This window comes from Polypterus senegalus, chromosome 9 (assembly GCF_016835505.1).
Source record: "Polypterus senegalus isolate Bchr_013 chromosome 9, ASM1683550v1, whole genome shotgun sequence".
Taxonomy (NCBI): domain Eukaryota; kingdom Metazoa; phylum Chordata; class Cladistia; order Polypteriformes; family Polypteridae; genus Polypterus; species Polypterus senegalus.
The window spans coordinates 183,055,712-183,127,800 of record NC_053162.1 but is presented as its reverse complement, the minus strand read 5'-3'; the positions used below and the strand labels follow the sequence as shown (position 1 = coordinate 183,127,800).

Here is a 72,089-nt window from a genome sequence, read left to right as displayed (position 1 = left end):
AAAGAAACAGAAGAGAGAGTAGGGGTTAGTACGGATTTTGGAGCCACCATGAATAGTTATTATGATGAATTGAACATACAGAGCATCAGGATTAAATGAAGATGAAGTTATGAGAAGGCCATGTTACAGTAATGAGTTTTCAGCAGTTTTTTAAAGAGCTCCACCGTATCAGCCTGGTGAATTCCTATTGGCAGGCTAATCCAGATTTGAGGTTCATAACAGCTCCCTGTGTCTTACAGGATTGAATATAAAATTCCTGCCCGCCTCACCACTTCTTTTAAGTTTAGCTCTTAGAATTCTAAGCAGACCCTCATTTGAAGATCTAAGGTTACGATTTGGAATATAAGATGTCAGACATTGCGATATATAAGATGGAGCGAGATTATTTAAGGCTTTGTAAACCATAAGCAGAATTTTAAAGTCAATTCTGAATGGCACCGGTAACCAGTGTAGTGACATCAAAACTGGGGTGATGTGCTCAGATTTTCTTTTCCTAGTTAGGATTCTAGCAGCTCCATTCTGCACTCGTTGCAGTCGATTGATGTCTTTTATGGGTGGTCCTGAGAGGAGTGCGTTACGGTAATCTAGTCGCATGAACTAATTTCTCAGCATCTTTCAAAGATATAAGAGGATATAAGATGGATGAAAAGCCTTCAGTGAGCCTTTGGCTCAGACTTTTAGAAATGGTCAGAAATTGGAAAAGGAGAAGGAGCAGCCAAAATGCTGGTTTCATATTTAGAACTTGGCTGCTCCTCTTTATGACCTTCGTATTGGTGCTGCTTATCCTACTGAAATGTATAAATCTTCTTTTCTTACTTCTTTAATAAACTTTTTAAATAAACAGTTTTGGTTGGATTCACTCATTCACATTTGCATTTGATATTCTTTCATTTGCCATGTCTTTGATGTTCTATCCCACATGAAATTCCTTAGAAGGTTAATTTATAGAAGGAGAAGAAGACAGCAGGTCATTTATATAGCACTTTTCTCACAGAGACAGATTGAACCACTGCAACCACCACCAACGTGTAGCATCCACCTGGATGATGTAAAGACAGCCATTTTGTGCCAGGTTGCTCAGCACTCATTAGTCAGTAGGTGGTGGAGGGATGAGAGGGATAAGGGACAGGGGATAATTAGGCCATGGTGGGCAATTGCTTCAGGACTTCAGGCTACACCCTTCTCTTTTCAAGGGATGCCTGAAGATCTTTAATGACTACTGTGAGTCAGGACCTCCGTTTTACATTTCAACCAAAGGACAAAACCATTTTTACAGCAGTGTGTCCCCGTCACTTCACTGGGGCATTGGGATCCACACACAGACCACAGCGTAAGCTCCCCCTGCTGGCCATCCCCAACATCTCTTCCAGGATGCATCCCACATTTTTCTTAGATGGTTTCCTAGTCAAGAACTGGCCAGGCCTGAACATACTTAGCTTCAGGTGGATTGCCTGTTCTGAAGTACTGCTGGCCATAGTAAGCCATTGATAGGCTTTTAGGCACAGTCATGGAATGTAAACATGGCGGCATTTGTTCTACTCTGTTACCGCTGTCGTCCAAACCAATATGCTTTTCACAGTTTTCTTTAATTGCACTTTCAGTAATTGGTCAGTGATCATTCAGGACCAAAGATATACACACATTTTCCTCTTCTACCCTGACTGATAGCGGCGCTTTTATTTCACAGTCCATGATTTGATTTTACATTCCCTTCTGAATTTTTGGTTGGGTCTCTTTAGAGTGGCTCACACACAAATGAATAACTGTGTGCCTTCGTACAGCTCTCACTGTGTTTTCCGTATTTGAACTGAGCATTTTTTTTTTACAATTCCGAAGATAAAGTACACAACTTAAAATCGGACATTTCTGAGAATCCACACCAACTTTGGCTCTAGTAAATTGCAGGCTTGAGTTTCCCCAGGATTTCAGTCACGCACCATCTTAAGCAGGTAGTTTATGGGCAAACAGCCCAAGTGTGTGAGTGATGCTGGTGTCACTCTGGCACATATCTGGGAACACTTCATCTTGCAGTCCCGGTGACGTCAAGTTTAAAGATCCCTGTTCCTTTTTATGTTTCAAATACTTGCCTTACAATTCGCCATTTTGAAACCGACTTTACCGCACCGGTGCTCGTTTCTGTTGCACTGTCTAACTTTCTCAAATTGAGCACTGGGAGGTTTGTTTCACTCTGCTGCTGTCGTAACTGTAAATTGTCTCAATGTTCATCACCTGCGTTGCACTTTTCAGGTTTGTGTTTGTAATCCTCCTCTATGTAAAGTGTATTTTAAAGATGCTAACTATGAACATTATAAATATTAAAGGCTATTTGATTGATTACCCAGCTCTTATATGGTCCTCTCTGTGACGCTGCGTCATGATTGATTTCTATGCTAAACTGTAGACGTACCCAGAATTTGGTCCTCTTTTGACAATGAAGCAGCTAGAATACACTTGGAGAAGTCTGGCAAGCGGGGTGAAGCGATGGGGCAATCTCCTCAGGTGCCAGCAATTTCATGCCACAGTACTTTGCTTTTTTACATAAAAAAATAACAATAGAATAATGACAAAGAAAGATATTGGTTTTCATTGAGTTAAACAAACCCCTAAAACCTCATCCCATTCTGAGGTCTAAAACGTTCAGGTTTTTGTTAAGGATATCTTTGTTGTGTTTTCACTCAATCCTGTCTGGTCTGATAAAGAATCCCAGAACATGATTCTGCCACCATTATTCTTCACCTTAGGAATTGTGTATTGCAGGTGATGAGCAGTGCCTGGTTTCCTTCTGAAATGACGTTAACCTTGCTTTTCTCAGACCAGAGAAGCTTGTTTCTCACAGTGTGAGAATCCTTTGGGTCTCATTTGGCAAACTCTAGGCAGACTCTAAACCTTATTGATGAGGGTCTTTTCTCTGGCCACTCTATCGTAAAGATTGATGAAGTGTTTCAGTGATGGAAGTTTTGCCCATCTCCGAGAAAAACTGCAAAAGCTCTGCTTGAGTAACTGTTGAGTCCTAAGGCTTTGGAAAACATCTTGCATCACCCCAGTCCCAAAGGTACCACGTCCTGGTGAGCTGAATGATTTCAGGCCTGTCACTCTGATGTCACATGTGATGAAGACCATGGAGCGGCTGCTGCTTCACCACCTGAGGCCACAGGTCCGCCACACCCTCGACCCTCTGCAGTTCACATACCAGGCGAAGGTGGGAGCAGAGGATGCCCTCATCAACATGCTACACAGATCCCTCTCCTACTTGGGCAGAGGCAGTGGTGCTGTAAGAATTATGTTTCTGGACTTCTCTAGCACCTTAAACACCATCCAACCTCTGCTCCTCAGGGACAAGCTGACAGAGATGGCAGTAGATTCATACCTGGTGCCATGGATTGTGGACTATCTTACAGACAGACCTCAATATGTGCATCTCAGGAACTGCAGGTCTGACATTGGGGTCTGCAGCACAGGAGCGCCACAGGGGACTGGACTTTCTACGGTCCTGTTCAGCCAACATACATCGGATTTCTAACACAAGTCAGAGTCCTAGCACATGCAAAAGTTCGCTGATGACACTGCTATCATGGGCTACATCAGGAGTGGGCAGGAGGAGGAGTATAGGAACCTAATCAAGGACTTTGTTAAATGGTGCGACTCAAAACACCTACAACTGAACACCAGCAAAACCAAGGAGCTGGTGGTGGATTTTAGGAGGTCCAGGCCCCTCATGGACCCTGTGATCATCAGAGGTGACTGTGCAGAGGGTACAGACCCATAAATACCTGGGAGTGCAGCTGGATGATAAACTGGACTGGACTGCCAATACTGATGCTCTGAGCAAGTGAGGACAGAGCTGACTATATTTCATTAGAAGACTGGCGTCCTTCAACATCTGAAATAAGATACTGCAGATGTTCTATCAGACGGTTGTGGTGAGCGCCCTCTTCTACGCGGTGGTGTGCTGGGGAGGCAGCATAAAGAAGAAGGACAATCTGGTGAGGAAGGCAGGTTCTATTGTAGGCACGGAGCTGGACAGTTTGACATCCATGGCAGAGCGACGGGCACTGAGCAGACTCCTGTCAATCATGGAGAATCCACTGCATCAACTGAACAGGATCTTCTCCAGACAGAGGAGCAGCTTCAGCCACAGACTGCTGTCACCATCCTGCTCCACTGACAGACTGAGGAGACCCCACACTATGCAACTCTTCAATTCCACCGGGAGGGTAAACGTTAACATTAACATTGTGCAAACTGGGGGGGGAATAAAGGAGGTCATTGATAGATAGATAGATAGATAGATAGATAGATACTTTATTAATCCCAAGGGGAAATTCACATAATCCAGCAGCAGTATACTGATACAAAAAAAAATATTAAATTAAATAGTAATAAAAATGAAAAAAATTAAAATAAAATGAATGTTAGCATTTACTCCCCCGGGTGGAATTAAAGAGTCGCATAGTGTGGGGGAGATTACAACTGCAAGAAGTTAAGTGAATGAATATGAATAATGTTGCATCCATCCATCCATTATCCAACCCGCTTTATCCTAACTACAGGGTCACGGGGGTCTGCTGGAGCCAATCCTAGCCAACACAGGTCGCAAGGCAGGAAACAGTTGGTTTCTGCTCCACTGCGGGACGTTCAACAGACAGGTATGAGCCTTTGTTAATTAATCCAGTCATTTGAACTGACCACAGGTGGACTCTGAATAAGGTGTAGAAATAATGATCGATAGAATGAGATGCACCTGAGTGAGAATTCAAGTGTTACAGCACAGAGTCTGCAAACCTGCATCAATATGATTTTTTTTTTTTTAATTAAAGGACATGTGTCTGTGTTTCTGTGTATTTGGTGCTATGTCTCTGTCATTCCAAAACATGGCACATCACAAACATTGAGACTGCTTTTGTGAATTTCACTCCATATGGTACATAACACAGATGTTTAAATCCATCCATCCATCCATCCTCTTCTGCTTATCCGAGGTTGGGTCGCGGGGACAGCAGCTTGAGCAGAGATGCCCAGACTTCCCTCTCCCCGGCCACTTCTACTAGCTCTTCTGGGGGATCCCAAGGCGTTTCCAGGCCAGCTGGGAGAAATAGTCCCTCCATCGTGTCCTGGGTCTTCCCCGGGGCCTCCTCCCGGTTAGACTTGCCCAGAACACCTCACCAGGGAGGCGTCCAGGAGGCATCCTGATCAGATGCCCAAGCCACCTCATCTGACTCCTCTCAATGCTCTACTCTGAGCCCCTCCTGGATGACTGAGCTTCTCACCTTATCTTTAAGGGAAAGCCCAGACACCCTGTGGAGGAAACTCATTTCGGCCGCTTGTATTCGTGATCTTGTTCTTTTGTTCACTACCCATAGCTCATGACCATAGGTGAGGGTAGGAACGTAGATCGACTGGTAAATTGAGAGCTTTGCCTTACGGCTCAGCTCCTTTTTCACCGTGACAGACCAATGCAGAGCCCGCATCAGTGAGGACGCCGCACCGATCCACCTGGCGATCTCACGCTCCATTCTTCCCTCACTCGTGAACAAGACCCCGAGATACTTGAACTCCTCCTCTTGGGGCAGGATCTCGCCTCCAACCCTGAGAGGACATTCCACCCTTTTCCGGTTGAGGACCATGGTCTCGGATTTGGAGGTGCTGATTCCCATCTAATCCGCTTCACACTCAGCTGCGAACCAATCCAGAGAGAGCTGAAGATCACGGCCTGATGAAGCAAACAGGACAACATCATCTGCAAAAAGCAGTGACTTTTTTTGTCCTGTGGGACTCTGGAGGCAGCTAATAGGTACCGACAGGCCAAGCAGAATGCGGCTTCAGTGGTTGCCAAGGCAAAAACTCGGGTGTGGGAGGAGTTTGGGGAGGCAATGGAGAACGACTTTTGGACGGCTTTGATGAGATTCTGGTCCACCGTCCAGCGTCTTGGGAGCGGGAAGAAGTGCAGTGTCAACACTGTATATGGTGGGGATGGTGTGCTGCTGACCTCGACTCAGGATGTTGTGGGTCGGTCGGGGGAGTACTTCGAAGACCTCCTCAATCCCACTAACATGCCTTCAAATGAGAAAGCAGACCCTGGGGACTTGGAGGTGGGCTCCCCCATCACTGGGACTGAGGTCACCGAGGTGGTCAAAAATCTCCTTGGTGGCTGGGCCCCGGGGGTGGATGAGATACGCCTGGAGTTCCTCAAGGCTCTGGATGTTGTAGGACTATCTTGGCTGACAAGCCTCTGAAACATCACATGGACATCAGGGACAGTGCCTCTGGATTGGCAGACCAGGGTGGTGGTCTTTAAGAAGGGGGACTAGAGGATGTGTTCCAACTACAGAGGGATCACACTCCTCAGCCTCCCTGGAAAAGTCTATTCGGGGGATCTGGAGAGGAGGGTCCGTCGGATAGTCGAACCTCGGATTCAGGAGGAATAGTGTGGTTTTCATCCTGGTCGCAGAACAGTGGACCAGCTCTACACCCTTAGCAGGATCCTGGAGGCTGCATGGGAGTTGGCCCAATCAGTCTACATGTGTTTTGTGGACTTGGAAAAGGCGTTCGACTGTGTCCCTTGGGGAATCCTGTTGGGGGTGCTCTGAGAGTATGGGGTACCGGACCCCCGATCAGGGCTGTTCGGACCCTGTACAACCGGTGTCAGAGCTTGGTCTGCATTGCCGACGTATAAATTGCACTTGTCATTCCAGCCGATGGCGCATCACAAACACTTGAAGTAATGGATTTGATTACTATAAATATTTGTGATACGCTATCTGTTGACTGACAAATACAATGCACTTTATTACTACATGCATTACAAAATATAGTTCAATAGATTCGATTAGATTCGATTATACTTTATTTGACCCTGATGGTAAATTAAAGTTTTTACAGAAGCACCATTTAAATAAATCAATAAATTAAAAAAACACACATAAAAACTTCTGGCATTAATAACAGAGAGCCTATGTCGTCAATAACAGTTTTGTAGGTGGCAGTAGATGAGGTCAAATCTGTTCAGATTGACTACAGGTTTATATTTGAGGTCATTAATATTTGAAAAGAGCAGGTCCAGCTTGTAGTGTCCATGAATGGAGCATGCCTAATAGACACTTGATTCCTTGTCCCAACAATCAGAATGATTCACATATCGGTACAGTTTGAATCATTGCTGTTGCTTCTCTTCAGTTGTAACTTCTGTCCCTGGCACTAAAACGTGGACAACTTTAGTCTGCATTTCAATGTCTGGATCACAAATTTTAATTCAAATTGTACTTTGCTCCCTTTTTTCATTATTGCACATCATTCATCTAAATCTCCAGTTTCCATCTTGTTTTTTCAGCTCTGTCTGAGAGTACCTGAAGTTGCCATAATTCTCCACAAGATGTAACAGTTCAAACAACTTATATGAAAGCAATCAAGCATTTCTCGTTATGTGAAGTCAGGCCAGGTCTGGATCCTTCCCATCTTACTATTATCCTCACTCCAGATCTAGAGGGACTTGTAACTTTAATCCTGACTCCGGATATTTGCCCTTTTCATTTTCAGATGAGCAGCTCTTCCAATAAGGTGTAGCAGGGCTGTTTAGGCGATGATCGCCACAGTGATACCAGGTGACTATGAGAAGGTTTAATAAAGTATGTCCAACTTCACATTGTATATTCTAAGAGGTTATAGCCATAGACGGCCATCAGATCTTTGATGCTCATTTCCGAAGTTTGCAGCTTGTCCGAAAGTCGACACTTAGGCCTGCGTTGGCAGCAGCAATTCTGCAGTTTAGTTTAGAAATTCATTCAGAAATGTATGGTCAAAAGCCAGAGGTGAAATCTAAAAATACTAATTCATAACATTAATTAATTACATTAAAACAGTAATACATCTTTAAAAAGGACTGTAAAGACTGCCGTACGCCCCAACTCCCAGAAGTGAGGTGCACTGCACAGTCAGTATCTCTATATATAATCTTCATTTGGATCTTGATCTTTGTTTGTCCGTGAATGAATTAGAAGAAGAAGCACTAGGTGGCAGTAGAGAGACAGCTAAAACATAGGCATTGCATTAAGAATCTCCTCCAGGTTTATACTACTGAAGACTGTCGTACGCCAGTCACACCTCAAAACACAGACATTCAAACTAAACAAATTGTTGTGCTTTAAATTAACTAAAGAGATCTTCATTTAGATTTTGATCTTTGTTTGTCTGCGAATTCCACACATGCGTAGACCACCTTCCAGTTTAGTACGTTGTTACTCACGGATGTCAATAATGTGCTGTAATAACGAAAGGGGTGGTGGACAGTGTTACGCTGATTAGCTCCTGAGGCCTGGTTAGAGAATGAGATTGCTGAAGATAAAAGGTACGTGCCTACGTAACATATGAATGAAAGAAAGACAGTGGGGAAAATGAATGACAACGTAACAGCACGTTCCGGAAATTATTATTGTTACGTTGTAGCCGGCGAGTGCTGCGCGTCTCACAGTTGTACCGTGGCTTGCTCACATGTCAGGGAAGTGATCCCGATTTATGTTTTAAAGAGCCTGGATACCTATGTGTCCCCCTTTTATAACCATTGCTCCGTGTATATTGCCTTACTCTTTGGATTGCCACAAAGCAACCTGCGAGATTGGAGAAAGGTTGAGAAGAGATCGTGAGAGGAAACGACAGCGTCGTGAAAACAAGACGGACTGTGAACGGACAGAAGCAGAAATGCTCCCACACCACCACATAAATAAGATTCGGACAGTGATTCCAAGTAGGCCGTTCCTATCGAATCAATGTTCAAGGGTTTTCTTTTGTAATTTTGTTTCCCTTATAAAAAAATCATAATGCTGTGCGACGAAGGGCCCAGTTCACAACTGGCAGCCGCGTTTAAACAGGGAGCCCTTCACAGACAACTTTAACACGCGCAACGTAGTTGGGCGCACATGGCTAGTTTAATAAATTTGGCAAAAATGTTAAAATTTTATTTTTACTTTTTCATTTTGGAGTATTGTATTTTGCTTGATGTTAGGAAAAATAAATGAATTTTAGCACAAGCGAGCAACATATCAATATGCGATAAAAGTGCAACGGTCTGAATATTTTTCGAATCCACTGCATGTAATACAAGGGATGTTCAAAACGTTTCCGCACTTTTATAACGGTGAAGGCGGGAGGAGTAGTAATTGAGCTTTAAAAAGTTGGTACGATGCTGGGAAAATTGAATCGTAAATGAAGGTGACTATAGAAGTGTGATGTAGTTTTTTTTTTTAATTCTTAATAAATAAGAGTTTAAAAATAAAATATATAAAAGGAAAACATTTTAAGTAAAACAATTCTATTTACTTTAGTTATAAATTCACTAAAAAGTAAAACATATTTTTTTCTTTAACCACAAAGAACAATTTTTGAAACTTGTTTAGCATGGTGAGGAATTACAAATTTCCTTCCATCCATCCATTATCCAACCCGCTATATCCTAACTACAGGGTCGGGTGTCTGCTGGAGCCAATCCCAGTCAACACTGGGCACAAGGCAGGAAACAAACCCCAGGCAGGGTGCAGCCCACCACAGGGCGCACACACACACTAAGCGCACACTAAGGACAATTTAGAATCACCAATGCACCCAACCTTCATGTCTTTGGACTGTGGGAGGACACCGGAGCACCCGGAAGAAACCAACGCAGACACGGGGAGAAGATGCAAACTCCACGTAGGGACGACCCGGGAAGCGAACCCTGGTCACCTAACTGCAAGGCAGCAGCGCAACACATAATATATGGGGTGGCATACAGGCAAATACAATGATTTTCAGAATATATAAAGTCAGTGTCGGATATAAAGTCAAAACATGAATATATAAAGTCACTGTCGGAATATATAAACTTCTTCCTGAATATATAAATTTAAAGTCAGATGATATTGCTATTGATTGAAACGACTCAGGGACAAACTCAATTAGTTCCTAATACAACGTAATGAAACAAGTTAACAAAAACCTCTTCAGAAAAATATAATAAAAAAAATAAAAAACACTGTTCAGTTAATTTATTCAAAATGATGTATGTGCCTGGCATTTTGAACACTATATTTATTTATTTATTTGTATGGCCGTATTTCTGGACAAACCTCACAAGCCCGACTGGCTCTGAGTGGCTTCTGTCAAAGTTTACCTTTCACTAGTATGAGTGAAATGACAAGCACAGAAATTAGAGAATATTTGATGGAACTAGACAATTTTATTTGTGAATTGTCCTAATTTTATTTATTCAGGAATGATTTTATATATTCCAATGCTGACTTTATATATTCAAAAATGACTTTATATATTCTGACGCTGACTTTCTATACTCATGCTCTGACGTTGTATATAATCAGGAATGACTTTATATATTCCAAAAATCATTATTTACATATATACAGTATATATATATATATATACAGTATATATATATATATATATATATATATATATATATATATATATATATATATATATATATATATATATATATACAGTATGTTATGATGAAAGCAGCTATTCTATAAATTGATTGTATGAATTATTCTATGTGTGCCCCATAATTTTATTTAGTCACATCAACCACAAAAGCTGTGGTTAGAGAAAATTTTCTTTTTTGCTTTTTTAGTGTATTTATAACTAAAGTAAATAAAATAATTATTTTCCAGTATATATATTAAAAAATATCTTTTACTTTTTAGCTTTTGAGTATTTTGGATTATTTTTCTTTAATCATTTTAATGAACGGGAAGACTCTTTAAAAGTTTTACATAATATACATTCTTCTCAAAATAATTTGAGCACTAAAAATATCTACTATATACAGTGGGATGCAAAAGTTTGGTCAACCTTGTTAATAGTCATTATTTTCCTGTATAAATCGTTGGTTGTTACGATAAAAAATGTCAATTAAATCTATCATGTAGGAGACACACACAGTGATATTTGAGAAGTGAAATGAAGTTTATTGGATTTACAGAAAGTGTGCAATAATTGTTCAAACAAAATCAGGCAGGTGCATAAATTTGGGCACCACAAAAAAGACATGAAATCAATATTTAGTAGATCTGCCTTTTGCAGAAATTCCAGCCTCTAAACGCTTCCTGTAGGTTCCAATGAGAGTCTGGATTGTGGTTGAAGGTATTTTGGACCATTCCTCTTTACAAAACATCTCGAGTTCATTCAGGTTATATATATATATTGGTCTCTATTTTTCTGCTCAGGCTCTAATAGGATTAACACTCAGTCGTTGCGGAAAAAAAATTGACGACAGAACGGCAATCTGGCAGTACTGCGTCACGTGATCATCAAGGTTACTGCTTCTCAAGAGTAAACAAGTAGAGTCGTCACACGTATTTAGCCAGTCCAATCACTGGAAGAGGCACGTGGGGGTAATCCGGTGCGTCTCTCACTTGTATGCTCTGATATCGCACTATATTCTCTCTCTGTTGTGTGTGCGTTAATTGGAATCATATAACCATTGATTACTGCGAAATTTGTTAAATAATTGCATCAGTTTTGACGGATTATTGTATTGTCATCAATTCTGAACATGTATGCAAAATATGAAGACATTCTCTTTGCTAAAAGTGGGTTTAAAATCAGTTGCAAGATTTAACCCAGACAACAAAGAGACAAAGGAGTCAAGTTAAATAAAATTGTTTAAAAAAAGCGTGGAAACTTTTTGAACGTCCCTAATGGTGAAACAGTTTGTTTCTCCAACATTGTCTGTGAAGCGACATTCAGTGTTTTTCAGGTTTAGCGTAATTTAATTTTGTTTGAATCATTTCCTGTGTTACACCAGTTGGACATTCAAGCTCTTAGAGCCAGGAGTTTATCTCCTATGAAACTAATGAAGCTTAAGCTTAGGGCCCCTAAACTCCAAGAAGAGTTCCAGCAGAAACTTTAGTCCACATTGCTTCAAAATGTTGAGTATCTTCTGTGTGAGAAGGGTTTTTTTTTTTTTCAAAAAATATGAACAATAAAATGTAATTCCGTGCAAAATAAGAGTTAAAACAAAAACTAAAAGGTCAGTAAAGTATCCAAAAAAACTGGTGGTGAGCTGTTGTAGAACAACCCCATTGAAGAAGATAAGAGTGGTTTACCAGCCTTCATTGCTAGTTGCAAAGCCCCAAACCCCCCAAACCCATTACAGTTCAAGGTTCAGGCCCCCACATATGTGAATCCACCATTACTTACAGCTCAGTTTCAGTGCCCATATTGCTTTATCTCCATCTTGTCCACCAATTCTGCTGCCCATGATGAGGACCTCAGAACACATGGTAGCCAATACAGGATCCCACATCTTCATCTTAGTTTTAAAGCTGGCAGCATTAACTTTTAGTCCCAGTGCTTTTTTGCTTGAACCCTTTCTGATGGTGTCTTTAGGAGAAGACTGCCTGCAGCTGATTAGTTAAATGTTAGAAAGTTGAAAACCAGCTGGGACTTCTTGAAGCTCTTTTACAGCCGTCATCCATTGTGCTACTGATGCTTGTGTGATGTGCCTTCAGATTGCAAACCTCCATATTCAGAGATCATTATTACCATAGCAGGTAGACTGAATTCTCTTTTTCCATTATAAATACTAAGGGGGTTCTCTGGAGAAGAACCAAAACATAAAATGACAACAAAATATCCAAAATAAATTAACATTTATTTTCACAAATAATTTAAATGTAAGATTACAGGATACTAGAAAACAAAGGATAGAAATAAACAGAACAGACAAAGCTCTACAGCCACGCTAGGCCAAGTCACCTGTTTGTCTGAAAGGGTGGCTTGTCCACTTTCCTACCACAGAATAAGTCATTTCAGACCTTAAGCTGTTAGTCCTGTGCTTACCTTCATATCTTCTAATTATTCAACACTTTCCTATTTAGCACCTCTGTGAGCAACCCATGGATAACTTGTGGGACCAAGGTTAGCTACCGGAAGTCCCAGGACTGCTTTCCTAGAGGTCCCTCTAGTGGCTCAAATGTCTCTGTGATCCTGAGACTCATGTCTTAGTCAAAGGGTTAAGTAATGTCCACAGTTCACTTGTTCCTTACAACTGGTAGGAGACTGATAGAAGTTGATTTGTTGCCAGGGGGAAATTTGGCAGTGAATCACTCTCAAATAATGACTTCAGCTGATAACCCCTACCATCCTATCCTGCTCTGTTATTTGTAATCTGGAGCTTGCCTTCGATGTAATAATTGTTTCTGGAGTGGTCTTTCCTAAACTCACCTGTCAAGATGTATATTGATTTCAGTGAGTAACTAAATGTATTGCAGTGCCCTGTTTTGTCCACTTGTACATCTTATGGACCAACTCTTCTCCTGTTTTGTATATAACTGCTGGAACTATTCCTGGTCTCAACTGGATCACCCTTCACACTACTCTTAAACACCCCATAACCATTTCATCTTGTATGTTTGCCAACATGAGGATGACCCTTGATGTTCTTTTTAACCCATTGGAGTCATCCTAAATGCCAACACTACTACTATTAGCATTGATCTAACTATTTGTCCAAAATAGTGTCTTTGAACTCCTTCCCAGTGAACACACATCTGGGAATCTCAGTAAGAGACAGAACATCCATGGCTTGTTTTATCACAGTTTCCTCTTGTGAAGATTCTCTAAAAGATTATCAGGTCTGCATACTGATTTTCTTAAAACTGGCTGGCAAGTCATTTTACCAGAATGTCTACAACAAGCCAAATTCATGTTCAGAAATTTATCTTCTTACAGTTTTCCTCAGCACGGTGTTGACATTCTCCTTAAGTTTAGATTCATAATTTAATATTCTTGGGTCGTATGACACTTTCAAGCTAGTTTTATGATCATTACAATGGAACCACAGTGCATTGTCTTTATCAACCTCCATCATTTCTTTGCTGCTCTGTAGTAATTCTGGAATGAACACCTCCTGTACCATTTGTGGGTCTACAATGATCTTCTTAGACTCTGACCCTTTGCCCTGTTTCTCTCTGTACACATGGTGTAGTATATTCACTCCAGTTATATCCTCCCATTCTGATCCACCCGAAACCTCTTGGTTGGAGGTATGATAAAACATGTAACTTGTAAACGCGAAAATCCTAGGCCTGGAGTTTTCACTTCTGAGGGACTTGAGAAGATCCCCCCAGGTTTCATGCTTGTATGGAAGAAGAATTTCCCCAAGATCGCTGAGAACCAGGTACCTACTGGTGTACATGTTTCTGTAAATGCAATCATGAAGTGCTGTATTCTGGCCGTGATTAAATATCTCAGAAGATTTTAAGTAGGAATCCACAGTCCAGTTGAAGACCACCAAGAACCCCTCCGCGGTGTAGTAATCCAGCACCTTTTGAACCATGGAAGAACAGTTAGTTTTGTATATGAAGACCTTGTCAGCTCCCAGTAGGCGATACATCTCAATGGACAGGACAAGCTGCAGGACATCGTCATAATTACCGGCCATTGTTGAAATACACACCGTAAAGTCCCTTTGGGGTTCGGTATGTTGGGCGGCTTTGGAAGTATGAACATACAAATATCCATCAGTTGAGCTTCTTGAATCACTTGTACTCACAGCAACTCGGATCAAAGCAGCAGATCCACATGGGTTCTTACAGAGGAAATCAGCACTACCATAAGGAAAGCCATTGTGATCCTTGTAGAGATGAACATGGACATCATGATAGTAAATGACACTCTCACACTCAATGTGACAGTGAAGTGTCTCCTGCTGGTTTTCAAATTGATCCCGCTTTACAATTCCAATAATATGGATCACATCCAAAGGCTGGCCATTTATTATCCTGTTGTCATAAAATGCTGAAATAATAAAGATATTTGTACTGCCCACAGGTGTGACCACTAGAGGGTAAGATCTGTGTAGAAAATGGAGAAACTTTAGTAAAGTAAGACAATGATATGTAAAACAAGAAGACATCCCAATAGTAACATTACAATTCCTGAAACAGCTAATAGCCACAAGAGAAACGACTTTTACTAGAAACGCAGAACTTCTTATCATAAAATCGGGCACTTGGATCACTGAGAATTAAAAAATTCTGAGAAATCACTGAGAATTAAAAAATTATATATAGAAAGTTTTCTCCTCAGCTTGGGCATTTATCACCGATATGGAAGTCACTCAAGGCCAACCTCCCAGAGACATCAGAGGAGAGATGCAAACTCAGGCCAATGCATGAGATCGACATTCTGATAGAATTCCTCAACAGACACAACCGTTAAAGTTGAAGATTGGGAGTTTCTCTCCATTGTACACATTTTAAATGATCAAATCGGTCAGTCCTGTCATCACTTTCATTCAAAGGGTCTGTTTCTCTTGGGTATAGAACTCATAAAGAGGACCCTCTTAGTGATGGGGCACTATTGTTAGCATCCTTAAATGCAGAATAAAGCCAAGGAGGCCAGAGAATTCAAACTAAAATATTTTTATTAAGGCAAAATAAACAGAGAGGACCAAATTAAAGGGAGAAAACAACAGAATACAATAAAAATCTGCCAAATGAACTGTTTCTCCTGGGTCTTCTTCACAGAATATGAACCCCTTCTAACTCATGGAGTTGCTTGTCCCACTGCCCACTTCTAGTTCTCTCCAAGAACTGCCTGTTATGAAGAGATTATTACAGAGCCAAGAAAAAATCCTGAAGATTGAGAAGTCCTTTAAGGGAAATCTACATGTAATTTGTAGCTGGAGACGGGCTAGTGATGGTGAACTTGAAGGACAGGAAACCAGGGAATGTAAGCGAGAATGAAAATGGCAGTCCAATGCTAGCAAATACTACAACTAGCTTGAGTTTGACACCTTAATTAAAGCTAACATAAATTTTGAATTTTTTGAAAGAACCCAATGCCGGAATAACCAGCAATACCTTACCACCATCTTATATAGGCACAGAATAATGACATCAAGCTTTATGATGAAGTCCAATCACATTACTAGAAACAGATGCTGCTGGTGTATCCAATTACACTGTTGCCTTCTGAAAGCACCACAGCATGATGGTAACCACAGGATAAAACATACTAAGACGGAGTAACAGTAACCTTACTTGCAAAATGAAAAAAAAATAAATAAATAAACAATCGAAAAACACAAGCAAAACTTTCTCAAACCTCATCAATTCATTTGGAATTATTTATACGAGAAAAATAAGTAAGTCTCAATTTGTGCACTGTTTCCATTAAAATTTCACAATTGCGAAATACAAAACTGATTAAAATAGCTTCTTTGGAGGCTTTAAAGATTCTTTTAGGCCTCTACAGCCTCGTTCACACTTACGTTGTTAAATACAGCTGCATAATTCATGTCAAACAGCCATCAGCCTTTATGGATTCTAGCAAAAGAGGTTCAGGGTACACAATCTCTATGTTTCTTTTCTGTTTCTGATTCATCTTAAAAATTGTGGTCACCAAGATTATCATCATAATTTGAAATGAGTCTGGTGATTTTTTAGATATCTTTATTTAAATACTAAATGACAGGGAGACGCTAGTGATAAACAAACCCTGCTGAAGTTTGCTTCACCATGAGTTCGTTAAAATCACAGAAATGTTTGAGAACTTCTCCAAATTCACTGAAATGCATTGAGGTTGATGAGCAAGGTTGAACCAAACCAGTTTTGAGTGGATTTTCATGGTGTATTGGTCTTTGAAGTGTCCTTGAGGTATGGGGATATGTCGTCAAGTATTTTTGAACGTTAATTGTAGCCAAAAAATGCGACCTGAGCTGTGAAGGAGCAATGCTCACCACTGAGATCAACAAAGGGCGCAGACGGAAAAATAACCACCCACAAAATACAACAGATGACCAGACACTAGCAGTAATAAGAAACTATATATATATATATATATATATATATATATATATATATATATATAAATATAGATATACAGTAGATATATGTATATATAATTATACAGTGATCCCCCACCTATCTCTGATCCAGACCCATCAGCAATATTGAAAGACCATATAATTAAACATTTTTTTATAGTTTAAGCCTTAAAATCCCCTCCCACACGCTTTAAACACATGTAAACTTATTAAAACACACTTTGTAAACACATATGATATGTGGATGTCGGGCTAAGTTTATGAGTAACATAATAATAATCTAATAATAATAATGTATTGTACCATCGATTCATTCAAGCCGTAATGGCAAACAAAGTCTGCATAACGTTTTCCTTCCTGAAGCATATCCAGGAGTTTTACCTTCTCCTGAATGGTCAAGGTCTTCCTCTGGCACTTAGGCTCACTACTACCAGAAGGCTTAGAAGATGCAGGATGCTTGGGAGCCATCGTAGGGCTTAAAACAAAACAAACAGTTTGCAAAAAGTTTGCTCACAACAATCGGGCCACAAGCAAGGTACGCAATATGCAGAGAACTGAGATGCGTCGGGGACCCACACTCGCTGTTCTTGCGAGATTACACCACATTAGCAGCAGCCAATCAGAGCCCAAGAGAATGAAAATCACGCTCTGATTGGTTGAGTCTCCTCTTTCAGCCAATAGCGGACCTTGTAAGAAATCATCTGGGTACTGTAACGAGAAACTATTTGTCTACCGTAGTGTACAATGTATGTATATTTAATGATTTACTGTATTGCTTAACTGTTAGATATGTTCCACCGAAAAATCCACGATATAGCGTGGGCATGATAGCTGAACCGCGATATAGCAGGGGAATCACTGTGTGTGTATATATATATATATATATATATATATATATATATATATATATATATACAGTCAAACACATGTGCTTAGGAGACATCTTGAAGGATCATCTAATGGTAATTCCTCCTTGAGTCGAGGATTGGCACTGTTGCCTAATGCTTCTCCTCATCTCTCCCTTACAGATCTGATGATTGGAAGCACCAGTAACGTCACTTCCTTGTTATGGTTCCCTGGACCTGCCTCTTCCAGTCTAGCTTCCTCTTAAGGTAGGTTCCACCTCCATCTTGAGCCAGTCTAATTTATTGACTCGCATCTGAAAAGACATCTTTCTATCTTTGCTTTCAAAGGTGTCCAAACACTTCGTAAATCTCCTGTGGTTTTCTTGCAATGTATACAGAGCAGAACAACAATTATAAACTCTCTTTTTAACCTAGGTTCCACATTATCAGAGGAGTGTAATACACTGCTTTTCTTATAATTCATAAAAGCTTTGTCGATACTTTTAACTTTCACTGTACCAATCGAGTGATCGAGGAGCTGTTGACTGTGGGAATGTGGGAGTGTCTCATTTACACCTAAACAGCTGCACCCCTGGACTGCTCTCAGTGTGTCGCCAGTGTTGGTGGTGTACACCTGATCTGATGTTTTGTTCACTTAGGATTTTTTTGCTTATACGACAATGAGGTCTGCACAGAAAATCCACATAGAATTTCTCATACAGCTGCTGTATTTGTATTTGCCATTTAAACAGCACCTTTGTATATTAAACATTCGGTAGACACTAAACCTGCCAACATTTTGATGCTGAGGCAACTGTTGAACATTGTGGCGAAGAACCGAGGAACGTTAAATTCACTAAGGTATGAAAAAAGGCTTAAAAATGATACTGAATATTATACACTAGCCGACACCCGCCATAGCATACTACGGTGTAAGAATAGGAACGGAAAATGGTAAGAAAGGAATTCAGAAATCAAGAAGAAAGAAGTACTTCTTGAAAGACGCAGTTGTGAATAGATGTTTTGCTGGAGACAACAGATAATGAGTTGAAAGATCTAACCCTAGAAAAAGCCACGTACAACTGACCGTGGCTGAAGACTGGTTCTTGTAGATTAACTCAAATCTTTGCAAACGTAATGCAAGGTGGGATGTTGGGGTTGTGTTTGAAGTAAATGACAATGGCAGCATGGAGAATCCCAGAAAGAGCTTGAATTTTAGCTTCACCACCATAAACTCCAGATGTTGCCATGTATTGAGAGTACTCATGAATTGTTGTGATAACTCGACTTGCGTTGGAAAGAACAACAGGAAGAACGTCTCCAAATCTGTCCCAATGTGATGCAATGAAATCTACCGCCCTATGTCGTGGTGAGAGTGCATTGCCTTCGGTCAACCGTTTGTGTCAAGAAATAACCCACTGATAGGAACAGACAGTTGCCGGATCCCGGAATAGAGATGACATTGTACAAAAACCCGTCGACAGAGAAAATTCTGTCGTTCATTTTATAGCAAAGGCTTAGGGAACAACTGTTGCAGTTTAAAGAAAATAGCAAAACCAATGCCAATGTTCGAGAGAGTACCTTCTTGTAGCAGGCTACGGAAAAGACTCCCAGGCACAGACATGGCCGAAGTGAAAGGTCACGCGATCAGGCTAGATATAGGGCGGTGACGTGACACCAATGGGGTCATGAGAGAGGAGCGGGGAATGGGGTAGTCCGAAGGAGGAATAGGAATCGAGAAAAGCGGCATGGGTGTGTATGGGAGTCCGCAGGCAATGTGGGGAAGGGTTTGGAAGAGGAAGAATAGGAATCGAGTAATGCCGTATGGGCTGTGTGTGGGGGGGACCGGTTGTGAAGAGGAAGCAGGACGAACCAGAAGAGAAATATATATAAGAGATTTTGCAAAATCATTTATGTCCGTAAATTTTCATCCAAAATGACCACTACTATCTGTTTTATCTGGCTTTTCAATTATCCCAGCGTGAGGGAAGGTCTGCATGGGTGGGAATCCTGGCCAGGACTGAAAATGGATCCCTACACTGCTGAGGGGCTGTTATAACGACAGGACAGGGGAAGACCGTTTATTCACATTGGTTCCTTCACCAAGACATTCCTGCAGGGCATGTTAGGTGTTATTGGTTTCCCTGAAGTCTGCTAGGAGGAGCTGCAGGGTAGAGGAATCCCTACTTTGTGCAGCTTCAGTCTTACTCAGAAATGTTTCTGATCCACAGCCTTGTGTCACCAGACGTGCTCCTGGGTGTTGGAATAAAACAGCGTTTCTCAACCTTTAAGTATTGGCGACCCGAGTTTTCATAACAGTTTTAATTACGCCACCCCTAACATTTTTTTGAAATGTAGATGTATATTTTATTATACCTACTTAACTTTTGTCGACATTTATCTAACTCTATATTTATTGTTCTAGTATCAGAATGTAGTTTAAGTTCATTTGGTTTGGTTTCAGCAGATGTTTTTTTCATATCTTTGATTCTTATTTTCACATCTTCGTGCCCCCCTTTTTGTTACTTCACGCCCCCCTAGGGGGGCCCGCCCCACAGGTTGAGAACCACTGGGATAAAAGAAACAACCTCACTTCAATGTGGGATCCAGAGTCAGGAAGAAGAAGGTGAAGCTTACTATAAAGAGCAGGAAAGAGAGATATAGAGAGCTACTAAGAGCAACAGAGCGCTTATAGCAGAGGGTTGGTTGTGGTGTAAGAAAACTTTTGCCTTCTAAGAGTTTCACACAAAAAATAAAAAACCCTTTGTTACTGAAGAACTTGTATCCAAGCCTGTGTGTGTTGGAAGTTTGGGGTGCTGCCCACACGAGGTACCACCTTCGCTTATCAGGGTGCAACTGTTTACAAATCATTGTGCTCATAGAGTTTTAATGCACAGAGCACTGATTGGCCCTGCCATGAAGCAGATCCACATTAAGGAAGGGCAAATGATGTGGCACAGAGTTAAAAAGAAACCTTAAACCCTGTGAAATAATAATAATAATAACTGTTCTGCCCCACATGTTGTTAGCTGCTATTTGTTGAGCTGTGCTCCCCCTTCATCTTGTCACTTATTAACATACCTGTCAGTCACGTCCCACACTTACAGTGGTGCCATAAAATATCTATGAAACTCACACAATAGACATTTGAATACAATACACCCCATGTGTCTCACGTAGGCACCCCTTTATCTCTTGTTTTAGTCACGTCCAAAGCGTATCTTTAAGGTATATAAATTCCTGGGTCTGGTTAGTTGTGGTATGCAGCAGTTTGAACCTCTGTCTACTCGCTTCTCTTTGTCTCGATCCATCCGTGGAAATCACTCACCTTGTAATTGTCTTTTAAAGCATTTTTGTTTAATGTATACTCTCTGCTATGTATTGCTTTGTAAATTATTCTTTATTGTCTTTGGTTGTACACCTGTATGTACCTGTATGTTTCTTTTGAATATATTTCAGTTTACAACGAGGTATGTCCAGTAAAAGCCTTCAAGAAAGCTCACCCCTTGTCATTTTTATGTGGATGTGCTGAGTTGTTTAAGCGTTCTGCGGCCGCGTCGCACAAACAGCGCGGAGTGAGGCAGAAAATAACCAAATATTTATTACTGTTTGCAAGGCCTTTTCATCTTTTTGTTGGAAGTAAAAACTGCAAATCATCTGCACACATAAATCAGATGCAGCTAGATTTGATTTATATGTGATGCTGCTTTGCACTTTTTTTATTCCATCAATAGATAGTAATACCTTGTAAATAGTAATAGACATTGTTCTTTTTATTACTACTTCACAGGATCTTATGTGATTCTGGGATAGATCAGGCTCCATTAAGCATTGTGTTCCTAGGCACCACTGCACATTCAGCCTGCATCCCCTTCTCTTATATGGACCCGGTGTGCAGCATCTTGGACTCGAAGATTGGTTTGTGTTAACTCCACACAGGAACCTCATTATGTGAGATTTAGAGTACTGGCATAATAATTTATGAGTGTCAGTGAATGCTCTCACACTCAAAGAGCCTGTGATGGAAGGGAACAGTGTTATATACTGGGTGGGGGGCTTTGGGGAACTGTCCCTGTCACTACCCGATCTGCACTACATAGTGAGGAGCATTAGACACTTAATCCAGCAGTAATGGTCTATACAGAACAATAAAGCTTTTACAGAATATTTTTGTCATGGTCAGGTAGTGTACCCCTGTAAATGAAATACTGCAAGGTTTGTTTTTGTTCTATATGCATGTGAGGTTAAAATCAGGCTAGAGTAGTGGCATCATGCACGAATAAAGCAGGTCAGACAAGGAAATAAAACGTGCCAAAAACACACATGCTTAAAGTATACATGCTTGAATGTTCGGTGTATGGCTGCTACAGCTCTGTCATGTCACATTGGCTTCACAAATCACCCTGGGGCTCAGGGACAAACGATGTTCATCTAAGCCAGCCACACAGTGAATTTCCAGGAAAAAAAAATTGGTAGACAGGTTTACCAGCTTGGCTACAAGAAAAACATTGGCACATTTCATTGATCAACACTACCAGACACCTCTTCTGTCTCACAAGGCCCTTGTTTATTATTCTTCCAGCTTAGGGGTTGGCCTGGTTTTCAACCCTAGTATTACGGTACTTCCAGTTAACTTCGGAATCAGTTCTGGGTTCAAGACCAGCTCCATAGATGCAACAGAGTTATCAGGCTAGCTGCCTTTTGCCCCTGGAGCCCTCCATATATCTCAAAGGGTTAGATATAGGAAACAATTCTCTAAATGACTTCTCTTGTGGAGGGCAACTCTAATTATTGGCTGAAGACCTCTCACACCAAGAGACGCAATGCCTGCTCCTGATCCAGCTGCCGCTTCTTCACTTCTATGTACTGTAGTAGTCCTTGCCTACTGCTCCAGCACCACTATGAGACATACTGCTCCTCTTTGGTGCTCTACCTTTTTCTCTGGTTGGACTGCTTCTCTGCTTTCACTGCTTGTACAACACAGTACTACGTAAGACTACTGTACATCTGGTTCTCCAGACTAAGAGAGTAAATATTTATATGCAGCCAGTAATCCCCTGACCAGGCACATACTTAATACGTCCCTCTAGAACTAAGGTTCCCAATGGGGGCATTTCTGGTCCAAGACATTTTAAGGAGGCATTAAGGACCAGCCACCGCCCCCTTGGACAATACTCCCAAGAGAAAGCTGAAAAGTTTGATTAATACTAAAAATCATCGAACGCATGTTTCAACCAATTATTCTAAATGTCTATTAAAAAAGACCTGTCTGTATTAAATATGGTACTGGTACATTATATTTACAAGTCTGCACAAGTCATGCATTCTCAGATTATGCAAATCCCTACAAGATTAACATACCTGCAGAGGACCGAATCTATGCATGTGTTGACAGGTTCATTGAACATTACTACAAATATGTGAGAAGTTTTTTTATCAATACGAGATTGCTTTGGAATTCCTTCAGACCTAAACCTAAAATTACAGTGGGGTACCTACAGATCACATTCAAAGGAAAATGTATGTGGATCTAATTATTAAAAACTAGGGAGCTTCACCCCCTGCTCACTTCACTCGCCAACCCCCTTCGCGTCTATGGAGGAATATTTCGGACAAAATTAAATAAATAAATGCGTAAATAAATAAAAGTACTGTGAAATGTGAGCATAAATTAATAAATGTGTCATGAAATAAGAGCCTAAATAAATAAATGTGCCACAAAATATGTTTTTTGTTGCTTATTTAATTATTTCATTGCAAACCGACATGAAATACGACTTGAAATAAAACTGTCACTTTCACTCGTCAAAGTTGAGAGGGTGGGCTCTAACACGCCCTCTAGTTACTGATTGGTGAATCGAAGCACAAGAATTGATTAGAAAAATGCTTACTACTGCCGATGAAATGGATTCTGCCGAAGATATTACCTATTCCAGAGAGAGAATTGAAGATTTATCGGAAGAAATGACAATGTTGGCGGCCCTTTTAGACTCCGATGTAGATGAAACTATTTTTGAAATTATCGAAGAACAGGTGGAACGGACTCGACTACACTCCAGTTCAGGTGACGCAGTACCCTGCTCTGGACGTCCATCCTTTGACATTCCAGCAGAGTCAATAGAATACTCTACAGCTCTGATCAGTGGCAAAGTTGTTTGAAAAAGTAGCTGCGATTATGCACCTGACTTTATACTCATTAAACAAGGGTCAAATACTCAGTTCAAAATATTAGTTGGCGCTGCTTTGGGCATTCCATGTCAAAGTACCTAAACTAATACAGACGTTGCAGCTTACCGTATATCAAACTGGCTCATTCGTCTTGTGATCGTCTTCTCCGATACACCATATAGATCTGCAATCTGTCGTACTTTTAAACCGCATAACAGAAGGTGTTCTATTGACTCAGCTGGAATGTCAAAGGATGGAGGTCCAGAGCAGGGAACTGCGACACCTGAACTGGAGTGTAGTTGAGTCCGTTCCACCTGTTCTCCGATAATTTCAAAAATACTTTCATCTACATCGGAGTCTAAAAGGGCCGCCAACATTGTAATTTCTTCCAATAAATCTTCAATTCTCTCTCTGAAATAGGTAATATCTTCGGCAGAATCCATTTCATCGGCAGTAGTAAGCATTTTTCTAATCAATTCTTGTGCTTCGATTCACCAATCAGTAACTAGAGGGCGTGTCAGAGCCCACCCTCTCAACTTTGACGAGTGAAAGTGACAGTCGTATTTCATGACGGTTTGCAGGAATGTTACGGACAAAATGAAATAAATAAATAAGCAACAAAAAACATATTTCATGACACATTTATTTATTTAGGCTCTCATTTCACAGTACTTTTATTTATTTACGCATTTATTTATTTATTTAATTCTGTCCGAAATATTCCTCCTTATGCGTCCCTGTCGCTCACATATGTGGATTTCACTTTCACCAAACAACAAATCTTTTAATTCTCGCGGATACACCTCTTCAGTGGGAAGAAACACTACTTTTTCCTGATGACAACACGAATTAGGCGATCTTTAAGTCTCCCATTATCATATTTAGCCAAAAGAGGATTTAGCACGGTCAACAATCTATTAACAAAGACAAGAAACAGATTTTCAATAGTGGAATGATTTAAGATTGATGATGACATAAATGGCACCAAACATCGAAAAATTAGCGTCATCACACTGTCTCAGATGGCTTTGGGGGGCGACCCAGCCGGGACGCCTCGGAGGACCGGAGGAGGGCTTGTGCCTCCCTCAGACCATGTGGGGGCGACCACAGGCACAGGGCTTTGGAGCTCAACCCTATAGGGGCCCATGGTCACTGCCAGGGGGCGCCCCAATGCCTTGGGGACCCTGGACCTCAGCACTTCAGCCACACCCGGAAGTGCTGGGGGGAAGACAAGCAGGGACACCCGGAGTGCTTCCAGGGATGCAGCCGGCACTTCCACCACACTGGGGCGTGTCGGTGGGAGATTGCTGGAAACAACCTTGAGCATATCCGGGTGCTTATAAAAGGGGCCGCCTCCCTTCATACAATGGAGAAGAGACGAGGAGGTGGCCTGAAGGAAGAGACAGGGCATTGTATTGTGGCCAGGACTTTGGGGTTGTGTGGCACTGTACAGAATGGTGAATAAACGTGTTGTGGGTGACATGAACATGTCCGCCTGTCTGTGTCCGGGCCGGCTACTACAACACTAAGCTCAGCCCTTTCACTAATAATATTAATTTTTTTAATAATATATATATTTTTAATCATACTTTATGCAATACGCCAATATTATTAATATCTTCTAATAAAATAATTTTAAAAATCTGTCCTTGTTTTTCAATATATAGTATAGTATAGTTCACCTAAGGGGGGCGCTATCGAATCACTCTTTGAAAAAGTGGGCTCTGACCTAAAAAAGGTTGGGAACCTATGCTCTAGAACATATCATCTCAACTTATAACGGCGGTCTTACCTTCTTAGAGTTTTGCTCAAAACTTGATTCAGGTTTATTCTGAGCTGAGCATCGTAACGGGCGATCCTTACATCATTCAACGGTTCTGAGATTACTTTGTGCTCTTTACAATGGAACAATAGGGCGTCATGCTCGTCGACCTCTTTCTCACTTCCAATATGTTCCATTAGGTAATGAACCGAGGCTTTATAGGCAATTCTGGGATCCACAATCATCTTTTTTGGGTCATAGCTTTCAATTTTTGTTTCCCTATTGACAAACTCCAAAATATTGACTCCAGGAATATCATTCCATTGCAGGGCGCCAGGGTCTTTGCCATATGTATCGGTGGGAAATATACGGTTTGTGAACCTAAAAATGTTGGCACTAGGTGTTGCTTTCCTTAAAGCTTCTATTAGGTCTCTCCAGTTGTCATGTTTGTAGGGTACAATGATCTCATCCTGGTCAATAAGAACCAAGTAACTGCTGGAGTACATGTTCCTGTACAAACAGTCATTTAGTGCAGCAATCTGGCCGTGGTAGTGCAAGTCCGCCTTGTGCAAAGCATAACTCCAGCTTGAAGAAGGGTTGAGATACAAATTCACTGTCCATTCAAACACTTGGACAAACCCTTCTTTTGCATAGTAGTCCAGCACCTCCTGTACTTGGTCAGAGCAGCTCGTTTTATAGATGACCACCTTGCCTGCCCCCAGAAGTCTGTACATCTCCAGGGTTTGGGTGAGTTGCAGGGCGTTATCAAAGTTACCAAACATTGTACAAATACACACAGTGAAGTCATGCTGAGGCTTGGGTGGTCGAGATTCTTTAGTGTTCTGAATTTTCAAAGTGACCCCCGGTGACCTGCTTTCACTGCTTGTCGATAACGTCACATTGGTTAGAATGGCCGATCCACAGGGGTTTCTGCAGATTAGACTCGCTGTGCCATAGGGAAAGTCGAAATGATCAACATGAATTTCAGTCCGCACGGGCTCCACGTAAATGCCACTCGGACACAGCACATGGCAGTAAAGTCTCCCACCTTGGTTTTCATAGTAATCTCTCTTCACAATCCCGATAATTCGAATGAGGTCTTCCTGATGTCTGTCATCATAAAACGCCGAAAGAACAAAGGCTCGAGCATCTCTGATTGGAGTGACCAGTGTAGGGGTCTTCTGTGCAGGAAACACTAAAGCACACATTAGAGCATGAACACGTATGGGAATTTGTTACTTTGACAGCTGGAGTGACAAGAACATCTTGTGCATTCATTTAGTGCAAGGCCAGAATTCTTTAAAGTGGGACAAGAGAACTGCGTGGGAGTTTTAAACTTAAATCAAAGATATAAAAATAAACAGTGGATTCAGAAAGTATTCCATCCTCTTCACTTTCTGCACACTTTACTGTGCCATAGATTTAATCCTATATGGAATTTTTCCCCTTTTTTGCCCATCATTCTCCACTCAATGACCCATAATAGTATTAAAGTGAAATCATGTTTTCAGAAAGGGCGTTAAATGTATAAAAAAATGAAAATCTGAAATCTCTCATTCATAGAACTATTCAGACCCTTAATTCAGTATTTTGTAGAAGGCCCTTTGGCAACAGTTCCAGCTTAGAGTCTTCTTGGGTGAGTCTCCACTAAACTGGGTTTATCCCATTATTTCTGGCAAGTTCTACTATATTGAATCTCAAGCATTTGTTAACTGCCATCTTCAGGTCTCTCCATGGGGTTTAAGTTTGGGCTTTGGCTGGGAACTTATGGACTGTCAGACACGTACCCTGAAGCTACTGCAGCATTGTCTTGACTGTATGACTTGGGTTATTGTCAGGTTGAAAGATGAACCATCACCCCAGTCTGAGATCATAAACACTTTGATGCAGCTTTTCTTTGAGTGCCTATCTTTATTTGTCTGCATTAATCCTTCTCTCAATTCTGACCAGTCTCCCTGTCTCTGCTATTAAGAAGCAACCCCATAGCATAATACTGCTACCACCATGCTTCACCATAGGGATGGTATAAGGCAGGTGATGGGCAGTTGCTGGTCTTATCCAGACAAGGTGCTTGGAGTTCTGCCCAAAGAATTAAAATTTTCATCATCCAACCAAAGACTTTTTTTCTCCCTCATGCTCTTAAAGTCATTTAAATACAATTTGACAAACTCCGGGCAAGGTGTCATATTAATGGAGTGCTGCTGAGATGGCCGTCCTTCCAACAAGTTCTCTCATCTCAGCAGAGAAGGTCTGTTAGAGAGACCATTGGGTTCTTCGTCACTTCTCTGACCAAGACCACTCTAGCCCAAAGTGGAAAGGGTAACAGAGAATTCATCTTAAATAAATAGCATAAAGGGTTAATAAATGTTGGAAATCAGATCAGGGGGCATATTTAGTATACAGATATGTATTAAACAAATTAAGAATAGAATTACAGTAGGAAATTGATCATTTCAGAATTTAAATGAATTCAGATTTACTGTCAAAATCGCAATTAGAGCTGTCAATCAAAATGATTAATGACTTTTAAGACCCGCCCCTCTGACGTCATACCGGAAGTCCCGCCCGATGACGCAAGACCGGAAGTCCCGCCCCGTCGCCCCCTGATGACGTCACGCTGGAATTCCCCGGTTCCTGATTGGTGTAGGGTCCCCTGTCCCCGCCCAGGCTCCTCCTTGAACCCTCCCCTAGCACCTGATTGGTTCAATAAACTGTCAAGGGGCCGTTTGATGGATGTCTGCCGCCCCCCTCCCGGGCGTGTTACAACCTTTACCTCGACAAGCCCAGACATTCCCGTGGCGTGTCCTGACCAGATGAGACAAGCCCAAAGTCGTCCCGCACCGGTCCGAGGACGTTCCCATCCGTACCCTGCTGGCCTGAAGGGCCTGCCTTGGCCCCTTGAGATAACTACTAGTTCAGCCTTTTAAAAATCACACATAGTTAAATAATATGCAGCAGTTCCCTTTTAAATCACGTTTAAAAAATCTAGCCTGGGCAGTATAATTTGTAATTATATTAATTAATATAATTATAATTTGTATAAAAATCGATCTAAAACAAGCCCTTTTTCTATTCAAACTCACCCCGCATTTTAAATACAGGTATCTTCAGCTGACCCTAAGGAAACATCTTGTGGAAGCAAGTGGCCCGCATGGCCCATAGGGGGGGTGATGGTTCCAGCAGGGGCCGATTTCACACTTCAGCTTTCAGCAGCCCCTGCTCTCTCTCTCTCTACATGCAGAAAGTAACGTCAGGCTCTGCAAGCGCCCTGCAAGCTGGACAGGATCTAACAGCCGCTTTGCGCGTACAAGGAGGCAAGTGAGTATAGATGGAAGAATTTAGGTACCCGACTGGGGGGAGGACTCTGCGAGTTCACTTGCAAACAACTGAGCCCTAGGCGAAAAACCCGAGGTGAATTTTGAACATCATGTCCTATGACTGGTTAACACTGCGGACCCAGGCGCTAGATCTCCGTCATATGGACCATTACAGAGTAAAGATTAGAGAATCTTTTGCAGTCTCCATTACAAGATCCATAGCACACGCAGGAAGCTGGACAATTAAGTGAAGACCCTTTAGTTGGTCAGAATTATCGGGGTTAGTACCCAGGGTCATATTCTAAAATATCTTAGATTATATCTATTTAGTTAGCATGTCGGCACTGTTCATTTTCAACATAGGTGGTATATTTCCCTGACCAGGGGCTTCTTGTCAAAAGGTTAAAATAAAACAGAGATGCGAGATACTTTTTGTCAGCCCTTGTATTCTAATTCTTAAAGCTCTATCAGACTATTGTTCATTTCAAAGCAAAGTGCCACCAATCATTTTGTTTATAACTAAATTAAATAAACCTTATAAATAGATCCCGGTGCTTGATAATACTTAACACTAATTGATATCATTAAATGACACTTTGTGTTTTATTCAGGTTTAATATTTTTAATTTGCCTTTTTAAGTTTTATTTAAAAATGAACTCTTTAAGACACATTCAGACTATTCTGGACTGTGCATGTCAAAAAAGCTTATTATTTATTTCAAATGTTTTTTAGACATCACGGCAGTTTTTCAAATTGTAATCAGTCCACTTTTTCATGTGGTTATTTACTTTATTTATTTATTTTGGCACACATGTCCTTATCAGTCTAGTTCCTATTCTAAACTCCAATATTTAATGTTCTTCCTGAATCAGGAGGAACACAAGCCTGACCTTTAGTGCCAGATAAGATTCTAACAATAACCGGCTCATGTTAATCAGCCTCATACTAGCAGATGTTCAATAATGTTTTCCCCAACTCTTTGCAATCCTGGAACTGCCTACATAGATGACAGTTTAGCTGATAATATACCGCAGAACACGGAGGTTCTGTTGTAGTGTGCGGTGAGCTTGGTGTGATCCGGTCTTAAGATGTTTTCTAATCTCCTCTGTGACTCAGTATTTGTACATTTTAGTTTGTACTGTCTTATCTTTGTGATAGGGGTGAGTCAATGTTTCATTTTGGAATAATAATGTCTCCCTGACTATGATCCCTGCACAGACCCTGGTCCTTTGACTCGTATTCAAGACGTTTGCAGTCACTTGGAATCACAGTTCAAACTTACGTCCCTTGACTCTGAATGCTACTAAAACCAAGGTTGCTTTTTCACAAACAGAGGAGAAAAGCAGTTTTCAATAACCGCCGTCCTATGTCACCTGGACTACCAAAAAGAAAGAATAAACCTCACTGTTTTAGTAAAATTGTAATCCTTGTGCTGACGCCTATAATAGATATGATGTAACTATTCACTAAAACATTTTCCATCCTGATTGGCCTAACGTGTCCAAAGCCTAATCCTCATCAGCCCTGTAGTGTATCTGCTCCTATAACCTCCTATAACCGTTCTTATTTTCAGGGTCTCATAACTGATGTAAAATGGAAGGCTCTTACCAAGCATTCACAGCATTTCTAAAACGTTGTATTATACAAAGCCCCCTGAGTACCAAAGTGTTTATAACCTGCTGATGAAAATGCTGTTTTAAATTAAAGCCTGAACAAGATAACTGTTTTCTAATCATCATATAAAATGCTTAGTAAATAAAGAGAGACTAAATACAATTTATAACAAAAATGGAACACCGATGGATGGCTGAATAAACAAGGGAATCCAATTTAGCTTGAAATGTCGCAGAGTGTTTTACAAAATAAAACCCTACACAGTGGCTCTCAAACTCTGGGCTGACCACGCTAGGGGGCGCGAAGTAACAAAAGGGGGACTCGAAGATGTGACAAAAAGAAAACAAGAATCGAAAATATGAAAAATACATCTATTGAACCCAAAACAAATTGAACTTAAACTACCTTCTGATACAGAAAAATAAATATAGAGATAGATAAATGTCGATACAAGTAGGTATAATAAAATATGCAAATAAAGTGTCATGAGAATAAAATCTGATTTATTTATGTATTTATTTTTCATGATTAGCAGGCCAAAGATTTGGCCATTTGAGAAAAAATAATCGTACATTTGTGTTGCAAGCAGAATCTGAATGACTTGGGCTGGCAAGAAAACTATATGACAGAAGATATCTGATGTCTCCAGTTCCTTTAGGTACTTTATACTGGCTATTCTCATTTAAAAGGAGTACAGAAATTAAGTTCTATGCTATGTTTGGGGTGGATGTGATCAGAAAGGCCCTGATGATTCCAAAGATCCGTCAGGAAAACTGTTGGAAAAATGGGCAGAACTCTTTTGGAAACAAGGATTTTTCTTATAATGTTTTAAAATTGGACCTTTACAAAGATGCTTTATTTTCATGTTAAAGCAACTGGTCATTTTACTTGGCTACTGAACATGTATTTTTGTTCACTAGCACTTTAGTGTTTCATTAAGAATTACCCGAATATCTGATCATTAGTTTAAGAAGAAAGAGTAATTAGCTCTGCTATTTTGTGAGCTATACAAGCGTGCTGAGCTGTTGGCTCCCATTTATGAGGTCACTAGCATGAGCTAAAGCTGCTGATTTTAAAAACATGATTTTAGTTCGATGAACTTCAGAGGTGCAAAAAAGCATTTCTTACATCCCCTGTCTCTAGTTAAACCAGCTCACCTCACTATGGCCTCCTGTGCTTTCTTATAAATCTCCAATTAAATGCACAAGTGTATTTAGAGAGGTTTGTTTTGTCAAAAGGCTCCTAGGTGATAGAAATGAGCTAAGCACAAAAAGAAAATTCATCAGTGACCGCAGCAAATCCTAAAACACACGTGGATTCAGTCTCTCTTGAGCGTTGTGGGGTTACTTTTAAAAATAACTTCATTATATTACTCACACGTCTAAAATCACCCGGATTTTGGGTTACTATTCTGTATTAAAATAATGACATTTAGCGAAATGAATGAATGAAAACACCATTACAGTAAGTTCCTGAAGTCTGTCTCTAACCGGCTGTCCAAATGAGAGTTTATAAAGCAAAAATGTTTCGTTATCTCAACCTTTTTAAAACAGGTGGCTCTGTACAGAGAGAGGCCATTTCCAAAGAGCAGGCATTTCACAAGCGGGTCCCTTCTGCAAGTACTTCAGAATACTTTTATTAGGTCAGAGTTAATGCACCGCCGGCCTGCGCTTTAAAGCCACTCCTGAATATTCTCAATGGAGACGGCCCCTAAGGTTAAGCTCTGTATATATGTGAACATTTTTGGTATCAGCCACCAATCAGTCCAGGCTAGACTTTTTATACGTCTATTAACATGATTTAAAAGGGAACTACTGCATATTATTTAACTAGGTGTGATTTTTAAAAGGCTGAACTAGTAGTTATCTCAAGCTTTACAAGCTAATCTTTAAAAATCCCTTAACTTTAAAAGATCCATCTGTCATGGACAGAGGGTCTGCGCAGTCTCGAGCCCGCTGACGTAAGGGGGTAGGGGAGTTTACAGACAGCTGCTGACAAGCGGGCGAATTTGCAGGGCCTCACCCAGCGGGAATGGATGCTCGAAGCACACAACTGTGTGAAGGCGACCGCGCTCCACGCTGCAGCAGGACCTGTCTCAGCCCGTGTCTGCGCTCTGAGAGAGAGAAAGAGAGAGACAGAGCACACAGGCCTGCTTGCAAGGGGGTCTGCTAAAAGAGGGGCTGATTGATTTCTTTCTGAGAAACCTGCTAAGAATCGAAGTCTGTCACTGAGAAAGCTGATTCAATGTTGGTTGAGGAATTTCTGTGAGATGGAAAAGGATGGACCTGTAAGTGATAAAGCAAAGATGAGATAGATATTTTAATGGCGTGTTCATATTAAAATCATAGATAGAACAGAAGAAAATGCTTGGCTTTTTTAAACGGCCCTTTCAGAAGTGGCTGGGAAGTGGTGGGGAGACGTTAAGTGCGGCCAGAAACAGGGTGCGATCGCGCTGACTGACTCAGACCGTGTCTTTGATCTGACAGTTTGTCTGTGAGATAGAAAAAAGCAACTTGACTTAGAGAAGCAAAGATGAAATATTTTAATGTCTTAAAATCGTAGATAGAACAAAATGCTTCACTTTTTAGGTTTTCAGCAGGGAAGTGTGGGTGACTGGGAAGTGTGGGTGACCGGGCAGTGTGGGGAGGCCGACCGTCAGGTGCTACCTTGCCCTTTAGGCTGGCAGGGTACGGATGGGAACGTCCTCGGACCGGTGCGGGACGACTTTGGGCTTGTCTCATCTGGTCAGGACACGCCACGGGCATGTCTGGGTTTGTCGAGGTAAATTCGGGAGAGGGGGGGCGGTGGTGAGTTCAACCAGGGGGCAGACATCCATCAAACGACCCCTTGACAGTTTATTGAAACAATCGGGTGCAAGGAGGAGTCTGGGTGGGGACAGGGGACCCTGAACCAATCAGGGGTCGGGGAATTCCGGCTCGACGTCATCAGGAGGTGACGGGGCGAGACTTCCGGTCTTGCATCATCGGGGAAGGACTTCCAGTATGATGTCAGAGGGGGCGGACTTAAAAGTCATTAATCATTTTGATTGACAGCTCTAATTGCGATTTTGACAGAAACCCCATGCCTATAACTACTGGGGTGTGTGTGGAAGAATAATTTTAGGTTAATAGAGCATTCATCGTAAAGAAATAGCATAAAGGCTTAGTAAATGTTGAAAATCAGATACGGGGGGGACATATTTAGTGTACTCACATGTATTAAACAGGTTAAGAATAGAATTACAGTAGGAAACTGGTCCTTTCAGTTTTAGTGGGACTTTAAGTAGTCCCAAAGGGGTGTGTGTGGAAGAATAATTTTAGGTTAATAGAGCATTCATTTTAAAGAAATAGCATAAAGGGTTAATAAATGTCAGAAATCAGATAATGGTGAAGTGAACAACAAAATGTACTGAAAGATGACTAAGAGATAACTAAGAAGTCAGCAGATGTCCTGTAAATAACCAGAATGGACAGTTGTTATATGCACAGAAATTTCAAGGGTGATTGGCTCAACTCAAAGGTATAAAGAAAAAAACAGAATATAATATAATAGACTTTTATTTTATATAATTCATTTGGGTGTAAACCAATGGACCAACCAGAGCAAAATGTATGCATTGATCGACACTGTATGTAAATTCAACAGTTTATAAAATGAACCTCTACTCTTTGTTTCTGTGGTCATTCTGACTCTGTTGTAACAGACTGCTTTTGCATAATGCTCCTTCTAAGGCATTTTGCCAAGGAATAATTAAAAAATGCAATGAACATCTTTTCTCCTGCCCATTAACTGATTTACCCTGTTAGAAGATGTTTCTTTAATAAGATTTTAAATTTCTACCACACCAGTGACTTATTTTGGCTAGCCGGCCAACTTCAGGAAGAGTCCCGATGGTTGCATACCTCTCCCATTATACAATTCTTGAGGCCACTGTGCTCCAGGAAACACTCAAAGCTTCCAAAATGGACTTATCTCCTTGTCTTGATCAATGCCTCACCACAGTTTGACCGCAGAGGTCTAGAGAGAGTTCCTTGGACTTCATGTCTTGGTTTTTGCCCTGACATGCAGTGTGAAATGTGGGACCTTCTACACGACAGGTCCAGGCATGCTTTTCTAAATGATGTCCAGTCAAATTAGTTTGCCCCATGTTCTAGACACATCTCAGAGAGTCAAAGAAAACAGGAGGCACCGGAGCACAATTTGGATGGCCACACCAAAGGGTCTGAATACTTCTATGAATCGGAGATTTCAGTTTTCAATTTTTAATACATTTTTGAAACCATGTTTTCACTTTGTCATTTTGGAGCTGGTCCCAAGGGTTGGCGTTAGGAAAGGCATTCGGCTGAAAAAAATCATCCCAAAACATCAATTGGAGAAGTCAAGTAAAAAAAATAGCGACCCCCATATAAAATTAGGAAGAAGAAGGTGAAGAAGATTATGGGATACTGCGTGTAGACTGAGGGAGAAAATGGCAAATGTATCCATTTAAAATGAAATATACAACTCTGTCAAGTGTGTAGACAGTGAAGACATCTGATTTCAGAATCTACTGTAATTCCTGCTGTTCTAAAATGATGGTTTTCTCCCTCCAGAACACAAACAATGAAGAGATGGCTTAAAGAGAGGTCTACCTGCTGACCCAGTGGTGTCGGGACAACAATATCACTTTAATGTTAGCAAACCCATAAAATTCAGAAAGAAGAAGGCAGACCATGCAGATATCTACAGTACATCCAAATCCATTGTACACTCTTGGGTTGCAAAGAAGGTTCCAGGGGGAAAGTCTGTCTAAACCTTATACCTGGAAAAAGAAGAACACTGGTGACAAGAGAATTTTTCCAAGTGGTAAAATGGCTAAAAAAATAAATTGGGCATAATTACTTGTATGTGATCTGGGTACCCTGAGAAAACAGTAGAAGGGAGTGTCAGCACAAAAGAAGAGCGAGTGGTGGTCTGGGTGCAAGCATACAACATTCTGTACTTGTCAGAGCTGGGGGTTTCTCTTAAAGAGAGTTGTTATGGGGGATAAGCCTGGCCGAATTCTCCCAAACATCCAAGTGGCAACAAATGGCATCCATGTTGTATGGATAGAAACCTGTGTCCTGTTATATGGGTCACTATACTTGGCTAAAAGGGTTTGAGATACAGAATTTCCTCATAAAATGATTTTAGAACTTACTAAGGGCATCCCTGATCCCAGAATTAATTCAGGGATTGATGCAGAAGTAACCTCCACCTAAAGTATAAAGTTGCCTCAGCACTCATCACTCAGTGAGAGTGGACTTTTGAGGAAAACTTGGGCAAAGGTTTGACTGGCAGGAGCAAAAGAGGATTCAGAGCCGAGTTCGCTTCCAAACTTCTTCCAACTTCCTCTCCACTTCCTCCTTTCTGGTGCTACACAACACTACGTCATCAGCAAAAATCCTGGACCAGGGGCATTGACCTTTTCTCAAATGAGCCAACACGTCCATAACCAGATCTAAGAGGTAAGGGCTTGAAGAAGATCTATGGTACAGACCTCCTCCAAATAGGACCTTATCTGTTATCCCAATCCTGCTTTTAAGCAGAGTCCCTCATACATATCCTGGACAATCTGACACACTTCTCTGGTCCTCCTTTCTCCCTTTTTGCACTTTGAGACCTCTTGATGTGGCACCCTGTCATAGGCTTTCTCCAAGTTAATGAACACCACCTGCTGACCTTTCTGTTTTGTTCAATGCTTCTCTATGAGTTGTCTCAATGCAAAGACTGCATCATTATTTGGCATAAAATAAAACATTTGCTCCCCTATGGTTGTCTCTTCCCTAAGCCTTCTCTCTGTAACCCTTTCCTAATGAAGAGACCTCACAGCAGTTTTGTGGCAGAACACAAGAATTTAATAAGTTGAAAAGAAGCCATGTGTGTGCTGCCAAGAGAAACAGAATAATGGAAGACCAAAATAAGAAAATAGAATATAAATTGAAACCAGGTTGGAGAATCTGCTGCACCCACCACACAATGAAACAGCTCGGGATCCTAGATGACAATCCCCCAGGCAGACATGTGGTTCATTCCCACCTTCAGGAAATGACCATCTATCTTCCAGGTGTTACGTGGACATCCCCTTAGCCTGGTCCAGCCACTCGGGTCCTTAACAATGACAATCCTGCAAGTCGGATCACCCTCGGGGGATTGCACCACATGGCCATAACTGCCGTAACTGACACTCCCTCACAATGCAGGTAATGTGCCTCATTTGGGACTTCATGAGCAACTACTCATCCGACACAAAGTCAAACCAGTGGTACCCAATGATTCTCTGAAGAGCTGCAGTATCGAAGGAGTCCAGTCTTCAGAGATCAGTAATTAGGGACAGATCAAGATCAAAAATAAATAGTCTAGAGCTGAGAAGACTCCATAGTGACCTAATCCAGGTCTTCAAAATTATCAAAGACCTTGATATAAAAAGACCCAGAAGAATTCTTGCAACTAAAAGGTCATTCACATACTTGGAGACACCAGTGGAAATTAAGGGGAAGAGCATCTGGGACTGAAGCCAGAGAGCACTTCTTTACGCAAAGAGTTGTGGAAGTCTACTGGGGTGTACAGTTGAAGAAGAAACCCAGACAACCTTTAAAATGAATCTGGATGAGATATTGCGACAACTTAAGTTATTAGTTAAACAAACAAACCTGATGGACAGGTCAAGTTCATTACATTCTTATGTTCTAAACAAACTGAATGGAACTAAAAGGTTAAACACCAATACATGAACAGGAGACTATCAAAACGATCTTCAAACCAAGCTACTAATTTATCCACAGACTTGGATGTTGCTCATAGTGAGTCATCATCATTTACACCAAAGGTGTGATGACATAACACGTCGTGACTTCTGATTTGCTCAGAATAACAATGGGTGTGGCTACTAATGTCATAATGACATGGAAATTCTTACCTTTCCCTGGAATTCTTGCTGAAATAAACATCACTTGCTCTCGGTGAGGCCCCTCGTTCAGACACTGAGCCAGTCTAGAAGTCCGTACATATGTGGCAGGCTCAGCAGCCAGGCTAACATAAGCCAACAAGGTGTCTGTCCCCTTCGGTGATTGGTCCTTCTGATCTTGTGTCATATACTTCTCACAGTCCTTCAGATCAAGTGTACTGAAATTGAAGTTCTCCTTTCTGAAGAACTGATGCAGCCCCCACCAGGCATTGCTGAAAAGGCCGATTGGTTCTGCCACAGAGAAAGCGAGACTCCTGGTGTCATGCATGTTTCTATAAAAGCAGTCACTCCAGGCCTCGACCTGAACATCTCTTTGGAAGTCCTTGCCATTCGACTGGGTAAAAATGAAACCAACTCTCCAGTGGATGACTTCCACATATCCCTTGTGGTTGAGTTCAGCCAGCACATCTTGTGTCTCTTTGGACATTTCACTTAAATACAGAAAGATCTTTTCTGCCCCCAAATGTTGGAACATCTCAACGTATTGAATAAGAAGTGCACCATCGTAATTACTAAATGCGGAAATGCATGCAGTGAAGTCCCGCTGAGGATGTCTTTTAGCAATAGCTCTAAATGCAGCAGGGAGCTCTGAGGCCACCCTCTGACCATGTGCCCACGCAGTCACACGACTCAAAATCGCTGCCGAGCCACATGGATTTTGACAATAAAGGTCCATTAGCCTGTAGGGGAGGATGTAATTTACAAAGCGAATTTTAGCCTGTGCATCCATGGAGAACAATGTCCTGTTACAACCAATATGACAGCGGTACTCTTCGTGACCAACCAGTTTAGTGATGGCAATAATGTGAATTACGTCCTCAGAGAGGATGGTCACTGGTGGAGTTATATTCTCATTAAAGTAAGTCAACACAATTAGACTGTTGGAGACCTTAGTATGAGTGACCGGAGGATGCCAGTGATGAAAGAAGTGTTTAAAATAAGGCATTACCACTGTAGACTGTTTGTAAGAATAGAAAATCACAAAAAACAAAACAAATGCACAGAGCCGCTTTCTCATGGACATATTTGAAATTGAAAGTTTGTTAATAAAGAAAAAATGACACCTGAAAAGGGAAAAACAAACAAGAAGATGAGGTGAGTAACACAGTAGAAAGACTTTGTGCACATGGCAGATAACAAAGTACAGAGCATTAGAGATGCTGGTAAGTAACAATGGACGTTACCACCTAGTTGTCATCTGAAACATGCAAACATGTCCTCTTTGAAGATACATTTTTTAATGCAGGGGTTGGCAACCTTTCAGCGGTGTCGTGCTGAACCTGTGTTACAAAATTATTCTGCTTGCCCACATAATTCTGCCAATTTTGTTATATATAGTATTGTCACACATGTGCGCATGGGAAACAGCTAAAGGGCCTACCAATTAGTAATTCTACGGCAGGCCTGGGGGTGGCGGAGTGTGCTAACTGTCTCTCTCAGTCTCTTGTTTGGTTCCGGCACCGACAATGACGCCACTTCTGGTCAAGAAGAGGTCACTTCTGGTCGTGGTGTTGTTGATGACGTCACTTCTGGTCATGAAGATGTTACTTCCGGTCTCAGTGCTGATGACGTAAATTCCCATTTTATCGGTTAAAACTGCCATCTTGTCTCCATGCAAGTTAATTCTGTATTGGACTCTGTTCTATGAACACTTCTCATTTAAAAAATCAGCTTTTGCAGCTGGGAAAACAATATCTGAGTGGCTTCACCAAATCTTCATGATGTCTCTGACTCATTTGTTTGACAGTATCAAAATTGATTCAGTTATAATGGGCATACTTTTGAAGCCCATTATAACTGGATCTTATATCACTGGTCATTCAATATTTAAAAAAAACATAACATTATATGTGAAAAGAATGTTTTGTCAAATTTTAATCTTCAACGCATTGATTCAAAATTATTTTTTTCAAAACAAAATACATAGTTTGAATAAGAAAAAATGATCAAGAATTCTAATGTGATTATGTTTCTGGACTTCTCTAGCACCTTCAACACCATCCAACCTCTGCTCCTTAGAGACAAGCTGACCGAGATGGGAGTAGACTCACACCTGATGCCATGGATCATGGACTATCTTACAGACAGACCTCAGGATGTGCGTCTCGGGAACTGCAGGTCTGACATTGTGGTCAGCACCACATGAGCGCCACAGGTGACTGGACTTTCTCTGGTCCTGTTCAGCCAACATACATCAGACTTCCAAAACAACTCAGAGTCCTGCCACGTGCAAAAGTTCACTGACAACACTGCTATCGTGGGCTGCATCAGGAGTGTGCAGGAGGAGGAGTATAGGAGGCGAATCAAGGACTTTGTTAAATGGTGCAACTCAAACCACCTACAACTGAACACCAGCAAAACCAAGGAGCTGGTGGTGGATTTTAGGAGGACCAGGCCCCTCATGGACCTCATGATCATCAGAGGTGACTGTGCAGAAGGTGCAGACCTATAAATACCTGGGAGTGCAGCTGGATGATAAATTGGACTGGACTGCCAATACTGATGATCTATGTAAGAAAGGACAGAGACGACTATACTTCATTAGAAGACTGGCGTCCTTCAACATCTGCAATAAGATGCTGCAGATGTTCTATCAGACGGTTGTGACAAGCGCCCTCTTCTATGTGGTGGTGTGCTGGGGAGGCAGCATAAAGAAGAAGGACGCCTCATGCCTGGACAAACTGGTGAGGAAGGCAGGCTCTATTGTAGGCACGGAGCTGGACAGTTTGACATCCGTGGCAGAGCGACGGGCACTGAGCAGACTCCTGACAATCATGGAGAATCCACTGCATCCAATGAACAGGATCATCTCCAGACAGAGGAGCAGCTTCAGCGACAGACTGCTGTCACCATCCTGCTCCACTGACAGACTAAGGAGACCCCACACTATGCGACTCTTCAATTCCACCAGGGGGGTAAACGTTAGCATTATACAAAGTTATTGTCTGTTATACTGCATTGTTATCACTCTTTAATTTAATATTGTTCTTTATCAGTATGCTGCTGCTGGAGTATGGGAATTTCCCATTGGGATTAATAAAGTTATCTATCTATCTATCTATCTATCTATCTATCTATCTATCTATCTATCTATCTATCTAATCATTCTTTATTATTAATCACAGCTATTAATCCATTAATGCAAAGTAATTGTATAACTACATTCAGTGGGTTTATTTTTGGTTCCAATTATTTGACTAAAATAAGTAGTTTGTTTCTTAAAGCCAGAAACAGCCCTTTTCGTAGCTTCACTTTTCTCATCACAGTTTTTTAACGTGGACTGATGTTTAGTTTGATAATGCCACTTGCCGTATGACACACAACACTTTCAGAGCATAACGCACACAGCATGATCCTTTTGTTGTACACATCCATATTGATTCGTCCAAGAGTCCTGAAAAGAGCCAACATCAAGTTTTTGTTTTTTAGGAGTCATTTTTGGGCAGTATATCTCCTTGTATAATACGCTACCATGGCTGTCCGTTTGTCTGTCCAGGATTTCAAATTACCTGTAGCTCGCAAACTGTTTGCCCTATTCACTTTAAATTACTATCCGCTTTTAGGGTGATGATTGATCTCCAAAGTTATTTTATTTTGTTGTAGAATCAACTCTCGGCAGCGGCCAGCAGGGAGGCAGTGCGGCACCTGTGTATGGGCGCCGTTCTCATCCCTACCACCTTTGCCGTCACTTCTCCTACCACTTCATATCTTAAATCATTCTTAAGTCTCCAATCTGCCTCAAGTGCCAGCTTAAGTGAAAATTTAAAGAAAACGTACTAAGTAATTGCAACATAAACACTGACTTAATCAGTTTTAACATGAAAAGATACTGACGAAAGAATAGAAGAAGTGGGCCGCCAGGGTGGACAAGATAAGAGCCGCACAGGAAGCAGCAAGTTAATCAATCTCTGAGCAAACAAATGCTAAACATACAGAGAAGGAGTATGAAAACTATGAATGCTCAAGTCAAGTGTGTTCACTGCATGTTATCGTGCAGTGTGCTGTTACTGGTTACTTAATAATAGCAAGAGGTGTGTTTAAACGTACCACAGTCTGCACTGAACACATGGTTTACATTTACATGTGAGTCGCATTCACGAAACATAGGTGACGGCACGAACGCATGAGCTATAATTACATTTTTTTTTTTTACCATATTTCAATTCAATCAAAGTGCCATTGAAAATCGTTCTGCATGCCCCACTTGGCACGCAGGTAGCAGACCCCTGTTTTAATGCATTACCTACCTACATTACTTAGGCCTGAAATGAGGACTGAACTTTGGTGACAGTAGGTCTCTCAAAAACAAATTTTGATTTGATTTGATATACTTTATTAATCCCCACAGGGAAATTTGTCTTTTTGCATAACAGATTGTGGATATAATGGAATGCATTCATAGATAAGAGCCCTCATCATCCATTTTTAAAATCAACCAACTTTGGGAATTCCGCACACCCTAAGCTGATGTTTTCAGAGACACTTCATCTAATTCAGATTTACCTGGGCCTTAACCCTGAAGCATTGGGGACAATCCAGGAAACAGCTCTGGATAGTCCGGATCCATAACAGGACACACATGCATGAGCACACACACACTGGTTACAATTTCAGAGTCACCAATTCACCTAACCCATATGTCTTTGGGAACGTGGAAGAAAAACAAGAGGGTTGAAACGAAATCCACACCGACATAAGGAAAGCATGAAAACTTGAGAACAATTGTGATGGGAAAAGGTCATTCAGTCCAGTCCTATTCACCTGGATTCTCCAAAAATAACATCAAATCGAGATTTGAAGATCCCCAAGCTCCTGCTCTCTTGCTTCATTCACATGCTCTCAAAGGATGCTCTGATAACCAATTTGGAAATACAAGTTGGGCAATTCTGACAAACCAGAGCTACCCAAATTGTGCGAGGTACCTAATTTGACCTTTCACCTTAGTCAACTGTTTACAATTAAACATATAATCCAGTCAGTCCAAAATGCCATTTTTTTGCAACGGAAGTGAAACACATTTAAGACATGTACTTTGCTCTTTATTTTCACTAAGAATGTTGCTTATCTTTAAATTAATTGCTTTGCGGACCTGTAATAAATCAGCAGTGACCTTCTGTTTGTTTGAACAGTCTGACCATAAAACCACATAAATGTACCGAAGGGAGAAGGTGAAATGTCACAACTCGAAACTCCAATCACTCTGAGAGCGTTTGAATGCAGCATCTACCACAGTACAGTTGTCTTTAATTAGTTGTGTTAGTGAATTAAAGGAGTGGATGGATGAGAACGACTTGTCTTTAAACAGAGATGTTAATTATTGGAGGGAATGACGCTGATCACAACAATAATTTGTCATCCTTTAACTCGGTTAGAATCACCATTAATTTTACTGAATCAGCCCGTAATCTGGGAGTTATCTTTCACTCTAGCATGTCATTTAAAGTGCATATTACAAAGCTGTCTAAATCATGTTTCTTCCATCTTAAATATGTTGGGAAATGAAGGCGCTTTCTAAATAAACAGGATTGTGAGAAATTAATTCCTGCATTTATCTCTAGTAGGATTGACTACTGCAATGCGATTTTCACTGGATGTTCAAACCATTCTTTATTCAGCCTCCAGTTAATCTAAAATGCTGCTGCAAGAATTATTACAAGAACAAGAAAATACGAACACATAACTCCAGTTCTTAAATCCTTACACTGGCGCCCGGTTAAGTTTAGGGCAGATTTCAAAATCCTCCTTTTAACACATAAAGCATTAAATGGCCGAGGTCTGGCTTACTTGTCTGAACTTATCATGACTTACAAACCTGAGCACACATTAAGATCTCAAGATGCCGGTCTGCTTATGATTCCAAGGATTAATAAAATAACAGTGGGAGGTCGAGCTTTTAGTTACAGGGCCCCCTAAACTGTGGAGTGGTCTGCCTGCTACTATAAGAGATGCCCCTTCGGTCTCAGGCTGAAGACTCACGACTACAGTTTAAAACACCCTGACTAGAGCTGCTGATTAACTGTACAGACTGCATCTCTGTTGTCAGTCATTAGCACTAAAACATAAGTAACATAATAGTTATACAGTAATCCCTCCTCGATTGCGTTCCAGAACCCCCTGCGATAGGTGAAAATCCGCGAAGAAGAAACCATATGTTTGTATGGTTATTTTTATATATTTTAAGCCCTTATAAACTCTCCCACACTACTATAAACATTTCCCGCACAGTTATTCAGCATAAACCCTTTATATTCTCTTAGATATTGGGTAAGATTCATTGAAATTATATATGTAAACACACTGTTTATATACAGTAAAACCTAAATATTATTTTAAAGATATCGAGCGTCTCCAATATCACATATGTTACAGACATTATGATAGACAGGCCACCAGCAATCAATACGTACAATGCAAGAAAAATAGTATACAGTAAATGTGTGTACAGTGACACTAAACGTACGTACATGTACTAAGTACTGTAAGTAGAAAATGAATTATGGTTACTCACCAACAATGACACGACGACTTGTCCGATAACGATGAGTTTAGTTTTACTGCACAACAACGGAGAGCGTTACAGCTCTTCTAAAGGAGCCTCTTCAGGCGACTGTGTAGCAACGCTGTTGTTCTTCTTCAATCCAAATCCCTAAAGCAGATTCCATCAGGATTACTTCCTTATTACGTCCACTTACAACTCGTTTTGCACCCTGGTTAAAGGACACTGCGGCCGTAGATCTTATATTCTTTTCCTCCTTTTTGAATAAAAAAAATCGTGGACTCATTGATGCTGTAATGGCGTCCTACAGTGGTGTAGCTTTTCCCTTCCTTCAACATATTCAAAACTTATACCTTTTCGGCAATCGTTAGCATCTTCCATTGGCGCTTGGGCATGGCCCCTGAAGCAGTAGCAGGAGCAGATCGTTTTGGAGCCATAATGAAGGGCTTGACTGCGCACAAAGATAAACACAAAAGAGCAGAAAAGTGAACTATTTATACAGCGAAACACGTTGATGCTGAATGAACGAGATAAGACTTCCTGGTTAACACCGCGGAATCGAATTTGGCGCTCGGTCGCTGAGCCAATCAGCACACAGGATTTTAACTGCGTGCTCTGATTGGATAGCTTCTCAGCCATCCGCCAATAGCGTCCCTTGTATGAAATCAACTGGGCAAAACAACTGAGGAAGCAAATACTGGAAGTAAAAAGACGCATTGTCCGCAGAACCTGCGAAGTAGCGAAAAATCCACGTTATGTATTTAGATATTTAGATAAAATCTGCGATAGAGTGAAGCCGCGAGAGTCGAAATGCGATATAGCGAGGGATTACTGTAATTTGTTACTAACCCTCACCTATTCTGTTTCTCTTCTCAGTACTCAAATGTGGCACTTGGTGCCCACGGCCCACCTGCCAAGTTGTTTTGCCTGCCTAAGATAAAGTCATCTCTGATGGAGGATCGCAGGAATCGTGGGAAAGAGGGGTCCTTTCATTGGATTGGCTGACCCAGCTGTGGAATGGCCAATTGGGGGAGGCAACTTGATGGCTGAGGTCTCCAGGACTCTAAACAAATCCAAATCATATTATCTGATATCATCTACTGTTAAATTCTACTCCGTACTTCTAAAATGTTTTTGTTTTTTTACTGTATTGAAGATTTGTTGTGTTCTGTGTATTGTATTGTATTGACCCCCTTCTTTTTGACAGCCACTGCACGCCCAGCCTACCTGGAAAGGGGTCTCTCTTTGAACTGCCTCTCCCGTTTCTTCCGTGTCTTCCGTTTTTTTCCCTACAAGGGTTTATTTTTGGAGTTTTTCCTTGTCTACTTAGAGAGTCAAGGCTGGGGGGCTGTCAAGAGGCAGGGCCCGTTAAAGCTCATTGCGGAACTTCTTGTGTGATTTTGGGCTATACAAAAATAAATTGTATTGTATTGGGGCAGCACGGTGGCGCAGTGATAGCGCTGCTGCCTCGCAGTTAGGAAACCCGGGTTTGCTTCCCGGGTCCTCCCTGTGTGGAGTTTGTATGTTCTCCCTGTGTCTGCGTAGGTTTAGGTGGATTGGCGATTCTAAATTGGCCCTAGCGTGTGCTTGGTGTTTGTGTGTGTCCTATGGTGGGTTGGCACCCTGCCCTGTGTTGGCTAGGATTGGCTCCAGCAGATCCCCATGACCCTGTGTTCGGATTCAGCTGGTTGGAAAATGGATGGATGGGTGTATTGTATTGTGTCTGTGTGGGTTTCCTCCCACAGTCCAAAGACATGCAGGTTAGGTACATTGTCCCTAGTGTGTGCTTGGGGGGTGTGTGTGCGTGCCCTGCGGTGGGCTGGCGCCCTGCCCGGGGTTTGTTTCCTGCATTGCACCCTGTGCTGGCTGGGATTGGCTCCAGCAGACCCCCGGCTAGGATATAGCAGGTGGTACAATGACTGCCTTACTGACATTCAAAAAGTTGCTGCACTTTTATATTTTCGTTGGAAACGGTGAAGGCGGGAGGAGCAGTAATTGGGCATTAAAAAGTTGTTATGACGCTGGGAAAATTGCATCGCAAACGAAGGTGATGATGTATAGAAAAGTGATGTCAGTTGTTTTTGAAACCCTCAAACAGAGTTTTAAAAAGTGCAGAAGCTTTTTGAATGAATCTCATCCGATATTTAAAGTGTTTATTTTTAGTCAAATGTGACCTGTAAAATTAGTACACCAAAATGATTTATATACAAGTAATGTCAAATCCAGGATTTCATTCATGACAATTAGCCAAATGACGCAGAATGGTAATGAGTTGTTTTAGTTAATAATGGGGTACAATGAACAAAGTATATCCTCCACTCAACTTAAAATAATTAAGGTGCACTTAATATTTTCAATCTGAAACAATATAATTCTATTTATCTTATTTAACCCACAAGTTTTAAGTTGAGGCAAATCATTTACAGTGATTGGGTGTAATTCACTTGTTTTATACTGAAATAAATCTGTTTTTTAAGTTGTTACAATTTAAAATGGTTTATTGGTCATAACCTGTTTTTGTGCTATTAGAAATATTATGAACATAAGGGCTTATAAAGGCAGTGATCAGCATGAGTGCGCGTAGAAGGAACTCCGAGTCCAGCTCAGGGCGGCAAAGGAACAGTACAGGAGAAAGCTGGAGCAGAAGTTGTAGAATAACAGCATGAAGGAAGTGTGGGATGGGATGAAGATCATCACTGGCTGCAGCTCGAAGCGGGGTGCCGCCATCGAGACAGACGTGGAGAGAGCAAACCAGATGAACAACTTCTTGAACAGGTTTGACCAGCCTAACCCACTCTCACCTCAGAGTACTGCACTGACAGACTGAGAAGACCCCACACTATGAGACTCTTTAATTTCACCCGGGGAGTAAACATTAACAAAGTTATTGTCTGTTATACTGCATTGTTATCACTGGTTAATTTAATATTGTTATTATCAGTATGCTGCTGCTGGAATATGGGAATTTCCCCTTGGGATTAATAAAATATCTATCTATCTATCTATCTATCTATCTATCTATCATATAGTGTCTTTCATATCTATCTATCTATCTATCTATCATATAGTGCCATTCATATCTATCTATCATATAATGTCTTTCATATCTATCTATCTATCTATCTATCATATAGTGCCTTTTGTATCTATCTATCTATCTATCTATCTATCATATGATGCCTTTCATATCTATCTATCTATCTATCTATCATATAGTGCCTTTCATATCTATCTAAGGGCGGCACGGTGGTGCAGTGGTAGCGCTGCTGCCTCGCAGTTGGGAGACCCGGGTTCGTTTCCCGGGTCCTCCCTGCGTGGAGTTTGCATGTTCTCGCTGTGTCTGCGTGGGTTTCCTCCCACAATCCAAAGACATGCCGGTTAGGTGGATTGGCGATTCTAAATTGGCCCTAGTGTGTGCTTGGTGTGTGGCTGTGTTTGTGTGTGTTCTGCGGTGGGTTGGCACCCTGCCCTGGATTGGTTCCTGCCTTGTGCCCTGTGTTGGCTGGGATTGGCTCCAGCAGACCCCCGTGACCCTGTATTCGGATTCAGCGGATTAGAAAATGGATGGATATCTATCATATAGTGCCTTTCATATCTATCTATCTATCTATAACACATTCCAATGCTGTACTTTTTTACATTTATTTAAAAATCTAGTACAAATACACAAGCATTTTGCAGTTTAAATCTTAAATATACAATAAAATATTATTAAACGTTTCTACAGCTTTCTTGAAAGTATGTTTTATTACAAGTTCTAATACTTAAAATGAACAGTTGAGGAGCAGAGTTACTTACCAGAAATCCTCCGTTATTAAAGTCTGCTACTGAAAATGGCCAGACCTGTAAAGCCACATCTACTCCACTCAGGGAGTGTGTTCTTCTTTTTTGGCAGTTGGAAAGCCAGAATGCTGGAAAGTTCGACTGGAAGAAAATACAAACGGCCCCTCACACACAGCACACAAACACACTAAAACATTAGGTTAACTGAAATAGGATTTTTATGTTTATTTCCTCCACCATCTCTTACTTTGGTACAAACATTTTTTTTTTACTTTTATTAAGATCTGAAACCAAATATTTCAAGCTACAACACTAACTGACTAAGTTGCTTGAAAGAGAACATTTACTTTGAGTGAACAACATCGATGTTATATATTTTTCAGTGTATTACAGACCTAGAAGGCTTTTTAAAATATTTCTCAATGCCTTCAGAATTGTTTCGGGGACCTTTTTGTTGTTGTTCTACCCATATGAGACCATGTGAGCTCTTTCTAGGAAAACAGGAGTACAGGGCTATTCAGCCATTCATTTAGGAGGCGTAAAGAAACCACGAAGAGGCCATTTGCTGTCTTAATAGGATGACAAATCCAGTAAAGAAAGCCATTACTTTTATATCTGCATTTGCCTCCAAGGCAAGTCGTTACATGTTTACTAACTTGGACTGAAACCATGGCCAGCGTTCTCCTGTCATATTACAACATCAGTGTGTTACCAAAAATAACACACTCCCTGCTAAACACGTGATTTTAATACTTCAAACAGACCACCAATTCTGAAGAGTCCTTCACAACGGATGTGACAACGGCAGTCCTTGCAGTCATAGACGATGGAGCTGCTCAACATTCACAGGCAGATGGTGTTGACTTTGCCATTGTACTTGAAGACAACATTATCATTGAAAGTATGAGTGACGTACAAAGTTCATTTTTCTTTGTATTGGCCTATATATGCCCTGAACATTGAGTATCCCAAAGACACGGAGTACAGTTTGAAGTACTCCAGAAATTCTTTCTAAGGATTGGCAGAAGTTACTCAACAAGAGTTGTCTATTTCAAAAATAAGCTCCTGCAGTAACCCCCTGAGCCCTGTTCTTGTCTCGAGAAACATTGGAAATCTGTACAGTCTTTTGTTTAATTTATTTCAGATTTTTTGGCATTTCTTTTACTTTTAGGAATGTCTATTTGATACGTTCCTTGTAGCCCTATTCTCTATTTCTTTATAACTGGATTAGTCTGGAACCCTATATGTTCATAAAATGAATACAACTGTGTCTGTTTATTTGTGCTTGAAAAAGAAACATTATTACTCCAGCGATTTTTGAGAAATTATCCATTTTATATTAAAAACTGTAATCTGCACAAACAAACCACAGTATTTTGGAGACTAATAGGGTGTTTGACAATGAAAGTAATATTTGATTTGACGTCTTGGGCACGGCCATCAGCAGCGTGTCTGTCTGCGAAGAGAGAGTCGACCTCGTCATTGAGAGGTTTACTTACCTCGGCAGTGACATTCGTGTGACTCTGGTGACTCTTTCTATCAAGTCAGTAGATGGATTGGGAGAGCATGGGGGGTCATGAGGTCGCTAGAAAGCAGTGTGTCACACTCCCAGTATCTGCAAAAGGACAAAGGTCCAAGTCTTTAGTGTCCTTATGAAATCCAGCAATACGAAGAGGTTCACAGTGACGCATAAACTTCTGCCAGCAATAAATAGAACAACAGTTTTTTTTTTCTTCCTTTCATTCCTTTTTTGTGTGCTCCTTTATTTTCCTTTCTTTTCTATTTTTTGTAAGCATTTTAAACCCTGTGTTTGTCCAAGGTAGCTCTGATGACAACGCCATCTATCTTTTCTTTCTTTTTGCCAAGTTCCTGTCCACAACGTTCTTTCATTTTCAAATGGCCGCACCTGCCTCAACCACAGCGCCTCATTTTCACATCAGCTATGAATGTTGATTCACCTCAAACATTATAATGGGAAAGATTAAATAAATAAATGGAACAACTGAAATCTAGTTTGGAGAGCTCCGCTGTTACTCACTTTACATTTATAATCACACTATTATTTTTTAACTTATTTCAAATGAGTACATTTTCTTAAATATATTAAACATGGACAAAAAGTAGTTGAATTTACTGATAGTGCTGGTAATGTTTTATTGCAATTTTTAAGAAAATCCAACTCATTTGATTCCAGTTTTCTATTACAGAACTGCACTTTAAAAAAAGAAAGAAACCTGGATTTTTATATATATATATATATATATATATATATATATATATATATATATATATATATATATATATATATATATATATATATATTGCATCTGTATTTAATCACACGTTGAGCTTTTACGTAACCTTAAGAACTCGCGCGTGCGCGTTCACGATAAGGCTATGGGGGAAAAAATTCTGAATTCGAACCAAAAACTTAAAGATGTGCGCCCGATGCCTCCCTGATGTTTCCGAGGCCCTGAGGATAGCTTTCGCGAAATCCCACCTGTCCACAACTTCCGACAGAGAGGCGACTTGACATTCGCAGTGACTCTCGATAGGCTAATATCGAGTGCGACATAATTCTTGCCTTATTACTGTTTGTTTCGGAGTAGTCCACAACATCCATTAATCAGATAGATAGATAGATAGATAGATAGATAGATAGATAGATAGATAGATAGATAGATAGATAGATAGATAGATAGATAGATAGATAGATAGATAGATAGATAGATATCTCCCTGACTTATGTTTAACATGTGTTTTACAAAATGAACCCACTCACCTTTCAACTGTGAATAAGTCTCCTGTCCGACGCAAAGAGGGTCGAATCGTGCACACGCAATGCTGCCCAGGTGAGAAACAAAGATTGGCATTCACAACAACGCCCTCGTTTACTTCGTCGGGCATCGATGCATATCAAAGTTTGAATATTCAAAATGAGGCGGTGCCCTGAAAGGCTGATTCTAATGTAAATTAATTAAATGTTCACGGATTCCGTGTCTTCAACGCCTTCATATTTCCGTGAACTGTAATTGTTCTTGCTCAGCTGGTCTCCGCACTTCGCTACTTAATAGTAAAACTACCATCGTATAAAAGCCAACACCGAGTAGTTATTTCAGTTACGAAATGTTTTAATGTCATAACTCCTCGGTGTCTGCATTGCTTTTGCTCGCCGCTCTGGACTGTTTCGTTTTCACAACGGCAAGTTATTTATTTTTTTTCGTGAATGCATTTTAGTGAGCATTTCGTTTCTTCCGCCGTTTTATTGCACATTCAGCTTAAATCTTTTAACTGTTTATCGTGTTATCATAATTTTGTTCTATTATTTTTGTCTTCAATTTAGGACAGTCGTGAAATACAGCTGGTAATCCATCTTAATAATATATATCGAAATATGCCTTGTTATTATTAAATTATTAATATGTAATTAAAACTTTACTTGTAATAAAAAAATACTGCAACCGTATCACAGACCTTTATATATATATATATATATATATATATATATATATATATATATATATATTATTTTCAAACGAGCAAATTCGGCAGCTCCATTGCATTGTATTCTGATGTATTATTTATTTGTCTGTATTAATAGTATTTATCTGGTTGAGTAATGCTATGATAATACTAATGAACAGCAATGCTGAAAGCAGTTGACGGGACGAAAGTAAGAACTTTTTTTTTTTAAGTAAGTGGATTGCAGGGAATATTGTGTTGATGTGGTTGTAGAACTCGTTCATCTGGTCATTTTTATTATGTTGAATGTGTCGTCTACGTAGCGTATCCACATTTTTGGTGCGAATGACGTCTGTTAACACAATATTCCCTGCAATCCAATTCACCGTGCAAAGAAATAAACCGACTCATCGGCTTCCTGGACATGAAGGAAATAACGACGCCATGCACCCACGAGTGTTTACCGTGAGGAATGCTATGCAGAAAGGATACTACACTTCACCAGAAATCACCCGGCATCTCATAAACGGAGCTGTGTTAAAACTTTATTTAGAAAAGTCTACGGCCATTGTAATACGAAGGAGACAAAAACGAACGAAAGACGCTATATTTTCCGTCTTTTCATTTCAAACGGATACTCAAAGACATTCATTAAGCAACGCCTGCACAGGAGACGCATGGCCCTCACAGCCCCCAGACCTAAACATCATTGAAAATGTGTGGTGAGATCTCAAAAGATCTGTGTATGGAAAACGGCTCACGAATCGTGCAGAATTAGAAGACTTTTCCAAGTACGAATGGGCGAAAACACCACAAGCATAACAACTGAAAGACTCCGACCTTCAAAAAGTGTTTACAAGCTGTGATACTTGCCAAAGGGGGTCTTGATAACCATGTCAGGCGTCCATACTTTTGCTTCAGGCCCTTTTCATTTCTTTGGTATTTTCTGAATGATGGAAATAAAATGCTTAAAATATTAAAGAAATATGTCATCTTTAATTGTATGCCTTTTGGTGATCAGTTCTTCTTCTGCTCATTTAAGTATTCACAATAACAGACATTTTAAGCAAGGGGATCCAAAATTTTGCATGCAAGTGTATGTGTGGAACCTGTTATAGATTTAAATGGATGACGTTTTTTTATTTCAAATATTACTTTAGATGGTTCATTTAGGAACCAAAAACTGTTCTCCTATACTGCACCGCTCTGAATAATCAGATTAGCGCCTTTATTTTGTTTTTAAGCTTATCTAGACTGCAAGACAAACACGCTTTGTGGTCAAAAGAAATTCCTGGCAGAACAGGCACAGCATCGAACTCCTTGAATGGCGCTCCTGTGAAATGGGAATTCTTGCAAGATGTGTCTGCTGCGCCACCATGCAGTCGGTGTTATTGTTGAGTTTTGTGGACAAATGAATGTTGGAGGGACATGTCCACTGCATAAAACCTGGTGCAATGGTCCGACTGCTCCAAATCTAGAGACTACTGAAGTCACTTTAATTTATAAGGCTTTTACGGCACATCTATAATGATTCATTTCAGTTTCCTCTATGGCGCTCACATCGTGCAGTCTGCAAGTGGCGTTCTTGACATAGTAAATTCGTCACTAGATACTGGGGTCTTCCCAGACTGTCTTAAGACTGCTGTAGTTAAACCCCTACTTAAGAAACATAATCTTGACCCTCAGCTCTTGAAAATTTTAGACCCATCTCTAACTTGCCCTTCTTAAGTAAAGTTCTAGAGAAGGCAGTCATTATGCAGTTAAATGACCACCTCAATAAACATGCTATTCTTGATAAATTTCAGTCAGGTTTTAGAACAAATCACAGCACAGAAACGGCACTCGTTAAAGTAATAAATGACTTGGGTAAATGCAGACAGAGGCCATTTATCTGTTCTCATCCTCTTAGATCTGAGTGCTGCATTTGACACCATTGATCACAACATTCTTAGAAATCGCCTTAGTCAATGGGTGGGCCTCTCTGGCAGTGTCTTAAATTGGTTTGAATCCTACCTGACAGGGAGAAAATATTTTGTTAGTTGTGGGAATTACAACTCGAAGACACATGATATCCAATATGGTGTTCCACAAGGCTCTATCCTGGGTCCGCTGTTATTCTCAATCTACATGCTTCCGTTAGGTCAGATTATCTCAGGGCACAACGTGAGCTACCACAGCTATGCTGATGACACACAGCTGTACTTATCAATAGCACCTGATGACCCTGATTCTATTGATTCACTAACACAATGTCTGACTTGTATCTCAGAATGGATGAATAGTAATTTTCTCAAGTTAAATAAAGAGAAAACTGAAATTTTAGTGATCAGCAATAATGGATACAATGAAGCTATTAGAAATAAACTGGATACATTAGGATTAAAAGTCAAGACGGAGGTAAAAAGCTTAGGGGTGATTGTTGACTGTAATCTGAATTTTAAATCACATATTAATCAGATCACTAGGACAGCATTTTTCACTTAAGAAACATAAGTAAAGTTAGACCTCTTTATCACTGAAAGATGCTGAGAAATTAGTTCACGCGTTTGTTTTCAGTCGACTAGATTACTGTAACGCACTCCTCTCAGGACTACCCAAAAAAGATATAAATCGTTTGCAACTAGTGCAGAATGCAGCTGCTAGAATCCTAACTAGGAAAAGAAAATCCGAACACATTTCTCCAGTTTTGATGTCACTACACTGGTTACCTGTGTCATTCAGAATTGACTTTAAAATTCTGCTTATGGTTTATAAAGCCTTGAATAATCTCGCCCCATCTTATATATCGGAATGTCTGACACCTTATATTCCAAATCGTAACCTCAGATCCTCAAATGAGTGTCTCCTTAGAATTCCAAGAACAAAACTTAAAAGAAGTGGTGAGGCGGCCTTCTGCTGTTATGCACCTAAAATCTGGAATAGCCTGCCAATAGGAATTCGCCAGGCTGATACAGTAGAGCACTTTAAAACACTGCTGAAAACACATTACTTTAACATGGCCTTTTTATAACTTCATTTTAATCGTAATTTAACTTAATCCTGATACTCTATGTTCAATTCATCATAACAACTATTCATGGTGGCTCTAAAATCGGTACTGACCCCTACTCTCTTTTCTGTTTCTTTTTCCGGTTTCTTTGTGGTGGTGGCCTGCGCCACCTCCACCTACTCAAAGCTTCATGATGCTCCAACAATGATGGACGGATTAAAAGGAAGAAGTCTACGTGACCATCATCATCATCAAGCCCTTCCGTGAGAACCCTAAATCCAAAGAGGACTGTTTCATTTATGTTAGGTAGAATGCCCAGAGGGGACTGGGCGGTCTCATGGTCTGGAATCCCTACAGATTTTATTTTTCTCCAGCCGTCTGGAGTTTTTTGTTTTTCTGTCCCCTGGCCATTGAACCTTACTCTTATTCGATGTTAATGTTGATTTATTTTTTATAATTATGTCTTTCATTTTTCTATTCTTTAATATGTAAAGCACTTTGAGCTACTATTTGTATGAAAATGTGCTATATAAATAAATGTTGTTGTTGTTGTTGTTGTTCTGTATGATCTGTCTAGCTATAAATACAGTCTAATAAAGCGCATGTCAGATTAAAATAAAGAAAATATGTACATCGGTTGCACACAATAAAATTGTTTTTATCAAAAATAATGTAATTATGCTTAATGCACTGAATTAAAATATCCTGAAACAACATATGTTTATATAAAATGAATGAAACTTTTTTATTCTCTGTTAAAGTAATTATATTATGTTGTATTAATCCGTACTAAGCGAGAAAATATAGACAACTTAATAGTACATTTACTGACTTGTGACAGTACGTTAGTTAAATGTCATTAAAGCATAATATTTTAATAATTGTTTTATAAACTTTGAAAAAATGCACCTCATTACTCAGCTATAACCTTTTTAGGTTCTCAGTTACACTTGTTTATTTTACAGTTCATGTTCAAAGATATTAAGAAATAAACGGGTTTGCTTATACACAAACTAGTTTTATTTGGTGTAAACAAAACAAACAACAAAAATACAAAAGATTATAATTCAAAGGCTGAAATGTACAAGAGTGGTACAAGAACACTGCTTCTTTGGCTGTGCCAGAATGCTACGAGCAAAGTTTAACTAATTATGAACACAAAATGCACCTTGGATGGAGTGTTACATTATAAAATAGAGTACATGTATTTATTTACTGCGGTGGGTTGGCGCCCTACCCAGGGTTTGTTTCCTGCCTTGCGCCCTGTGTTGGCTGGGATTGGCTGCAGCAGAACCCCGTGACCCTGTAGTTAGGATATAGTGCGGGTTGGATAATGGATGCATTTATTTTATTTAACTGCTTCATAAATGTTAAATATTAGTAAAATATAAAGTGCAAAAATTGCTTTTTCGCACCTTCCTTCACAATATATATATATATATATATATATATATATATATATATATATATATATATATATATATATATATATTCAAACGAGTAAATTCGACAACTGTATTCGGGTGTATTATTTGTTTGTCTCTATTAGTATTAATCTACTTGAGCAATGTTATGATAATACTAATAAACAGTATTATTGTGGGTGTTGGGGGGGACAAACTCTAATGAAAATTAGCGGTCTCCCTTACCCGCTGGGCGCAGTTTTTGAATGTAAAAGTGCGCATGCCCCGTAAACCAAGGGACGCGCGCTCCTTAAAGTAATTAGACTGCCGTTCGTATCCCTGGGTGCTCCCTGCACGGTGTTGCATAGTCTGCCCCGTGTGTGCGTGGATTTCGACGAACAGTCCAAAGACATGCAGTTTAGGTGAATAGGCGTTAAATTGACCCATGGAATCTACTAAACTCACCCTGATTGGAATGGCGCCTTGTCCCCCAAATGTTATTCCTGCCTTGAGCTTAGTGATACAGGGATAGGTAACGGCTGCCTTGTGCCCTGATAACGGGATTTGGAAATTTGATGGAAGGAGTTAATTGTGTACCGCCTTTCAAATGAATGTAATACTTCTGATTGTGTTTCAGTCGAAAAAATAGATGTTTCCACTCGAGTAGGGTACAGACGTTTGCATTATTCACATTCTAGTTTGAACACCTGTCCTGCTATCACTAGCTGCACAAACAGTCCAGTGTTACTCCATTACGTTTACCTCTTTTGTAAGTTGCTTTGTTTAAAAATGTAAATGTAACTTTTAGAAAAACAAAGTTAATTTGGGGACTGTAAATTGTACTATTACCGGAATTCGGGCTGTCAGAAAGAAATCGAGCTGTCGCGTGTTGGTCCCAGTTCTTCAGACATGGCTCGTGCCTTCCATTTCTAGTGACACCGAAGAAGGTGAATACGCAACTTCTGGATGTGCGCAGACGCACCACCCGCTCCGTATCTAAAAAAAGTCTGTAAACCTGTTGCAGTGTCCCTCAGACCTGTGAACCAAGGCTACGACTAAAACACATAAAAAGAGACCTGGCAATATTCGTAAAGAATGTGTAATCGCACCGCAAACCTCACAGCTCTATATAACAAAAAAATTGAGATATCGCGTGTCAGTTCTGGAGGAACCCCATGAAGATGTCTCCAAAAACTCCGAAAATATATACAGCTTGGAAGAAAGTGGCAACATCTACAGTGCGCAGTTTCCGAAACGGCGGTCGTGTCTGGCTGGGCTCACTTAGCGTCCAATCCGGCTTTGACGAGTGTAGCAGTTGTTCCCACTTTTGTTTATTTGTGTCAGCTGTTTACCAGCCACACAGTGAATGGCTGCGTCCTGCCATCTTCGCCTAAACGAGCACCTGCTTGATATTTCCGGGTGAGGATCCTGCACGACGAAGCGCTCATCTTGATGTCAGATTTTTTCTTTAGGCCGTCCCTCAAGCGCCATTGCTTAAGCGCCTTAATGTCGCAAATTAAATTACTTAAGCCACAAGCTGCTAATTCTGCAGTAATTATAACGTTTATTGTCCTCGGGATTTACCAGGTGAGATTCTGCTAACAAATTTGTTTTTACACGCCTGCCCCAGAGCAATCTGCAGGTAAATCGGGGGAGAGCCTGCGTTTTAGTAAGAGGACACACCCAAACACACACACACACACACACACAAACACAAGAAGAGACACAGATGATGGAAAGAAAGGTCAGATCATCGACCAGACACTCACCTTTCACGTTTACATAAGTTATGAAGAAAACGTGGCACCCTCAGGGAAGCTTTTTATTTACACTCCAGACTAAAATTGCCATGAGACTGGCCTGGTTACTCGAACATTAAGGTTGTAGGTTTGAACTGTCCAAGCGAATAAAACAAACAATAAGCCGTCCAGTTTCTTTCGTGAGCCAACTTACCAAATGCCTAACTTGTCCGTGTGCTGCTTTTTTTTCAAGGAGATGACATTCAGTCCTTATCAAACTCTTTAGAAAGACGGAATGGTGTAACATTTACATTTCCCAGTCCTCTACTTCAAACACAAAAGAGACTGTTTACTTTGAGACATGACTCTTACACACACCGTTAGCACCAATCAGCCGCACAACATGAAAACCGCCTGCCTAATATTGCGTAGCCCCCATGCCAACCAAAACAGCTGTAACCCGTCGAGGCATGTAGGGACTCCACTAGGCGTGAGCAGCAAACCCAAGTCCTGGAAGTTGTGAAGTAGGACCTCCATGCATGCACTGAAAAAAGTATAACCGCCATTCAACTTGAAATAATTAATGTAATGATTCACACTTAATATTTTCAATCTGAATCAATAGAATTCTTTTTATCTTATTGAACCCACAATTTTTAAGTTGAGGCAAATCACTTAGAGTGATTGGGTGTAATTCACTTGTTTTATACTGAAGCAAATCTTTTTTCTAAGTTGTTACAATTTAAAATGGTTTATTGGTCATAACCTGTTTTTATGCTTTTAGAAATATTATGAACATAACACATTCCAATGCTGTACTTTTTACATTTATTTAAAAATCGAGTGCAAATACACAAGCATTTTGCAGTGTAAATCTTAAATATATAATAAAAAATTATTAAACATTTCTACAGCTTTCTTGAAAGTATGTTTTATTACGAGTTCTTATGCTTAAAATGAACAGTTGAGAAACAGGGTTACTTACCAGAAATCCTCCGTTATTAAAGTCTGCTACTGAAAATGACCAGACCTGTAAAGCCACATCTACTCCACTCGGGGAGTGTGTTCTTCTTTTTTGGAAGTTGGAAAGCCAGAATGCTGGAAAGTTCAACCGGAAGAAAACACAAACGGCCCCTCAAAGCATGCAAACACACAAAAACATTAGGTTAACTGAAATAGGATTTTTATGTTTATTCCCTCCACAATAAATTACTTTGGTACAAACATTTTTTTTTACTTTTATTAAGATCTGAAACCAAATATTTCAAGCTACAACACTAACTGACTAATCTTAAGTTGCTTGAAAGAGAACATTTACGTTGAATGAACAACATCAATGTTATACTTTTTTCAGTGTTGGATAGGACTTGCTTTTCCAGCATATCCCATATCTTTCTTTCTTTCTTTCTTTCTTTCTTTCTTTCTTTCTTTCTTTCTTTCTTTTAGTTCAAATCTATTTACAGATTAGTTGTGCACTCCTAGATTTCATTTTGTTTCCATATATTGTTTATATGGTTACTTTCTGTTAGCCATAGATTGATCCAGGAGACAGTAGGGTGAAATGACACCTTTTATTGGCTAACTAAATAGATAGATAGATAGATAGATAGATAGATAGATAGATAGATAGATAGATAGATAGATAGATAGATAGATAGATGTGAAAGGCACTATATGATAGATAGATAGATAGATAGATAGATAGATAGATAGATAGATAGATAGATAGATAGATAGATAGATACTTTATTAATCCCAAGGGGAAATTCAAATAATCCAGCAGCAGTATACTGATACAAAAAAAAAAAAAAAAAACAATATTAAATTGAAGAGTAATAAAAATACATGTATAAACAGACAGTAACTTTAAATAATGTTAGCATTTACTCCCCGGGGTGGAACTGAAGAGTCGCATTGTGTGGGGTCTCCTCAGTCTGTCAGTGGAGCAGGATGGTGACAGCAGTCTGTGACTGAAGCTGCTCCTCTGTCTGGAGATGATCCTGTTCAGTGGATTCTCCATGATTGACAGGAGTCTGCTCAGCGCCCGTCGCTCTGCCACGGATGTCAAACTGTCCAGCTCCGTGCCTACAATAGAGCCTGCCTTCCTCACCAGTTTGTCCAGGTGTGAGGTGTCCCTCTTCTTTATGCTGCCTCCCCAGCACACCACCGCGTAGAAGAGGGCGCTCACCAAAACTGTCTGGCAGAACATCTGCAGCATCTTATTGCAGATGTTGAAGGATGCCAACCTTCTAAGAAAGTATAGTCGGCTCTGTCCTCTCTTACACAGAGCATCAGTATTGGCAGTCCAGTCCAATTTGTCATCCGGCTGCACTCCCAGGTATTTATAGGTCTGTAAATAATAGATTACAAATAGATTACAAATGCAGGCTTTCAAGGCAGCTATGGCTGCTTCATCAGGCAAGGTGTAACCTTGCATTTGGTCAAGAAGAAGATATCGCTGTCCAAATGGGTTAGTTTCTTCCATTGGGTTTTTAGTTTGGTTACACCTTGCCTGATGAAGCGGCCTTAGCTGCCTTGAAAGCTTGCATTTGTAATCTATTTAGTTAGCCAATAAAAGGTGTCATTTCACCCTACTGTCTCCTGTATCAATCAATCTATGTCTAACACGGTACAACACTCTACTGCTATGGTTACTTTCTGGAATACACGCGTTTACCTTTTTTTCTTACAGACTTAAAACAACTATATAAAGTGTAGAAGACTAAGTCCTTTAAATTATTTGTAAGGTGTTTATTTGCAGCCATTTCCCAGATCTTCCCAGATTCTTCTCATGATTTTTTTTTTTTTATTAATTTTATTACAATCCATACATAGCAATCAAGTTTTTACAAAAAGAAGAATTATGTTAAGAACAGATCGATCCCCACCCCATCATGATTTTAATTTTATCCATACCGTGGCTTCCCTTCCCTTCCCATTTCTGTCTGGCTGAGTAGTTCCCAGTTACATTTTCTTTTCATCTCTTATAAACTTATTTTGTTTTATACATTGTATCATTTTTCAGTATCTCCTCAGTATATTAAACAGGTTGGTTTTGCATTTATTTCATATAACTTAGACTTCTGTAAGCTTCATCTGTATCCCGTCATGGCCGCCATTCTCCCTCTTCCTTCTCGTATTTTCTTAATATGCATTGCTGCAAATTTCAATGTTCATTTTTTTTTAAAAATCTGGAATTTAAAACCTCTATATTAGTCAAATAAATTGTCACTAAAAACACTAGTTTCAGCAGTATTACTGATTTGAGCGAAATAATTTTAATGATTATAACTCCTGTTGTTAATTTCCATAACCCTGTTATCTTTTTAATGGTTGTACTTATTTCCTTCCAGGCCATTTCTCTCTGCCTTTTGTTTCCAAAACAAACCTCTTCTTTGGCTTTGAGTCAATTCATATCCCTGCACTTTTTCTTTCATTACATTCTCCTTGTGCTCTACTCTCTGTCTTAATCAGATTTATCATTGTTTCAGATGCTACACAGAAAAGGTTTGTTATTTCAAAAGCTTTGTTCCTTTCACTGTAATATCATCCATATACAAGGTTCATTTTGCTTAATTTCCTCCACACGCTTACAAATGGCATTTTATGGTTCTTCACTGAATGGTTCCTTGTTGCTCCATTGCTTGGCCAAACACCATTTTATATTTTAATAGCTAAATACCTGTGCTTCGCAGCAGAGAAGTAGTGTGTTAAAGAAGTTATGAAAAAGAGAAGGAAACATTTTAAAAATAACGTAACATGGTTGACAATGTAATTGTTTTGTCACTGTTTTAAGTGTTGCTGTCATATATATATATATATATATATATATATATATATATATATATATATATATACACACACACAGACACACACATATATAAACATATATACATATACACATATCTACACATACACATATCTATATACACTCACCTAAAGGATTATTAGGACCACCATACTAATACGGTGTTTGACCTTCAGAACTGCCTTAATTCTACGTGGCATTGATTCAACAAGGTGCCGAAAGCATTCTTTACAAATGTTGGCCCATATTGATAGGATAGCATCTTGCAGTTGATGGAGATTTGTGGGATGCACATCCAGGGCACGAAGCTCCCGTTCCACCACATCCCAAAGATGCTCTATTGGGTCGAGATCTGGTGACTGTGGGGGCCATTTTAGTACAGTGAACTCATTGTCATGTTCAAGAAACCAATTTGAAATGATTCGAGCTTTGTGACATGGTGCATTATCCTGCTGGAAGTAGCCATCAGAGGATGGGTACATGGTGGTCATGAAGGGATGGACATGGTCAGAAACAATGCTCAGGTAGCCTGTGGCATTTAAACGATGCCCAATTGGCATTAAGGGGCCTAAAGTGTGCCAAGAAAGCATCCCCCACACCATTACACCACCACCACCAGCCTGCACAGTGGTAACAAGGCATGATGGATCCATGTTCTCATTCTGTTTACGCCAAATTCTGACTCTATCATTTGAATGTCTCAACAGAAATCGAGACTCATCAGACCAGGCGACATCTTTCCAGTCTTCAACTGTCCAATTTTTGTGAGCTCGTGCAAATTGTAGCCTCTTTTTCTTATTTGTAGTGGAGATGAGTGGTACCCGGTGGGGTCTTCTGCTGTTGTAGCCCATCCGCCTCAAGGTTGTGCATGTTGTGGCTTCACAAATGCTTTGCTGCATACCTCGGTTGTAACGAGTGGTTATTTCAGTCAAAGTTGCTCTTCTATCAGCTTGAATCAGTCAGCCCATTCATTCTCCTCTGACCTCTAGCATCAACAAGGCATTTTCGCCCACAGGACTGCCGCATACTGGATGTTTTTTCCTTTTCACACCAGTCTTTGTAAACCCTAGAAATGGTTGTGCGTGAAAATCCCAGTAACTGAGCAGATTGTGAAATACTCAGACTGGCCCGTCTGGCACCAACAACCATGCCACGCTCAAAATTGCTGAAATCCCCTTTCTTTCCCATTCTGACATTCAGTTTGGAGTTCAGGAGATTGTCTTGACCAGGACCACACCCCTAAATGCATTGAAGCAACTGCCATGTGATTGGTTGATTAGATAATTGCATTAATGAGAAATTGAACAGGTGTTCCTAATAATCCTTTAGGTGAGTGTACTGTATATATATATATATATATATATATATATACATATACACATCCACATATATATACATATATATACACATATGAACATATATATACATACATATACATACATACAGATAAATATACATATATACAAACATACTCATACATATATATACACATACATACATACACACACATATATATATATATATATATATATATATATACACACAGACACATATATAAATATATATACAGATCTACATATATATATACAGATCCACATATATATACACTCATATATATAAATATACATACATACATATCTACATATATATGTACTGTATATAGCAAAATCCCGTGCTTCGCAGCAACGAAGGACTGCTTTTAAATTTTTATTAAGAAGAAAAGAAAACCTTTTTAAACTGAGGGAAAATATACCAATAACTATCTGTTAAGGATCTCTTTGTATACCACGTTGTCAGTTCAGCAGTCCGGTTGTAATATGACCAAGCTGTGCACTGAGATTACTTTTTGAGAATGCAACGTATAGTTTTGTCCAGGAGAAAAGCAGTGTTGCCTCAAATCAATGGCAACCTTTCGTAGGGTGTGTCCCTGAGACTTATTAATTGTCATCGCGAAGCAGAGCCTTACTGGAAATTTGAGGCATTTGAATTGAAATGGGAGATCAGAGGGTATAACGGGGATGTGAGGAATACATTCAGAGTGTGGCACTCTGCTGTTTTTTTTGTGTAGCTTCTCCGCTGCTTTATAAACGAACGCCATATAAGGCCATCGTTTCTCCTTGCTTCGCGGTTCTGTACTGTTTTATTGTTCGTTTATTACGATTCTTATAGTTATTGTGTAGCTATTCGAGACTTACTTTACTGTTCAGGTACCCATTTCCTATATTTAATCCGCGGCTTGTACGCTAGTTTTTGTTCATTTATTACGATTATAGATATTTATTGATTCCCTTCTTTAGCTGACTGCCTGCTCATATAAGGCGCTCCGTTGGTTTTTTGTGAAGCAGCCTTTAGACAGCTTCTCCGCTGTTTTATAAATGAACGTCACGGAAAAATTATAAAATGGAAGGAGGATTACACTGAGTATGGCTTTACCAAAACAATTATTGATGGCGAATAAAGTATGGATTATTCAGAAAGCTTCAATCGGTGATCTGTTTTTCTGCGTTAACCTCGTATTTTTTCATACTTCTTCTCAAACCAAGAGGGTGGGAGGCTAAAATGAATCAGGAAGTGCTGATCAATGTAATCGGTGTACCAGGAAATCATGCATTGAGAGAAGTTCCCCTTTGCGTGGAATGCAAAGTGTGATTAAATGCGTGATTTTTTAACGCATTATGGAGCACATGCATCGAAGCTTCTCAGCTGTGCTTGTGCTAAGAAAAGGAAACATTTTTAAAATAACGTAACACGATTGTCAATGTAACCTTTTGTAAGTAGTGCCTTCAGAGTGTGGAGAAACTCTAAAGACAGTGTGTGTATTAACTTGTGGATTTTTCTGTGAGTATATGGTGGCAGCGTCACAAAGTTGCTTCCGCAAGACCGCTGCGGAGCTCAGCTCAGAGTGAAATGAGGTGAATGGGAGGGGAGATGATGACGTGACTTTCCCACCCGCCTCAACTGTCAATCCCCCCACAAAGACAGTTTCTCAGAATTTGCATAAGCACAGCCCTTCACCAGCAATTTTAACTTAGTTACAAAGTGATTAAAACTCTCGTTTATACCCTGCGTCCTCTCATTAAACTTGTATGCCACATTAGCTGTGGGCATGAGAAACGCCAGCGGCAGCCTGTCTATGAAATTAATTTAAAGTTTAGGTTTACACCGTGCTTTGTTTCCGAAGTAGCTGCAGTCATGAATATGCTTGTATGCGTCACTGTGCATGACAAACGGCAGTGGGAGCGTGTCTATAAACTTAATTTAAACTTACGGCTTACACCGTGCTTTGTTTCCGCAGTAGTTGCACTTATGAATATGCTTGTATGTGTCACTCGCCCGCTTCTTATTGTTTCGCTGCCTTCTTAATTGTATAATGCATGTTTTCTTCAGCGCTCTTTGGAGCTCTTCCTTGTTTTCTACATACTGCGCTCACAGTCAGTTCACGCGATACGGGGAGGCGTGATGATGTCACACGAAACTCCGCCCCCCACGGCCATCGAGCTGAACTCCATTACAGTATATGGAGAAAAATAGGTTCCAGTTATGAACATTACGTGTAGAATTTCGAAATGAAACCTACCCAACTTTTGTAAGGAAGCTGTAAGGAATGAGCCTGCCAAATTTCAGCCTTCCACCTACACGGGAAGTTGGAGAATTAGTGATGAGTCAGTGAGTGAGTGAGTGAGTCAGTCAGTCAGTGTGGGCATTGCCTTTTATTAGTATAGATTTATTATTTTCTGCCTATGAAGCTGGTTCTTAGTACTTTGAAAAGCTTCCTAATATTAAGAAAACTGTTTTGTGGGCTGCAAGACACTAGCAAAGATACTAACAGATTAAAAAAATCAGAGTTAGCTCGTGTTATTTTATGCAGTTACAGTCTATTTAAAATCAGCAGCTATTAATATTTCACAAATCCTTTACCATTTATTCATGGTCATTTACTATATTGTTAGAGATTGAAACCCAAAATGGGACTCCTATAGCATCACTCTGAAGAACCGCTCTGGCACCTTCATTGTGAAGAGTGCACTTCCAGAAATTTCTTTTCCTTTAATTTCTTTATCTTTCCTTATTATATTTAACACTTTCCATCCATCCATCGTCCAACCCGTTATATCCTAACTACAGGGTCACGGCGGTCTGCTAGAGCTAATCCCAGCCAGCACAGGGCGCAAGGCAGGAAACAAACCCTGGGCAGGGTGCCAGACCACTTCAGGGCAGACACACACCAAGCACACACTAAGGACAATTTAGAATCGCCAGTCCACCTAACCTGCATGGCTTTGGACTATGGGAGGAAACCCACGCAGGCATGGGGAGAACATGCAAACTCCACGCAGGGAGGACCTGGGAAGCGAACCAGGGTGTCCTAACTGCGAGGCGGCAGAGCTATCCACTGCGCCTGTTGATTCTACAATAAAATAAAATAAAAACTAAAATAAAAAGAGGAATAACCTTGGCGGTCAATTATCACCCCGTAAGTGGATACTGGATGTCACATAGTATATGTGTACCAAATTTGAGGTCAATGGGTTGGCCACAGTAGCATAATATATATAAAGATTACTTGTTATTTTATTGTAACAATTCTGTATAATTTTTGCAATTTTTGTTTTCAGGACGTCAATTTCATCCAACCTTCTCCATACATAATGATGATTTGTGGAGTCAAAAGCCTTAGTCTACTGTCTACTTAGTAAGCCCATGAGTATGTTCTGATTTTATAATGAAATCTCCCTAATGAGAATCAAATGATCACTAATTGATCTTCTGTATATTATGCACATCTGCTATTCCTCTAATATTTGTGCCAGTACTTCTTTAAGGCGGTTTGCTAGAAGTTTACTTAGTATCTTATAATCTTGGCATAACAAAGTAATTGGTCTCCAACTCTCTATCTCAGTGTTGTCTTCAGTTTTAGGGATTAAGGCAAAGACCACACTCCCTTTTTTTTGGAACTCTTGTCCCCTCAAATATTTCTGTGAAATCTTCTACCAAATATTCATTATATTAGGTGGCAAAAGGTAATGTAAAACTCTAATGGTATCCCATCTCTCCAGTACTATGGAGGTGTTGAACAATTCGACTCAACTTGTTGACCACACTGATTCTTTAAATGAAGTTCTGTATAGCAAGTGCAATCACCACAGGTTGGCCAGTAAGAATAGTTAGAAAGAGGAGTTGTCCAAATAATTATTTATTAAAATACAAATCCATGCCACTCATATCGTCAAAGGTTGTTCACACCAGGGTTAGAAAATGATGCTTATATAAATTATATACTGTATATGTGAGAATATGTGTGGCTTCTTTTAACAAAACAGAGGGAAAGAAAATAAATATTAATTTATAACTGCAATGATAAATGCAAATAATAACTAAGAATCTGTTTGAATTACATACAGTACTGTATGTTAATAATGTATAGAAGAAACTGCAATAAACATTAAGATACTGTAAAGGATAATAAGAAATAAAATAGTATTTGGTACTTAAAAAGGTTATGGATGGGGCAGTGCAATTAAACAAGTTTGAAAGCACTGACGCAGTTTAAACAACACTATGAGAAGAACTGTCTTTAGAATGAGTTCGTTGAGGAACATGGGGACAGATTTGGGAAGTTGTTAAGAGTAAGTTCTCCACAAACATGAGGAAGTATTTGATTACACAGAGAAGCACAGACTAATGGAATAACTGACCAAGTAGTGTGGTAGACATTAGGACGTTAAGGACTTTTAAAACTAGATTAGTTGTTATTTTAGAAGAGTTAAGTGGACAGGACTGTTGAGCTTTGTTGGGTTGAATGGCCTGCTCTCATACAGAATGTTTTAATGTTCCAGTCAGACTTTTAGTGTAACTGCTAGGAGTTTCAGGTGATGCCTGATAAATGCGGGCATAGATAGATAGATCGCCCTGCGGTGAGCTGGCGTCCTGCCCTTTGTTTGTTTCCTGCCTTGCGTCCTGTGTTGGCTGGGATTGGCTCCAGCAGACCCCCGTGACCCTGTAGTTAGGATATAGCGGGTTGGATAATGGATAGTGTCAGGGATGCCAGGGGCAACGACCCGGCCTGGGACGCCTAGAAGGACCAGAAGAGGGTCTGTGCCCACCCTGGGTCACGTGGGGGCTGCCTTCCTGGTTGCTTTGGGGACCACGGGTAGAGGGCTTGGAAGCCCAACCCTGTAGGAACCCGTGGTCACCACCAGGGGGCGCCCCAATGCCTTGGGGACCCTGGACCTCAGCACTTCCGCCACACCAGGAAGTGCTGGGGGGAAGTAAAGAAGGGACACCCGGAGAGCTTCTGGGAGAACAGCCGGCATTTCCGCCACACTGGGGCGTGTCCAGGGAGGAATGCCGGGAAACACCTGGAGCTCATCCGGGATGATATAAAAGGGGCCGTCTCCCATCATTCGGGGCTGGAGTCGGGTGGAAGCAGGACGAAGCAGGAGAGGAAAGAGGGGAGGCGGCCCGAAGGAGAAGGCATTTGTGTGTTGGCCAGAACTGTGTTGGGGTTTGTGTGTGCACTTTAATTGTAAATATTGGTGTAAATAAACGTGTGGTGGTGTTCAACAACATGTCCGCCTGTTTTTTGTCCAGGCCGCGTCCACATCTGGCGTAGTCGGCAGGATGCTCCGCCTGTTTCAAGGCGGGGACCTGAACAAAAATATCGTGTTGTGGACGGCCCGGCACAGCAGGGGATCCCACCCACGTGCCGCGGGAGCGGCGTGCACACAGCCCCGCGGGGTTAAAGGACCCCACAGACCGACATGGGTCCACAGGAGAGCCGTTTTCCCTCAGGACAGATCAATGGTGTGTGGAGCCGGACTGCAGCAGGCTCCTGTGGGTGCACCGGTGCTAGAAGCGCCCGGGGACAGCATCGCGTATATGGAGGCCACGCTGAGGACGTTTCCTCGGCCGGAAGGGACCCGGGAGGTGAGTTCCCTGCCGGTAGGCAGCCGGCCTTGGGGGCCGGGAGTGTGCTTTATTTTGTCGGCAGGGACAACCCGGGTCCGCGTCAGTGGCAGACGCATGCTGGTTGGCGGGGATTCGACGGCACGGTGTCGCCTGCGGAAGCAGGTAGAAAGGAGCAGCAAGGCTGCCGGCAAGCACGTCGCCGCCGCAGGAGGGGAGTCAAAATGGCCGCGGACCAGAAGTCCCTCCCCCTGACAGGCACGCGATTGGATGGTGTGTCTTGCGTGCCTGCCAATGACTGTATCGAAGTGGGACCAAGGAATGTCCATCACGTGCAGGGGGAGACCCGATTCCACGTCGGTTAACTTCCTGTCTTTGCCGGCTGCTCTGTCGGAGCTGGAGGCGTGCCTTCAGCCCGCGGAGCAGCGTTTGTCGCAGGTGCTACGTGCCCTCCGGTCGGATTTGCGGTTCTGGGAGATGAAGGCGGTTGCGTCTATTGAAGAGCTATGGATGGCGATTAAACGGCGTGACGCTGGATTCTTCAGTCGGAGGTGTACGGCGGGGAAGGTGAGTACAGCCGTCCCCGTACAGCATGAAGGAGGGTCTGCTGAAAACGGCTGTGAAGCTAATGAGCAGTTTCAAGTAAGCAGCCCTCTGACAGTGGATGCGGTGCAGGGGGCTGCGCATGCGGTGAGGGGAGAGACAGCGAGGGGGCTGGCAGGACACGGGCTGTTGAGTGCCCCTGGTCCTAGCGCCCTCCACTCCAAGTCGGCGGCAGTCTCGTGCCGCTCTACAGGGATGCAGATTGGAAGGAGTCTCTTTCTTTTCCATAAGGAGACTCAGACCGTCAGGGCGTCCCAGAGCGACAGGAGGAATTGGAGGCTGAATGCCAGTTCCTCCGATAGGATGGGACGTGGTGCTGGGTGCACACGTCCGGGTGCTGGCCGCCCTCTGCAGAGGCAGAGGGAATCCTTGAGGTCAGCGGAGAGGAAAGGAGTGCAGGCGGTTCCGTCTGTTACATCAACAGGAGGGACATGGAACCCGAGAAGGGGGTGCAAAACAGGTAAGTGCCAGGGTGCCAGATGGAGAGGAGAACGCTGCCAGTGCGTTGCACGGAGGGACGCCAGGGAAGGGTGTCCAGGCAGCGGTTCTGCCCCTTTCTTTCTATCTGTTTCAGGGCCATACCCCGGACAAGCAGTAAGACCCACTTCGTTGGGGACCTGCCCTCAGGAGACGGCCGTCTGCGGGAAGGACTCTCCGCTGACGAGGGGGTGCCGCCACGGCTGGCGGAGCCTGCGATGGAGCGAGTGGCGCCAACCAAAGGGGCGTGAAAACTTCGGAGGGGGTGCCGAAGGAGTGGGCACCAGGGAGCCGGTAAGAGGGGGGAGCGCAACCTGTGTGAGGAACAGGAGAGCACCAACTGGAGGTGTTCAGGTGGAGGCTCCGACCCTATCCCTGTTGGGAGAACAGGGCTGGACCTCGGTGGCCCAGGAGTGGGACCCGCTTCGGGGGTAAGCTGCCCTCGCGGGACGTGTCGCTCCTCCCGAGTCATCTTTGCTGGCTGTGGGGCACTGTCAGGGATGCCAGGGGCAACGACCCGGCCGGAACGCCTTGAAGGACTGGAAGAGGGTCTGTGCCCACCTTGGATCACGTGGGGGCCGCCTTCCTGGTTGCTTTAGGGGACCAAGGGTAGAGGGCTTGGAAGCCCAACCCTGTAGGGACCCGTGGTCACCGCCAGGGGGTGACCTAATGCCTTGGGGACCCTGGACCTCAGCACTTCCGCCACACCAGGAAGTGCTGGGGGGAATAAAAGAAGGGACACCCGGAGAGCTTCTGGGAGAACAGCTGGCATTTCCGCCACACTGGGGCGTGTCCAGGGGGGAATGCCGGAAAACACCTGGAGCTCATCCGGGATGATATAAAAGGGGCCGTCTCCCATCATTCGGGGCTGGAGTCGGGTGGAAGCAGGACGAGGCAGGAAAAGAGAGAGGGGAGGCGGCCCGAAGGAGAATTTGTGTGTTGGCCAGGACTGTGTTGGGGTTTGTGTGTGCACTTTAATTGTAAATATTGGTGTAAATAAACATGTGGTGGTGTTCAACAACATGTCCGCCTGTCTGTGTCCGGGCCGCGTCCACAATAGATAGATAGATAGATAGATAGATAGATAGATAGATAGATAGATAGATAGATAGATAGATAGATAGATAGATAGATAGATAGACACTTTATTAATCCCAAGGTGAAATTCCCATACTCCAGCAGCAGCATACTGATAAAGAACAATATTAAATTAAAGAGTGATAACAATGCAGGTATAACAGACAATAACTTTGTGTAATGTTAACGTTTACTCCCAGGGTGGAATTGAAGAGTCGCATATTGTGGGGTCTCCTCAGTCTGTCAGAGGAGCAGGATGGTGACAGCAGTCTTCTGTTTGGAGATGATTCTGTTCAGTATTAGGTGCGGACAGGAACCTGGATCACTGATTCCACTAACATCCAGCAGTAACGTATTGCTCTGCATTATGTGTGTAACAATACACACACACACACACACACACACACTAAAAGAAATAGAAGCAAACTTGTTTTCTGGAGTAAGGGTTGTGCAGGCTGGAAAAAAGCTGATCAAGTTCAGGTGTCTTGTAACGAACACAGCATACTGGAATTTTTCTTTTGTCTTGCTTGTCATCAGTCTGTGCTGACATATACAAGATCTGTGTGCTTGATTATTTAATATAAAGTTGGCTCTTCTCATCCAGACATTTTCAAGCTCTCATCTCCGTTGTCTAACAGGAATTACAAGATATAAAAATGGCCTACGTGTTGCCAACATGTGATAAAGGAATCGAGCAGCCTTAAGCCCAACCTAAAAGTGTGAAAAGAGAAGGATTTTTTAAATACACAGAGGAGTGTTAGCCAATGCAAATACTGCCACAGTGACCCCCAGCTTAAGAAAGAATGTGCTTGTTTTTCTTCATCTCACACAGAAATGAGGTTTTGCTAAAGCTGTTAATACAAAGCACCACCTAACCTGTTGGCAAAATGATTATGAATGGATTATAAATTGGCTCATCAACTGTGTGAACTGCGTTTTAGATAAGTGTGTGAAGTTTAAACGTACTGTAAAAAGAAAACAGAAGAGCATTATTAAGGGTTGGGGATTCCGTCCCCTTATGCTGTAGTTTTCTCCGGAAGTTATGGTCAGTTTTTGTAAGACATACAACAGACAGAACAGTAGCGGCAACACGGACAATTAATGTTGTGGGAACGGAAATGGAGAGACAGTGTGTGTAAGTAACCACCGAGCAAGACAGGAATAGTTTAATCAATCCGTCTTTATTCAGTCACAGATGAATATGTGGATTCAAGCTTTGCAAAGCAGAAGAGCAAAGTTTTTCGGTTTCAGTTGGCATTTTTTTTTTCCATTTTTCTTCTTCCTCCTTACTTATGAAAGATCTATTCATTTCCCCAAATTGGCCAACCATTTCTTTTTTGTATACAAGTTCAAGAGGTGCCACTTTTAAAAGGAAAAGGTTATCTTTCCTGTGTCTAACGGACATGTTCCTTTACAGGAAGCAGAGGTGGGTAGAGTAGCCAAAAACAGAGTAGCATCCAAAAAATTACTCAACTAAGAGCGTAAAAGTATTTGATGAAAAGACTACTCAAGTACTGAGTAACTGTTTGATCATAATAAATGATTTATTTTTTAGAAATGTGGTAATAAGATAATAATGTGCAAATTCTGCTATTTCCAAATAATACAGTAAAAAAATGAGTAAAAATAAATAACATCTTTACAAAATAAAGACACACAAACAACACAGAGTTCCAAATCTCAGTTTTTCACAACAAAGTTTTTGAAGCCGATACCTACAGTAGGTGACATGAATGTCTGAACAGTGCAAAGTACTTCCAGTGACGAGATCTCCTGTACGCTGCCAGTATGATATGGCATATTCACTCGCCCTCCACATAGCACAGCCGATAGAA

General features: G+C 41.0%; 1 protein-coding gene across 3 annotated transcripts; it reads right to left on the bottom strand.

The window, feature by feature from the left end:
• Positions 1 to 12,621: 12,621 nt before the first annotated feature.
• On the bottom strand, positions 12,622 to 57,789 carry LOC120536101. 3 transcript variants are annotated; one of them, XM_039764478.1, is made up of 5 exons: positions 50,573 to 50,654; positions 47,806 to 47,931; positions 37,464 to 38,575; positions 25,625 to 26,789; positions 12,622 to 14,843 (listed from the first exon to the last, which is right to left on the bottom strand). In XM_039764478.1, exons 3-5 carry the CDS (start codon positions 38,533 to 38,535, stop codon positions 13,706 to 13,708), a joined length of 3,375 nt encoding a protein of 1,124 aa, XP_039620412.1. In that variant the 5' UTR covers positions 38,536 to 38,575; positions 47,806 to 47,931; positions 50,573 to 50,654; the 3' UTR covers positions 12,622 to 13,705. The 3 variants fall into 3 exon arrangements, with proteins under 3 accessions (XP_039620412.1, XP_039620413.1, XP_039620411.1); XM_039764479.1 differs by lacking the exons at positions 47,806 to 47,931; positions 50,573 to 50,654 and adding an exon at positions 57,598 to 57,789; XM_039764477.1 differs by lacking the exon at positions 47,806 to 47,931 and having other exon boundaries at positions 50,573 to 51,008.
• Positions 57,790 to 72,089: the final 14,300 nt, after the last annotated feature.

What these genes read in the sequence shown, in the direction of transcription:
- LOC120536101 (XM_039764477.1), bottom strand. Translation starts at nt 50,697, where the DNA reads ATGCCCGACGAAGTAAACGAGGGCGTTGTTGTGAATGCCAATCTTTGT. An exon ending in GACTTATTCACAGTTGAAAG is followed by an intron (nt 38,576 to 50,572) that starts GTGAGTGGGTTC and finishes TTCCCTTTTCAG; the next exon opens with GTGTCATTTTTTCTTTATTA. An exon ending in TTGAGCAAAACTCTAAGAAG is followed by an intron (nt 14,844 to 25,624) that starts GTAAGACCGCCG and finishes TTTTCTACACAG; the next exon opens with ATCTTACCCTCTAGTGGTCA.